General features: G+C 32.4%; 3 protein-coding genes, 2 long non-coding RNA genes and 1 pseudogene across 5 annotated transcripts in view; 2 read left to right on the top strand and 4 right to left on the bottom strand.

Annotated features, from left to right (window-relative positions):
• LOC109177873 overlaps nt 1–619 on the top strand; it is a 4094-nt pseudogene extending 3475 nt beyond the window's left edge.
• Nucleotides 1–6411, bottom strand: part of LOC109177875 (diacetyl reductase [(S)-acetoin forming]-like) — a 19095-nt gene extending 12684 nt beyond the window's left edge. The window contains exons 1-5 of the mRNA XM_019327351.1: nt 6149–6411; nt 5800–6059; nt 5607–5700; nt 5413–5524; nt 3143–3344 (exon numbers count right to left, since the gene is read on the bottom strand). Coding sequence (XP_019182896.1) covers nt 3161–3344; nt 5413–5524; nt 5607–5700; nt 5800–6059; nt 6149–6299 — 801 coding nt within the window. The 5' untranslated portion in view covers nt 6300–6411 and the 3' untranslated portion in view covers nt 3143–3160. The remainder of the gene's footprint in view (nt 1–3142; nt 3345–5412; nt 5525–5606; nt 5701–5799; nt 6060–6148) is intronic.
• A 6748-nt stretch (nt 6412–13159) lies between these two features.
• On the bottom strand, nt 13160–16947 carry LOC109177874. The gene is made up of 9 exons (XM_019327350.1): nt 16598–16947; nt 16199–16279; nt 15980–16096; nt 14752–15569; nt 14581–14680; nt 14441–14500; nt 14157–14240; nt 13969–14085; nt 13160–13649 (listed from the first exon to the last, which is right to left on the bottom strand). The coding sequence occupies exons 1-9, from the start codon at nt 16655–16657 to the stop codon at nt 13347–13349; spliced, it is 1740 nt and encodes a 579-aa protein (XP_019182895.1). The 5' UTR covers nt 16658–16947; the 3' UTR covers nt 13160–13346.
• A 15144-nt stretch (nt 16948–32091) lies between these two features.
• On the bottom strand, nt 32092–42971 carry LOC109177665. The gene is made up of 3 exons (XR_002053613.1): nt 42879–42971; nt 35412–35415; nt 32092–32102 (listed from the first exon to the last, which is right to left on the bottom strand). It is a non-coding gene; the product is annotated as an uncharacterized LOC109177665 (long non-coding RNA).
• An 11183-nt stretch (nt 42972–54154) lies between these two features.
• Nucleotides 54155–55562, top strand: LOC109177493. The gene is made up of 3 exons (XR_002053593.1): nt 54155–54223; nt 54421–54895; nt 55022–55562. It is a non-coding gene; the product is annotated as an uncharacterized LOC109177493 (long non-coding RNA).
• A 3008-nt stretch (nt 55563–58570) lies between these two features.
• Nucleotides 58571–62164, bottom strand: LOC109177492 (nodulation protein H-like). Its single transcript, XM_019326858.1, has 6 exons — nt 61719–62164; nt 61127–61362; nt 60733–60991; nt 59365–59544; nt 59134–59289; nt 58571–59025 (listed from the first exon to the last, which is right to left on the bottom strand). The coding sequence occupies exons 1-6, from the start codon at nt 61746–61748 to the stop codon at nt 58858–58860; spliced, it is 1029 nt and encodes a 342-aa protein (XP_019182403.1). The 5' UTR covers nt 61749–62164; the 3' UTR covers nt 58571–58857.
• Between the last annotated feature and the right edge of the window lie 9925 nt (nt 62165–72089).

Raw genomic sequence — 72089 nt, 5'->3', positions numbered from 1 at the left:
CAGACAAACATACAATATCTTATAAACAAAGATTGGACTAGGGTTACTCAAGTGGGCTATAATGCACATAGGCCAAACCACACTAAAAGATTGAATCCAACCAATTAGCTAGTAAATCTAAAATTCGTGTTTCTGCAGGAACTCGGTCTTGGCCCATCCGTTCCTGTACACGCGGTCCTCCACGACTGGATCAGACACACCGATGGAAAGCTCAGCTTCCTCGGGTTCGTCAAACTGTTGCACGGTGTATCAAGTCGCACTATCGCAAAACCGCAATGACACCCAAGGTGGAGTTCTGAGTTCCGGCTTCAAATATTCTCTCTGATTCACCCACCCACCCACCCCATCATTTAACCAGCAAGTATATACTGTGCACAGACATGTTTGAGACCAAATCCAAGATTGTGAATATCCCTGATTCCCACCCCAATTATTGTCATAGAAATATATCAGCAGTGATGTTTCTTACTGTAAAGACGTAGGTAATGTGTGTATAATTTCAGAATCGAGAATGATCGATCCCTTTGTGTAAACTTCTGGACCTGATACAAATCTCAAAAGTTTGAATAATTTGGTCAAGAAATGGTGGAAGAGATTCATGTATCTAAGCCTGCATGAGGTATCTAGTTTGTCGGCAAAAATTTTGTCAAGAAAAGCTGGCGATCGTGTTGGGGATCAATGATCATCAATCATTGAAAGGATGTATAGAAATAAACATTTAGACAGAATATGGTTGGTTGCCTGGTTGGGTGTGATGAACATGCTTCTGATAAATCATGGTTGACAGGACTAAGCCCAATGAATCCAACACACACATGAAGCTAGAAGGCCCCACCCAATGACAGCTACTCTTTTCAAATAGTGCATCTCCAATAGTCTTTAATTTTTTGTGGTTTTTGAGGTGCCACCTAGAAGAGAGAGAAGGAGAAAAAAAGACAATAAAAAATAAAAAATAAAAAAAGGACAAAGCAACAGTCATTTCTTTAAAGTGACCAGTTGGCGGCCAAGCACCCATGGAAAAATAGAAAACTGAAGGAATGGAGAAGGAAAACTAGAAATGAAAAAAAATAAAAATGAAGTAATCAACCCCAAGTTTTTCATTTGTCCAAAAATCTCAACATCAATTTTTATTGTTCCAAAAACTTAACAAAATATACTATTGGAGATGCACTTATAACAAAAGGTGGAATAGCTCAACCCAAGATTATGAAAAGGAAAATTATGATGATTTTACTAATCAATAGAGGTTAGATTTTTTATTTTTATTTTTCTTCCTGCATGCATATAAGGAGTCCCCTCATTTAATAAGTTATTCTCATATTGTCGTTGATGGGATCTAATTCTTAGTCTCTTATGATAAATTTTATCTTTGTGATTAGTTGATTGAGTGTCCATGTGAGTTGCTCTCTTCAAATATATGTTTTAGGGTTTTGAAGAAACCAAATTCCATAGTACCTACGTAACTACCAACATATATATACATTCATATGTACGTAGTTAGAACACGATTCCTTATGTTATCCATGGAAAACATGTCCCCATGTGGTCTTCTTCTACGGGCCCTTTGGTCATTAGTGTTTGTGCTGGACCAGTCACCAGTCTATAATTGGAAATCATTGCATCATATTCATCCACTCACTATTTGGGGGCAACATTCTTCATTTACAACCCAATCAAATTTCACCAAAGTACCAGAACAAAATCACACTCATCATTCATCATGTACTCCTGCCTACCCAAACACTCACAGAGAATTTTTTTTTTTTTTTTTTTTTTTTTTTTTTTTTTGGAAAAGGTGTGAAATAGGTTATTGAACATTTATACTTTGTTTAATTGGACTATTGTAAAAAAGTGTACAATTGAGACATTAGACACGTAAAAATTGTGCAATATAATTAACATTTTTTACAAGTAATTTTCAACTTTCCAGTAAAACATAATGTAATAATGTTACTTGGTATATAAAATAATTGTTTTCAATAATAATTCAATAGTTAGAGAATATTTTTTTTTTAAATATGAAAAAAAAATGTATACAACCTATTTTTATTTTGCTGCAATGAACTTTTGAAAACATGTCTTCATCCGGTCATGATTGATTGACTTTTACCTAACGAAGGAGGGGCAGCCATCTCCCTTTGTCTAGATCAAGAGAACGACAACTGTTCCTCCTTTGTCTACACCGAATGAAGGAGGAGGCAATCATGAATGCCTTCCCCTTCATCCATAGCGGATGAAGGAGGGGGCGACCATGACTGCTTCCCTCTCATCCGATTTGGAAGAGGGAGGAGGCAACATTGGCTGCCTCCATTCTCTTCCAAACAGGACAAAGGTGGGGCAGCCATGGCTGCCTCCCCCTTCCTCTAGATTGGACAAAGATGGGTGTAATCATGGCTACCTCGACCTTCGTCCGATCAGTAAGGACAACAGTGAAGGTAGCCATGCCACTCTGAAGTCTTTTTTTTTTTTTTTTTTTTTTTAAATTATTTTAATAATAATAATAATAATAATAATTAACTAATTAAAATTTTATATATAACTTGATGTCACTACAAAATAACGTCCATGTAAATATTAACATTTTAAAATCAACTATATTAAATGTCATTTCATCAATTTGACTTGTTTTATGTGTAGCAACAAGTTAAAAAATGCTATTGAATAATTTTTACGTATTTAATGTCTCAATTATATACTTTTATTGTTCAATAGTCTAATTACACAAAGTGTAAAAGTTTCATCTTTTTTTTTTTCAAAATAAAAAAAAAAAAATTCTGTTTAAAGTTTCATGTGTATATATTCATAAATAAATTCCTAAATAATAAATCAACTTGATATCAAATATTGAATTTTAAATTCATATATTTAATGATAATTTATAATATTTAAATTAATTGGGCATGTCGATCAATAATAATAATAATAATGATGATTTAATAGATTAAAATATACAGCAACAGTACCCAAAAAAATCATTGGGGCCTATAAATCAAACCCCTAAACACACATAGAGGAATAGAATAGCTAATGTAGAGATTCAAATTTAGGACATTTTACCTATCATTTCTAGTTTGTAAAGTGTTGTGCAAAGACTTGGAAGATCATATTGATCTAATATAATATTCTATCATCGAAATATAACTTTAACTAGCTGTTTTAGCTAAGAAGGACGAAGATCAATCTCTTGGGTCCAAGCGGATGGATGTTGAATATGCAAATGCCAATAGGTGCGAGCCAAGTGGTCGGGGTCCATTCCTCCATCTTCCCCTCCTCCTTCCTGCATTTCTCTCACCCCCCATCTTTGCTGTTGCTGCTGCAAAGATGATGAAGATCCCAATGCCCCTCTGCAATTATATAACAAATAATATATGTTTCTTCAGTATAAGTATATTTTGATTTTGTTATATATGTAATATGTAATATCACTTTAAGTATCAATCAATTATATATATATACTGGTCCCTAATGGAGCTAGGAGTAATCATTTGTGATGGCTGCCACACCATATGATATTATATATTGTTTAATTATTAAGTCATTTTCATGACAGGAAATGGTATGATTCCAAAAGGAAGTTTAAAGCACTGCTCAACTCCATCCAATCATATCAGCCTCAACTCTGGGGACCATTTTTTGAATTTTGGTTAGTTAGTTTACAGTTAACTCAAAATCAAAACTCAGCTTTTGTTAATCACACAAACTAATTTAATTTTATCAATCCATCTAGTATCAGTAAGGGCTACAAATTTTCGTAATTATTATGTTGCACTATGCAAAACTTGATAGTACATTCATAGATAACTGACTATGTATGCACTATTAGTTATCTGTGGATGGACTAACAAGTGTTTCTCATTCACCGTGATAATAATGAAAATGTTATAGCATTTTTTTCTCCTTTTTAGTTTATTTTATTTTTCAATATACATGGACGAATGAGATTAATCTATAGATCAATTCTCATGAAAGCGAGATCCTCTTGTGAAGCTAAATAAGAGTTTGCATGCATGCTATAGCTAGCATTAAAAGAGAATTTAATGAACAAATAAATAAATTTTGAAAAGTTTTGCAAACATTCCTAAACAATGAAAGGCTATTTTCTCTTCTAAATTTATGAAAGGAATCTACTTAATTAGTAATCAAATTCATCCTTTATATAATAAAGCTATATCGTTTGGGAAATAATTAATATTACAATTAATGCCACAACATCCTTTATTATTAAAAAAAAAGCACAACATTTAAAAAATAAAATGGCTATATATTATATAATCATATAAAAAATATACTTTTGAAAAATAAAATAGTTATATATTATATAATCATATAAAAAATGTGTTCAATTAGAGTTTAAATTTACACATACAAAATTTGAAATTTTCTTTCCAAATGTAATTATCTTAGTTATTATTCGTATTGTGAAAATTATAATATAGATGAAATACAATTAAGAATAAATCAATGTAATTATGTAAATTCTCTCTATAAGTTTATTTGAATATGCACATAATTAGAGATTATATTAACCATACAAAATTATAATTATAATTATAATTATAATTATAATTTTGTATTCTATAAAAATAATAAATACTTGACCAATGGAAGCTCAAAAATATTATTATATTAAATAATTTAAAATATTTTAGTTTTTCTATTTTTTATTTATATTTATAATAACATAATTTTTTCCCGTGCATCGGGTGAATTACTAGTTCAAATAATACCACAATAAGACATGAATATTGTGATTAAGTGATAAATTTAAAAGGAAAATGTAAGATTACTCTTCCAAAATAATAGTATCATAGTCTAAAACCGAAAGCAATTTCTCTACTATTTGGCTTACAAATTAAGAAAATGGCATGTCATGAATCATTTGGAATAAAAAACGAGTTAAAAACTCATGTAGAAACTCAAAACTTTTCTCATTTATTCAGATTTATAGTGGATACAAAAATGTTAGCAGGGATGCAAATCGGGCAGCTCATGCTCTAGCTAAGCATGTAAGCGCAACTTTGGCGCGTTCTGTTTGGAGGGATGGTCCTCCTCCCTTTCTGTTGCCTAGTATGGCTAATTTAATCTGATTTGGTTGGCTTTCAAAAAAATAGTGGATACAAAAAGTACATCCTATTGTTGGGCGAAGTCCAGTAAATGTCAAATCTAACACCCGGTGGCGGAAGATTGTTAGGCAGAAGTCAATAAAGAGCAAGTCCATGCCAGTAACCAATATAATCTTATGTTTTTGTTACCAGCTATAGCTTTTGGCGTAAGTGGTAAGCAGTCCATCCTAGGGCCAATATAATCTCATATCTTAATTAAATTGTAAGTTGTGAGGAATTTAGACCCTAAACCACATACAATCACATTTATTCCCCTAAATTTGGGGTAAAGAACAGTACATGTACATACCGAGATGTGGCAACGATGCCGTCGATGATGACATGTGCGACGTGTATTCCCAGTGGTTGAAACTCCCTCGCCAGGCACTGCGATAATCCTCTCAAAGCAAATTTGCCGCAACCTGCACATTTTAATTCATCGAATCACTCAGTGCAAATAATAATACAAATTAGCTATATATATAATAGATTATTGTTACATACATAATTCAGAAAAGCCAGCAACGCCGGAAACGGAGGCGGAGCAGCCGGAGAAGAGAATCGTCCCTCTACCCCTTTCCACCATGCCCGGCAATACCTGAACAAATTTCAATTAACCCATCCAAGATTGATTATATATATATATTCCCATGCACACAAGTTTGGTGAAGAAGAATTAGCAGAAAATTAAATTAACCTGTTGAGCGCAATGGAAGGCTCCGACGGAGGAGACGGCCATGGATTTCTCAAACTGGTCAACCTTAATATCCATGAAGTTGGTGGGCTTCCTAGACACCGCCTTGTTCGCGTTATACACTAAAACCTCGACGAATCCGAGGGACAGGACCCCCTCGAAGGCCTCTCGTATGCTCCGAGAATCCGAGCAGTCTATACGGATAGCGAACACCTGCGCCTTCTCTTCTCTCGCGATCTCGTCGGCGAATCTCGACAATGTACCTGTAAGTGCCCAGAAATGGAAGTTCAGGAATCAGGAATGGATAAAGTATTATTATATCAGATCTAGATAGGCCGGTAGCTAGGTCGACCTAAGTTCCGTGCGAGAATCGCGACGGTGTAGCCTTCGTGGACGAACTTGCGAGCGATGGAACGCCCGAGCTTCGGCCCTACACCAACCACGGCGGCGATGCCTCTCGACGACGACCCGAAGCCGCCGGAGCCTGCACCCATACTGCGCATCCTTAATTATATCTTAGTTTATGCAGCGCTATTATATATTATGTTAAGTTCCGATCAAAGAGAACAATAGCGTCAGTGCATACATATATAGACACATTATTTACGTAGTCACTGTCGGGATTGATTGATTGCTTCTTAGAGGAAATGAAATAAGTGATATATACACTGAAATGCTTTTGTGTTGCAATAATAATCCTCTTCCCATGTCATTTCACTTGTCTTACTTTAAGGGCAAATATGTCAACACAATACATTTTTTTTTTTCTCATTTGCCATTGAATTAGAATTTATAGGGAGGAGTATATGAATTCCAATTCAATAAAAGGTAGGAATTGAAATTCTCTATGGAATTGTAATTTTCTCCAACGAAACAATGTAAGTTGGCAGGCCAAAGAATTACATTGGGAGTGTTTGGCAAAATAGCTGTTAGCGGATTCAGTTAGCGGGCTTGACTAGCTGATAGCATTATCCGATTGTAGAAAGATGTTTGGTAAATTAGTTGTTAGCTTATAGCTGATTACATGTAAAATGTCATTTAAGGGTATAATTTATTTTCTAAAAAAACTAATCGAACAATTTTTTGAATTTTAATGTTTTAGAGCAATAAGTTGTTATAAAAAGCTTATTAACCAAACACTCATATTTAAACAGTTAATTATAGTTAAACAAGTTAAAATTGACAAGTAAACTAACTATGTTACCAAATATGAGTATCGTAAAAGAATTGTAATTAGAGTATATCAAACATCATATCCCATTAGCATTAATTTGTAGTTATGATTTTTGGCACAATATATATATATATATGTTAAGTTGTTTTAACAGCTGGGAAAGCAAAAAGTTGGAGGGACCGGCAGCATCATGTGCGCTGCCTCCTCGCCTGAGGATGAAAGACGTAGTGATGTGATGTGATACGCATCATCATATTCCCTCATTGCCCCTTCCCTTTGACTCTCAACTCTCAACCTTCTCTTTACTTTACCACTCCACCTTAGATGTGACTTGACGCTTTCTTTCCACTGCACCATGTTTACATTTTTCCAAAAATAATTAACAACGATTAATGCAATTTAAACTTCTTGAAAAACACAAGTTTTTATAAAGACTAATTCTATTATTTGATTGATTGAAAAAAAAAATTATTTCAAATATCGAATTTATTGTTTGGTTGTGTTTGAAATTGTAAATAATAATTTGTATAAAGATTAACATAACATGTCTTTGGACAATAATAATGTTTAAAAAAAATTCATAGTTTAAAATATTATTAAATTTAAATATTATAAGTACATATTTTATTATAATAATATAATAAACATGTACTAATCTAATAAGAATAAGAATTAATAAAGTTAGATCTATATTGGAAATTAAAATATGTTGGTTCAATTGTTTGTTGATATAAATGGTTCATATTATTTTGATTTTATTATTTTGTTATTTATAATTGTGTAACTAACAAAGTCATATATATGAGGACTTGCAAAGGTGGCCGACTTTTGTTCTTGTCCTGTGTATTGGGAGGTCTCTTTAATAGTGCGAGTGCGTTTGGTTGGCTTTAAAAAAAAAAAAAAAATCATGAGGGTAACATAAATTTTGGTTGTGAAAAAGAAGATACCAAAGATAAATTAAGAAACTTTTTTCTCATATTTGCAGAATTCAAATTCTATTATAAAATATTTGTTATGAATCAAACAGTATATAATTTAAATTTTCAGTTGTTTGAAAAAAAAAATTATCTAGCAAACTAAACGCTCCCTTACTAAACTCATTTTTTAGATGAGTTACATTGATGAAGTTTAAGGTATTTGATCAAACACTCATACTCTCATGTGTACATATATTCTTTAAGAATGATTTGTCATTTAAATGGAAAGAATTTGTTTTTCGCTAAGATATTAAATTTCAATTTATATAAATAAAATATTAAATTTTAAGGGAATTTGTCAAACAAGATCTACTAAGTAATATCTAATATTTCATAAATACCCAACCTATATATATACAGAGAGAGTACTGATTTTATAATTGATAATTGATAAATTGTATTTAAAACTCGTTTTTAGAGTGTTGACATTTGACAATATGAAAGTTTGATTCCTTTTTTAAAAGAAAAAATGTCCTGAGTTGATTTTTTGTTCAAAAAGCAAAGAATAACTTTACTTTCTTCTCCCTAAATCCCCAACCTGAATGACTCAATAGCTCAAGTGCTCAACAGACAGCGGTCAAATATATCGGTGCGCACAAGAGATCTATCCATTTTAAACATAATTTATACATTGTCGCTGTCGATGTTTGAACATTGATCTTTTCTCTTAAATATTGCCTACCGAACCAGCAAGCTAAGCCGGTGTGGGCAGAATAACCTTACTTTCTATTAATAGTAAGAGATGGGACGGGTGTCCAAATTCCAATACCAACCAGGCAACCACCCCTTTAACGAATGGAATTCCTAATAATAAAGGAAGATTTTGCTTTCTGAATCTGGACGCACGGATGATTGATAACAGCTTTCTATTTTGGTATATATGGAAATAATTTAGTAGGTTTCTTTATTATTTTATTTATTAATTATTATTAGCATTACTTTTTTTTTTTAAGCAAAAACCTTACTGCATTAAATCTGAAATAAGAACGTTCACAAGAAAGTGTGGAGGTGAGTGATACCACTCCCCGCAACCTGACATAGAACCCGCTTCTCGTACAAGGGCATGGGCAGCACGGTTCGCAGACCGCCTAATAAAACAAAATTGTACATTTTGTATCTGAGATACAATCTCATTTACATCATCCACTAACAAACCAAAATCAGAATTATAAGAAACATTATTTTTTTTTTTTTTACTCCGTAAATAATAGTGAGGATTGGAGTTAAATTTGTAGAAGTGTATGTAGGGCCTACGTAGGTTGATTTTATGGTGTGTTAATCTTATCTTGTTGGATTCTGAATCTCTGTGTATTTGGACGTCGACAGTGACTTCTCCCATGGATTGTGTGGTGTATATATAGCCTACCTATCCGTATTAAATACTCCACTTATATCATGTTTACTGTACACTAATCGAATCAATCTTTAAAAAAAAAAAAAAAAAAAACTTTTAAAACATTCTATTACAGAGTATAATTTTAGATTTAATAATATTTTAATATAATTTCCAAATATGTAAATTTTATGCATTATGGACTGATGAACACTAAACTAAATGTTGTTAAAAAATCAGTTAAAATTGGCATGTAAAGTGATTATTTTGAGGCAAAGTGATATGATTTGTGTCAAATCTTCATCTTGTTTCACTCCGTTCTGTGCTAAAAAACTCAGTCAGGAGGCTTCGTGTTATGGATGGTTCTTTACGAAGTGTAAATCCAGCACTCTCTCTCTCTCTCTCTCTATATATATATATATATATATATATATATATATATATATATATATATATATATATATATATATATATATATATATATATATATATATATATAATTTAAGTTTATTCAAATTTGTATGAAACTTTTTTTTTATTTTAAAGAATAGGTAAAATTATATATAACTCTCATCCTTGGATGTCTTCAAAGTAAATTTTGCATAATGATAGCAAATCATCATCACTTAGTAAGGGATCAAAATTTGTTAGAGGTATTAGTTAATCTTTATTTTAAAATGTAGCTTTTTAATATGGCGCATGTATACAATAATTGAACTTCTAACCTTATAATAATTGCTATATAGCAATTCACTTACTAATTATCTAAATTGTTGGATTAAATTAATTTGTTTTTATTAATATTAATACAATAAAATATGAGTTGACATGATACATGATGTTATATTGGCAAGACAATAAAAACGCCAATGCCACTTTAGTAAATTAACAATCAATTTTAATAGTGTCAATGATTGTCTTTAACTATAATATACTGTTTTAAAGTATAATATAAACAAAATAACTTTGAGTTAGCATGACACATCATATTATATTATGCTAACATGACAATAATGATGTGAATGCCACATCAACAAATTAACATGCATGTTTTCCTTAATTATATTATACCATTTTTTTTAACAATGTAATTGATTTCCTTAACTTCAACACTTACAAATTAATTCCTTTTCTCATTATAGAATTTCAATCATTGGAACGATAATAATTCATCCAATGCCCTTAATTAAATTTGAGTATATATATCACTTTAAATAAGTACATACTCCATAGTTTACAACTAGACTAAATATTTACTAATTATGAAAAGATGTTAAATGCCTTTTGAACAATTATCAAACCAGTGAAAGTAATAGCCTAAATCACCAACATTTTGACCATTCAATTCGCTACCATTAGCTTCTTTATAGATGTTCTTGATTTGAACACCGTCATTTCTTTTAAAGTATACTCGAAATATATCTCGTATAAAATGGAAACTATATATGGAATACACTATGGATAGGGATGAATGTATTATTAGTGCAAGTGGAGATGGATGTGATGTGAATACCATCGCTTTCAACGTATCCTTTGTGCTGTCAGATTCTTCAACATCCATCACAAAAAATATGTGTGAGGCTGTAAAATGAAATGAGACCAAACCTTTGAAACACAGGCCTAGCTAGCTTTAAGGTTTTTTTTTTTTTTTTTTTTTTTTTTTTTTTTTTTTTGTTTTGTTTTCCTGTATCCCATTTCAGGAAAGTAGGTTAGTTGGTTGTATGGTTACAAGTAGGATGAATGGAATACGTTGGACCAAAATATATGCATTACAAGTTGGCATGCTTTTTAGTGACCTGGCACAATTTAAAGAAGCCAATGATTCTTATTGGATTATCAATAATAGATTTGACCTAACATGTTGTGGAGATCAGAGAGAGGAGTACAGTGCATATAAGATACAAGAAAGCACGTATATATTGTCACCAAAGATCACCATTATGTTTTCAGCAACTGCCCGACTAACTTAATTGGGGTTATCTCAAAGTTATTTTAAACTTGTTTATAAACACTGTGCTTTTTTAAAATTTTTGTTTCGACTCAATCCTAATTGAGAAAAATATATATATATGTAATATCACTCTTTTTTCTTCCTCTTTGGTCCAAATTAAAGCGTTGATTTTTTTATTTTTTATTTTTTTTTGGGTGTTTATCTCCAATTATTCAGCAATAAATAAATTTTGTAGATTTTGTGGCCTTCAATGGATGGATAGGAGTCAAAAAAGAGTGGAGGCAAGCTAAGGGGCAGGCCAGCAGCTAACCTGGCCATTGGGCCAATGTGTTCTTTGCTTCGGTGTACTTGTCGGCGTGGACTGGAGGATGGTAGATTGGTAGCACAACAAACAATGTGGAGAAAATTTTAAAATAGTGGGCATAATATATCGAATAATTTTTTAAACTCAATTTTTAGTTAATTAATTGATTAATTCAAAGAAATTAGTAATTTAGTTTCGTTTGCAGCAAAAGGTGGCCTTGTTGGAAATATTAGGACTCTCTTAGTCACACTAGAATTCGTTTTTTTTTTTTTTTTTTTTTTTAATATAAATATATTTATTGTATTATTCCTTGTCTGACTATGACTGTTATTACGATCTACTGTTGTGTAGATCACGGTCCAAAAACGACGTCGTTTGATGCAAATTTTATTTTTCCCCGCAACCTGTTGCAACATACATTTTTATAACTTATAATGTACATTATTTAAACTCATAAAATACATTCTCTTACCCCCAGAAGTTTCGTTATTCCAACACATAATGTACATTATTCTAACACATAAAGTACATTATTCTAATTCACAAAATTCACGATGTCTGTGTGGACAACGGTCCATGCTCATCTCATCTCTATCCGATGAGGTTATGTAAGTTGATGTGGGTCATACCACGTCCCGGGCCCTGCAGTTAGCTATTGAAGCTGCATTTGGGTCCTCCTCTTGGGCACGTTCTTTGAGTCTCCTTAGTCAGGTGCAATCTTTGAGCCAGGGAGACTTCACAATGAGTGAGTATCTTGGCAAAGCCAAGGTTTTAATTGGACTACTTGTTGAAGCGCAGCTGGCCGACCAATTGGATTAAATGAACAAAATCTCTAGCTATTCAAGGGTCTCTTACCTGAGTATCGCGCGATGATTTCATCGTTGACTACCAAGGAACTTGTCACCATTGATCAACTCAATGCACATCAATTTATCTATGCTGAAGATGTCTCTTTAATTAGTTGTTCCTCCAACTCAGTCGTCAGTACTTGTTGCACAACAAGCTAAAGACCAACCACTACCTCTCCGCAACAGTAGAATTTTACTCAGCATCATGGCCATGGACGTGGCAATAGGACGCCGAGGTTGTGGACTCGACTGGGGTTATGTTCCGAAGTGTCAAATTTACAACAATCTTAGTCATACTACTCTACAATGTTAGTAGAGATACTCAGCCTAGATTCCCTTTTGTTTTCAAGATGCTTTTGGATTGATATTGACATTAAATTTACCTTTATTATTATTTCATATATTTACCATACGTTTACTCAAATCTTAATATTTTGTTTCAAACGTATTATTATTTTATATTGTAAGAGAGAAGGTAAAGAGGGTGGAGACAAGAGGATTGATGATTGTTTGCTTTTAATATTGTTTTTCACTTGGCCTGGTTTCAAAAAATATTGTTCTTCACTTTTGGTGTGATTAAGATTTAAGTGTCTATCTACCCATTAATGACATAATTGAACTAATGAATTATTTACATTAAAAAAATTGTGAGAACAATGATTAAGATAAGCGAATTAAAAAGACGTGAAAATTCACAAAACAACCGTAAAAAACAACCATCATTTTCACAAGTTCATTGAGAATAAGCTGACAATAGTCAAGGGTCATTTTGGTTATTAATTCAGAAATAATTCAGTTAGATTAGCATTTATTATAACTATCAAATGGACCAATCACCACTCCCCTACTCTTCTATTACAAATAACAGAAATCAAGATTATTTTTATCTACCTGTTTTCTGCTTATGTGTAGGTATAGAAAGACAAGAAAAAGAAAACATTAAAAACAAAAAAGATTCATTTTTCATCTTCCAATGAGGTACCTGAAGCTGAAATCATAAGGCATTACTTGTACCAGTTGTGAGAGAGGCTCTGTCCCTTGTCTCTGGATGCACTTTAGTGTTTCAATCCTAAGTTCATCTGGCAGCTGCAGGCACACCCAATCCACCAATGCATCCAAGTCCTTTGCAAAGTCAAGCACATACCAATCCAACAGCTTCGGGATTATCAGTTTCCTCGATTTCGTAATCCCAACTGCCGCTTGTAAATACTCTCGCTTCGCCATTTCCAGCTCGCTCTCCACTTGGCACGCGGTGAACACCCTTACCTGCATTCAACAAAAAGATTGCACCTTTACCTGCATTATCTCCCGAGGCCAACAAAATTTTATTTCATGATAATCTTTCCACAAATTCGAGTCTAGCGCATAGGGAACTAGTCAGTTAGTTAGTAGTTAGTGTTGAGCAGTGCAATCCAACTATTAGCTTAGGCTTTTAGTTGAGATGGAGCACATGCTTCAATTTGGTACCAGAGCCAGACCAAAGGTCACCCGAATCCAACTATTAGCTTAGACTTTTAGTTCAGATGGAGCACATGCTTCAATTGTTAGTCCATGGTTGGCTCTACGTTTCAAGAAGGGGACTTACAGCGGGGGAAGACCAACTTCCACAAGAGAGCGCGAAAGTGACCAAAGGTTCAGACCACTCCAGACCGAAAATACTGCGAATCTTGAGCTCTTCCTTTTTCGCTGACTTTGAGCAGGTCTGCATAGAAACAATAAAGTTTATAAGCCAACAATGATTTGGGTAAGGTTGCAATCTGTAGAGGCACTCACGTAGTTTAAGTGATATGGTAGCCTCAAGATAAAATGCTCGATCATGATTGCACTTAGCGAATGCCCCCCTACATTTACCATTGCCTGTGAAATGAAAGCACAAGAATCGAGCTAAAATATGTTGTCCATGTGGTATGTTTTCATGTTAAAAGCGAGCTAAATTTTAGTAGTAGGCATAAAGCTTGAGAGGAGCAACCTGGTTTATAAAAGGTCTAAATGGAACAATCAAATTATAACTTCAGTAATGAACTCATAATAACAATCGCAATTTGCAGGAACCTTACCTTCTGCATTAGCGTGACAACCATTTCAGGACTGTCAGGAATCCCGTGCTCTAAAACTGCCTGAGAAACTGGCCAAATCAGTCATTTCAAAACCCAAGAAACAAAATGGTTCAATATAGATAGTTCTTTTTTGTTCTTACATTCATCATGCAGGAATTGTATATGTTTATCCAAAATGCGAGTTTCTGTTGATGAGTCAGACCCTCTAATTTCACCGAGGCTAGCTTGCCAAAGAGGATCCTACGATTAAACGAAGTTGGTGAAAATACAGGCTAACATTGATAACCAATAGAACAAAGAAGAAAGCTTACTTAAGTCTATTAATCAAGAACGAAGCATTGGCTTTGCGGTTAAAATCCATTGAGGCAGCTTCAATTGTACAAAGATACTTGTAAGGACCGATATCTTGCCTCCTATGTTGTGAAGAGATACCATAGGGGTCCCGGAAATCTGTTTCCATACTGCCCGAAAAGAATTCTGAGTCCATTGTCTTCCCCTTGAATCGGGTTAACCTCAAGAATATGGTGGACAAGCATTTTATTATGTCTTCCGAGATTTTGTTTGCTATGCTTTCAGCTTCCAATACCTTCTCACCTAAAGAACAAGAAGAGCGCTTCGATCCTTGAATACTCTCAATTCTAGTACATACTTGCAAATTCCTAGGATCAGTGTCTTTGCATAATGATTTAGGTCTCACTGAAGTTCTCTTCACGGGGGATCGTTTATGCTTGGTAGAATTAGCACAAGAATGATTCTCCTTTCCTAACCCGTCTTCCAGAAAGGCATTGGATTTCTCCACACCTTGATTTCCATTTGCTGGCCTGTCCCTCAAGCCATCAAAACCGGGATCTGCAAAGACTAGTGATCTTCTAGTGGAACCACTCCTGGGCAGCGAGGGCAAACCCGAAGACACTCCTTCATTGACCTCACTTTGAGAAAACGATCTCGAGTGCCTCTTTCTGGGACAATTAATTGGCAGTTCACCGGAAGGTGGGGAATGATTCACATTCCTCGTCGAGCATGTGGAAATAGCCTCTTGATAGAGACCTTGTCTACAATTCACCACCTGTTCCTCTAGCCTAGCAACCTCCTCTTCAAGAACAGCTACTTCAGCAAGAAGCTCTAGTGTCTGCAATACCACCATACCACAATTTGGCTCTATACATAACAGCTAACATTTAAACAAGATTTCACACATTTTAAGACAATTGGAAACAACCCTTATGATTACAATAAGACAATTGTTGGGCGGAGGCCTGAAGGGTCAAGTCCAGCCCCAGGTGGTCGGAGGCCTAAAGGGCCAACTCCGACACCTGATTGTTGAAATGTGGCATTGACTGCTACACCAGTATAAGGAAATAAAGGTTGCGTCTTCTCTACTAGCTATAGCTTTTGGCGTACTGGTAAGTGCTTAATGCTAACAAGTGGTATCAGAGCATAGATCACAGTAGCTTTTGACAGTAATGGTAAGCGCTTGATCCTAACAACAACGATAAAAATATGAATAAGAATGTATGCATAGGCAGGAAGAACACTTACAGGTTGAGGGAGATAAGGAGGAAGGCGAGGCAAGGTCCCCAAGGGTCTACACAAAGCCCTCTCCAAAGCTCTATGAACATTCTCTTCATGCCTTAGCTTCTTCTTTAGCTTATCAACCTTTCAAATTCAACACAACCAACAATTTTGAAACACAAGGAGAAAGAGAAATTTCAATATTAAACCAGAAATGAACAAGTACCCAAAGAACCATATCCATACATCTTGCAATAGAGCCAATTTTCTTTCTCTAGCTAATTGGCCCCGGTTTAGCCTGGGCTTCTGAGTTTCCATCTTCTTCACCTGTCAAGATTCCAGTCCAACAATTATACAAACAGTGTAAGTGTTAATATAAAGTAATTGGGGATGGAAGATATTATTCATTTCTTGGAAGAGAAAAAAGCAAACCCCCATTAAGATCAAAAAGTGCTGAGCTTTTCAGTACACTATGACAGTTCAACTGTTCAGCCCAACCACTTTAAGATAGTCGAAAAGCAAAAGAACCCAAAAAAGAAAAAAAAAAAAAATCTGAAGCAACCCAAGAATAATGTAAAAATTATTGATACAAGCAATTAAGCAAAGACTGAAGGCAAGAAGAAGAAGAAGAAAGGGAAACCCCACATTTTGAAGATGCAAAGATGCTTTCTTGGGTAGCGAAGTGCGCTTCCCTCTGTAATTCATCTCTTTTTTTTACTCCCTTCAACACATTTTCAGAATCCGCATAGAAGGAAAAGCCCAGAAATCATCTAAAATTCTGAACATGAATAACCAAGAAAATTTGCAGGCATCGTATGAATTTGCAAGATGAAAAAAGAAAAGAAAGAATCAGGAAATTGCAGGCACGGAGAGAGGCGGGAAAGTTAAAAAGGTGAAAACAGAGTAGCAAGTTAGCATAGTACTATGGTGTCCTGAATGAAATGAACTGTGATTTGGAGTTTTATATAATACTCTCATCTGTTTCCGTTTGTCCATCTTTCTATTAGGGGGTGTTTGGTTGGATGGAAAACATTTTCCATGGAAAATGTTTTCTTTAAAGTGAAAGAAAATGTTGGTTTATGTTCTTTAGTTGGATGGAAAATATTTTCCATTGGAAAATGGATTCCTCAAAGTTGAGGAAAATGAATTCTTTGTAAAGGGGTGGGATTTTGTTTTCCACAAGGATTGGGAAGAAAAATAACATGAGTGGATCATTTTACTCTTATAAAAATTTCTTAATTACATAGACACCTATTTATTCATTCATCTTTTTAAAGGCATATTGGTCTTTATATTCATTATTCCTTATCTTTCTAAACCCAACCAAACAATGGAATTCATATTCCCAGTAATTTCATTTCCACCAACCAAACAATTGAATCAATTTTCTTGGAATTCATTTTCCATGAAATTTCAATTCCATTTCCCTTCAAATATTTTCCAGCGAACCAAACGAGCTGTTACACCGTAGTATTGTTAGGATTAGGAAAATGTCTTGCCGGAGCTTCTTTTAAATCTTTAGTTTTTTTTTTTTTTTTTTTTTTTTTTTTTGGATTTTTTTTAGTTAAATCTGAGTTGGGACACTTGAGGACTAAATTCACAACTTTTTAACAATGGAATGATTATATCTAAAATTATTAAAAAAAAAAAAAAAAAGAAACAGAAAAGACAAAGATAACATTTACAAAACCACAATATCTGAGTGATCAAAATTGAATTTTAACTATAAATTTTCATGAATTTATAGCATTATTTTCTCTCAGAAAAAAAAAAAAAGTCAAATAAATCATTGAACTCATTATTTTTGTACAATTAGTCATTGAATTTAAAGAAATATGCAACCGAACCATCAAACAATGAAAATATGTGTAATTAGGACATTCTTTAATTTTTTCGGTGAAATTCGATCATATTGCTTATATGGTATGTACTAAGAATTGCCATTTCTTTTGCCATACTAGTTCAGAGGAAAGATCGAAATGTTTTCAACTCGAATTGTATTAAAAGAAATTCAAAAAATGTCACAATATAATTACACATATTTTACTTGTTTGATAGTTCAATTGTACACTTTCTAAGTTTAATGATCTAATTGTACAAAAAAACAATAAGTTCAATGACTTATTCGACATTCTTTCCTTCCTCTTATCTACTAAATTTTTTAGTTTAGAGGGTGCAGACCAATAAATAATGTTATAAATTTATAAAAACAGCCTTTAAAAATTAAAATTTTAAACATTTGTATCCTTAAAGATAAATTCTGTCATGTACCAAGATTAAATAGAAAATACACTCATAACATGATTAAGTAAATAATGTTATTGCCCGGACTTAACTCAATAGTTCAGTAAATAGTATTTGGGAGAAGAGATCAATGTTTAAATTTTGGTGGCGACAGTGTAAGGATTATTCCTAAAGTAGACAGATTCCTTGTGCACACCGACATTTAACCTTGTCTGCTGAGCCGTCACCGTAATTTATATTCTCTCAAATGTTATGTCGAGCCGAAGTGTGGGGGTCCTTGAAAGGTTATGAACTGAACAAGTTTATTGATGAAAACAATCAAACTTAAATAGCATACAAGGGAGAGAAGATAGCAGGATGTTGTAACAACCAGTCCAACACAGCTAGTCAACAGAAACATAACTAAAACTAAACCGGAGACTTAGCCACAGATATTCTTAATAGCCCTTGGGTTAGGATTAACCTTTATATTGTTATCTCATTATATTGTACAAGTGTATTCAAGTGTAGAGGTGTAGAAGAAGGCGATGGAGCAGAAGTAGTAGTAATGCTTAGCATTGGGGAGCGCAAAAAGGAAGGAGAGCACCGATTGTAGGAAAGGGACAAGAGAAGAGTTGAGGCTTTGAGTCTATCAACATTATATACTCATCAGTCATCACTCACCTAAAACCTTTTTCTTTTAGCGGTAACCTTACCCATCTCCAATCCCACTCCACAAAACATTATGATGGCATTATTATTGAGGCATCCAGTCCAACTGGTCGAACAATTAATTTAATAATAGCAGCCTATTAACCTTCACAATGACAAATATTGTTGTGCGCAAAGAATCTGTCTTTGAGTTAAACCCATGCGAGCAATTATAACTTAAAATAAAAATATGACTAGATTTTCAGGATAAATATATAAAATATATTTTTTGGATGAAATTAATAGCCACTACCTGGAATATGCAGGGTTTGTAATAGCCTATGAAGAATCACACAAGAGATGCAAACTATACTAGAAAGATCTTGTGTGATGAATTCAACTAATTAAGATGGTATAGACAAAAATTAAAATCGTAATTTTTTTTTTATACGAGAATCATTCTCCATTCACTTAGTTACCATTTTCGAGACGCAATTTAAGTTATTAAGTTGCCATTTGTGGAGTAGTCATTTTATTTATCGCCTCAACTTACATTGCTTGTTCCTAAAGCATGAAGTTAATACTTAATACACCACTTCCAAAATTTATTAATTTGGACAGATCGACATGACATTGCCTTCAAATTGAAGAATGGAATTTTTTTACTTACGAGACTTAGATCTATTTTAATATCGGAGATGCTATTCATTTAATTGATTATCTGTATACATGCATGTGAATCATTACAACAAACCTATTTGTCAATCTTAGGAAATAATTCCTAGGATAAGTTGTTAGTGTTTATTATCTTGGAGATTCTAATATAAGTTTATAGGCGTCTAGATGAAATGAATAATGTAAACTAGATCGAAATACAATTTTAATGTAAAAATCCAACAAGGAAAAATCACAAACCTTTTTAATTAGATTAAGCCAAGTAAAAAATTTTACTATATTTGATATGAATTGTACATGTACATTAATTATGGTTTGAATGGAAGCCATTAATAAAGATTCATTGCTATAAAGAAGGTGGAACCACAAGATGAAAATGTCTTATACATATTTACAATATCCAAAAGTATAATTGATGGAGTAGAATTTAGGAATCCCTGTAATAGAATTCTTATAATAATAAGGTGGTGTTGTCATTTGCTAAAGCAAAAAAAAATATGGTACAGAAATGGTGGACAACGACGAAGGACTAAAACAATTAAAGCAGAAACATATATATATAGATGTACAAGTTGGCAGAGAAAATGGGTGATTGAGTGACGACGGGACAAATTAGAGGTTGGCCCTAGCAGACAAAACATGAGTTATTAGGACATTATATTGGTCTTCATGTCCATGTAACGTAACAGCTAAAATAATTGTAGAGTAGGAATTGACTAACATTAACATAAGACTGAGTAGTTCGATGACCCATGTCTGTTTGGTCGGATGTATGTGGTCCTCATCATCTTCATCTTCATCTTCACCTATTCTCTTATTAACATTATTATGGGAGTTCTCTTCGAAAAGGACGCACTCGATCTGGCAGTTAACAACGTAACAAATTTCTTGTCACTTCATGTACCCACCTTCTCCTTTTCTTAAAGAATCATCAATATTTACATAATGACCTGTACAGGGCCGTATTTTAAGTTTTGGTGGCCCTGTTCTGGTAAATAAATGTGGCCCTATCAAAATTGCAAGTTTCGAACCTTTGACCTCAAAGTTAAAATATAATAAACACACATTCTTACCATCTCTTCATAGAACTTTTTAAGTTTAATTGAAAAATTTTAATTTTAATTTCGAAACTAGCTAGATAAAAATTAAATATTGGACCTCTAAAATTTGGGGCCCCTCTAAAATTGGGGGCCCTGTGCGGTAGCCCAGCTTGCACAGCCTAAAATCCGGCCCTGGACCTGTATATATATATGGCTACTTAGTTGAACCTTGCGTCCCTTCCGTCTAGACAATTTCGGCAACAAATAAAGATGTATTAGTAAGGTGGGAAAGTTCGTTAAAATTGGTATGTAAAATCGTCAAAGTTGTGAATTACTTTCACTTCCAATTTGATTCGGGTCAAAGTGAGTTTAGGTTCTTCTGAATGAGAGGTTTAATTCGGTATATTATATGTTTAAAACGGATCATGAGTTGAGAAAATTAAGTTGAAAAGTCTTGTAAGTAGCCTTTGTGAATGTTGAAAAACGAATATGAATTTACACTAATATATATATATATATATATATATATATATATATATATATATATATATATATATATCATTCCCTTTTTAGATGAGTTTGAATTGTATAATATAGAGACTTTCTTTCATGTGGATAGTATTTATATTTGTTTTTTTTTTTTAATATTACTACTATTATTTGTTTATTTGGAATTTATTATACATTATTAATACTATTAAAATTTTGTTTGATAATAACTTATATATGCGAAGCACTTTGTGCTCGGATGACATCTACGTGGCTCTCCTTAAGGAAATGTCAAATGATCGAACCTTGGTATTGAGATATTGGTGGCAAATTATATCGTGCACCAGGTGTGCGTCCTAGCCCAAAACGACGTTGTTTTGTATTTTTTTAATTTCGTTTCCCCTTTTTTTGGGTATACCCAGGGTTTCTACTGTCGGACATAGTGACCAATCTCATCGCTGAATTGTAGGCACCTCTTTTGGGTGCAGTGGGACATGCTGCTCCATTCCCATAGTCTAATCAGTGATCCCTGGGCCTACCTAACACAGATGTCCCTGAAATCGAACCCGTTTCTCATTTCTGCTGTTAACTTCTTGTGTGTCTGTGTGTGTGCGCGCATGCGTGTGTGTGTGTGTGTGTGTGTGTGTGTGTGTGTGTGTGTGTTATATTAAATATTAAAAAAGCTATTAACAATGTGATTGTGTTGAAGCCAAGAGAAACTGTAAAATTGTGTTAATGCCAACAAAGGATTCAAACTCTGGACCTTCACTATAACAAAACATATGCTCTACCAACTAATTTATCTCACTTCTGGTTAATATTTATCTGTTTTTTATACTAATATTAAAACTTGTACTATATATACATATATACATACAACTATTATATATGGGGTGGGGGGCCATTGTACGCCCTGGTGCACGATATAATGACTGGATATTGACTATTTGGGCTGCAACAGATAGAGAGTATAGAACACTTCAACGTGACATCACACTACAAAATAGTTAATTGGTTTATTATTATTCAGGGGGTATTTATACCTTTTGAAAACTTATTTCATTTCTATTCCTTAGACCAAGTTATCATTCCTACTATTTATTTCTTCAACGAACCAAATAATATAATATAATTTATATTATATTCATTACATACAGTTTTTTAAAAGTTCTTCATTTTTCTAAAAAATTAGAAAATATTTTCCGTTTTCAAAATGAAAAATTGTCATAGTAAGCATGTTTTCTATTTTCTACTCTTGAATTTTCTTGAAATTTTCTCGTTAGTAAACTGACCCTAGACCTTTGGGTTTGAGAGATAAATCTCAATGGATTTCAACTATTTATACTTAAGAGAAAAACTATAAAATTCATAATATGAAAGAGTTTTTAAAAGTTTAATATATTTTGAATACCAATAGACTTTTTAAGAGTATAAATTCAATATCATCCAACTTTTAAAGATTTCCTACAAGTTTGAATGAAATACATCTAATTCAATATCATCCGACTTTTAAAGATTTCCTACAAGTTTGAATGAAATACATCTAAAGTTTATATATATATATATATATATATATATATATATATATATATATATATATATATATCCTTTATATAATAAAGCTATATGGTTTGGGAAATAATTAATGTTACAATTAATGCCACAACATCCTTTATTATTATATATAAAAAAAAAAGCACAGTATTTAAAAAATAAAATAGCTATATATTATATAATCATATAAAAAATATACTTTTGAAAAATAAAATAGCTATATATTATATAATCATATAAAAAATGTGTTCAATTAGAGTTTAAATTTACACATACAAAATTTGAAATTTGCTTTCTAAATGTAATTATCTTAGTTATTATTTGTATTGTGAAAATTATAATATAGATAAAATACAATTAAGAATAAATCAATGTAATTATGTAAATTATCTCTATAAGTTTATTTGAATATGCACATAAATTGAGATTATATTAACCATACAAAATTATAATTGTAATTTTAATTTTAATTTTAATTGTAATTGTAATTTTTTATTCTATAAAAATAATAAATACTTGACCAATGGAAGCTCAAAAATATTATTATAGACCAATGTAAGCTCAAAATATTATTATATTAAATAATTTAAAATATTTTAGTTTTTCTATTTTTTATTTATATTTATAATAACATAATTTTTTTTTCGTGCATCGCGCGGGTGAATTACTAGTATATATATATATATATATATATATAAAAGAGAGGGGGAGGGGGCAAATGACAGTTTTTCCTCCTGAATTATAGGCTTATAGCATTTTTCACCCTAAGTTATTCATACATCCACATTTGCCCCCTCAATTATTTTAAAAGTGACAATTTTTTCCCTTTTTGATGTGAAATGAACATTTTTACCCTTAAAATACTTATTTCATTTATTTTGTCTACTCTACTATGATTCAATTTGAACTGAATCGAACAATATAGCAATTGAACTGAAACAGTAGGAATGGTTCTTGTTACGATTCAGAACTAGAAAAAAATTGTTGAATTTAGACTATTTTAAAATAGAAAATAGAATTTACAAAAATAAGTAAATAAACAAATAAATTTTTTAAATTGGAATCAAAATAAATGTGATCCTGCACCGAATATATTTATCATTTACAAAAGGTGTTTACAAATCTGTTCGGTTCTAGTTCACATTTATATTGATTCCAGTTTTGATTTGAACTACCGGTTCAAAAGTTATTTATTTATTTATTTGTGTAAATTCTATTTTTTAAAATACTCTAAATTCTATAATTATTTTATTTTTTTTCGGTTCTAAATCGTAACAAGAACCATCCCTACTATTTCAGTTCGGTTGCTATAGTGTTCGATTTTAGTTCAAATTGAATCGTAGTGATCCCTACATATATGCAATAATTTGTTGGAGAAAAAAATAAATGAAATAATTATTTTAAATGTAAAAATGTCCAATAACATCAAAGCGGGAAACCTGCTATTTTTAAAATAATTGAGGGGACAAATATAGATAATGAATAACTAATGGAAAAAAGGTGTTATAAGCCTATAATGCAGGAAATAAAAGTGCCGTTTTTTTTTCAAAAAAAAAAAGTCTATAAAAGTCTTAATTGAATCAATCTCTGAAATAAAACTCAAGCATCTACTCAAATTAGATTTCTAATTAATCAAATAATATATTATAAAACCCTAATTCTCTCGAAATCTCTCTTTCTCTCTCACAAAATCTTGCTTCTTTTTTGAGCGTTTCTTCATTTGGTGGCAGCCGGCCTCTGGCCGAAGCTTCGAGCCTTTGACGAAGCTTCGTTTGTTGGCCGACAGTCTCCTATTTTCTTTTGTTTTTTGTTATTTTAGTTTCACAATAAAGTCCAATGCCGATTTAGCCACCAACCCTTCAAGGAAGTTGCAGTAGTTCCAAAGATCTCAAGTTTAAGGATTCCACCAGATCTGGATAAAGAAGTGAGTCGATTCCCGTGGATCCGTAAAATAAAGTCCAAGAGGTGTACTGCTGTTTCTCTTTTCTTTTGTGTTCTGTTTTTTTTTTTTTTTTTTTTTTTTTTTTTTTTTTTTTTGTGTGTTTTTCTTTCGTTTGTGTGACGAGTTTATTTTCCTCTCGTTTCTTTTGGCGAGTTCTTTTCTTCATAAGTGTGAAACATATAAGTTCGTCATGGCGTATGTGAACTTCATTCTGGGTGACAAAGATAACAATGTAAAATAGCATCTGCATCTCAGCTTGATGGATATATTGTCAATGAACGACAAATGAAAAACATATACTTAGGTGGTGTGCAAAAATTTTCAACCAAAGTTAAACTTGACTACGTTTGATCAATTCTTCAATGATATTAAAGAAGCGTTAAATTCATCTAACGAATTCAACTTCAAATTTGTGAAACAGTCTGCGATTCAAGTTCTTTGTAGCATTGCTAGGAAAGTTGTTTCTATGTCTAACGATAAGGAATGATATACTATTCCATTGATCCTATTTGTAATCGCTTCAACTTATGATTAAATGAATAAGCTTCTTTATTTTTTTTTTTAAAAATAATAATAATAATATATTATGATCTTATTCTACTTTAGTTGTAACTGCATATAATAATAATAATAATAATAATAATAATAATAATAATAATAATAATAATAATAATAATAACAACAATAACAATAACAATAACAATAACAATAACAATAATAATAATAATAATAATAATAATAATAATAATAATAATAATAATAATAATAATAATAATAAAGCGTGAACTTAGCTATTCCTTACAAGTGTTTTTTAAAGTCAATAAAGTACTAATCTAATCTATAATTCGTACTAAAATAAAAGGAAATTTCTATTGTAGTAAGTACCTAGCAGATGAAAAAGACAAAATTAGGTGCATATACACCTTTTATTTATTATAGTAGCAAGCATGTGATGAGGCAATCTTAACCTAATTTAGTACATGAGTAGACCCACTCCAAGTACATGCATATATTTTTAAGAAAGGTATAAATTATATAATTTTTGTTTTGTAACTCATAAAAAGAGTGGCATATATCATGTAGTGTCAAAAAGTATGCTCTTGTATAAAATGCATAAAGAATATAACGTAAGCGTGTAGAAAAATGTGAACAATCTCTTGGAATTAAGAGAGTAATAGAAATTAGACTCTTAAATAATTAAAAATTTAAGAAAAAGAAATTTAATAAACGATTGAATTACAAATGAAAATTTAATTGAACAATTGAACTTAAAAACTGCAATTGACTACCAAAATAAGATCAAATCGTACAATTTTACTAGATTGCAAGTTTTTTCGGTGACCTTCAAGCAACCTTGTTGATGTGGATTATTGTGTGACATTTAAAAAAAAAAAAATTATTTTTCATTTAAAATCTCATTGTACATTCCGCCTATTCTTCTCCTTTGTCGACAAAATAATGTTTGAATACTAGAATGACATGTCATTTATAAACTGGTAACTAGGATGACATGCCATCTATAAGACTATAAATTGACATCTCATTGGGTTATTGAATATTGACTGGTTATTTGATTTTGGGAAATGCTTCCCACCCTACAAAAAATCACGTAATTTAGAGTTACTCCTTGATGGGAATATTTTAGTGTGGTTTTTTTTTTTTTTTTTTTTTTTTTTTGAAAATAAGGCTCAGTCATATATTAATGAATAAGTAACGCAATAGCATCAGGGGGACAGAGTCTCAAAATATAGAATGTTCCTGATCAAAAGCTAACGAAGCTAAAGTATGAGCATGTAAATTCATCGATCTAGAAATAACATTTAAAGAGCAATGATTAAACAAAGATAATGACATCCTACATTGGTCCACAATGACCCCAACATAGGACCGGATAGCCGTGGGGGCTGAGAGTAATGAACTCCGTAGTTCTGAGCAATCCGTTAGGAGATCCACGTCCTCCACGTTTCGTTCTCTGAGCCATGATAGTGCCTCCTTGCATACAAGTACTTCGGCCATAAAGTGGCGAAAAGCATCCCGGGAGGTGTCCGTTTGTAGCTTCTTCGAACACTAAAGTATCATTTTAATTACATTACAATTTCATTTTACAATATACGTTGTTGAATGTGTTCTTTTTTTTTTTAGTTTCATTTTCCACACACATTAGTTTCAGTATAGCAACATTGGAGTATCATTTTAATTCTACTACAGTTTCATTTAACGATCGTGGTCGACAGTAAAACAACTGCTTTGTAAGCAATCGGTATACCGTGCACCACGACGCACATAGCACTATGCGCCCCGCGCCTCCCAAAACGACGCCGTTTTGTTAAGTTGTTAAAAAAATCATCTGTTTTGAATGCACATAAACTCATAACAGAATACACATAATCTAACATAATACACATAAACTCTTAACATAATACATATAGACTATAACATAATACACATAAACTCATAACATAATACATAACTCTTAACAGAATACACATAAACTTTTAACATAATACACATAAACTCTTAACTGAATACACATAAACTCATAACACAATACACATAAACTTTTAACTGAATACACATAATGGGGTTTGGTTAACATAATACACATAAACTCTTAACTGAATACACATAAACTCATAACACAATACACATCAACTTTGAACTGAATACACATAATAAGTTTTGGTCTGTTCAAACGGACGGAATGACGTCAACAAGAAACGCGCGCGTTTTGTGCTGCGCGCACATTGCCGTGGTGCACGATATAAATTGGCCTTTGTAAGCGCATGGGCCGATAGTGGAATAGTCATAGTCATAGGCTGGTTTGTAGGGTGGAGTTGGACCACATACATTTCTCTCCTTGGCCCGCCCATTTATCCACCAGCAAGGCTTCAGTACAAAATTAAAGCTAAGCCCCTCTCCTCTCCTTAGTACAGTGCTGGATACTCGGTAGTTCGTATTAAGGAATTAGGACTGATGGATGGAAGCAGAAACTAGGACGATGAGGATGATAATGAAGGACAATAATACATAAAACATAATTAAGGTGGTTAGAATTAAAGTAGTGTTGGAAGTGGTTGTCGTTGTCAGCTTCAAATTTGTCTCTGCCAGCTCTCTCTCTCTGATCTCTGTAGGGGATGGGTTAGTTGGAAGATATATATAGATAGATAATGGTCCCTATGAAATCCCGGTGGCATGTGAATGATATGATTGGTTTCAGAATTGAAGTTATTTCCATGGTGGCCCGTGGCCGCCTACCGTTAACCACACCACCGTATATATATATGTATCTTCCTTCCTGCAAAGTCAACGTCAGTCGTTCATCAGTTCGGTATTCTGCCTCTTTTTCTACTGTTCAATTCTTTTCACTCATCTCGCTTTGCCTGCCATGCACAGACCCGCCATTGTAGTCTCCTTCAAGCTTCTCAACCACCTCCGATGGAATTGCTTTACCCACCCAACCACCAGAATTCACTTTACATTGTAAATCTTGGTCTAAAATAATATTCATATTATGTGGTTAAGTTATATGTCTACATTTAATATATTATGCGAATGTAAATAAGTTAGAGGTACATAATATATTAACTATAGGCACATAATATAATAATTGCATACACATAATATATTAACTCCATATATATAATATGTTAATCGTAGTTGACATTTAATTTATTAACTAAAAAAAATATAATAAGTTGACTACATGTATACAATTTTTGAACTAAGATTCATAATACAAGATAAATCTTGGTCCATGATATATAATTGGTGGAAAATAGCGGTCATATTAACAACTGGCTTATCAACTCATAATCTTCAATCCCATAGGCCTTCTTCTTAGGTGAGCCCATGCATCAAAACAAATACCTTTAGTACACAAAAAAAAAATGGAATTCAATATATTAAAAGTATACATTTATCTGCTAATGATCTTGTATTCTAGTGGTACGAAGTGACTCTCTAAATAGCATATGTTACTACATTGTAATCCACTGTATAATTTGCCTTCATCCAATATCAAAGTTGTTTAGTAGGCAAATTATATCGTACACTAGGGCGCACAATGCATTGAGCGCCCGTACTCAAAACGACGTCGTTTCTATAAGTTGGGAGAGTTGACACGACGGACATTGTTCCGTCCGTCCAATCCCGTTACAGTTTTATTTTATTTATTTTTGTGTTTATGTGTATTATGTATTATGTTAGATTATGTGTATTATGTTTGGAATTTATGTGTATTCTACTATACAATTCTGTATATACAAAACATGAAATTTTTTAGAATGCAAAATGTATTGTGCGCCCTCGTCCACGATATAACGATTGTGTTTAGTATAGGTGGGCTTGGCATTGGTGATATTTTCCCAACAGCCACTTTATCCAACCTCAAATTTATTTGCAAGCATAAATGGACTCTTTGCACACAAACATATTGGGCCGCTTTAAGGAATTCTAGACACAAGCTCATCAGATCACCGCAAATTATGATGTGGACTCGTGTCCTTGATGCATTGTAGACACGAGTCCAAAACGACGTCGTTTTAAGGAAAACGTAACATTTCAGTTAAAAAAATTGATTTTGTCTCGCTGTTAAGGGCGTTATTCGTTTGTGTCATTATGAATGTACAGTTATGGAATTATGAATGTACAGTTATGGAATTATGAACACAGAGCTCTGACATTATGAACTTACAATTATGAACATATAGTGATAAAATGATGAACATAGAGCTCTAAAATTGTGAACATAGAGCTTCGAAAATTATGAATGTACAATTATGGAATTATGAATGTACAGTTAGGGAATTATGAATGTAGAGTTATGGAATTATGAATGTACAGTTATGGAATTATGAACACAGAGCTCTGACATTATGAACTTACAATATGAACATATAGTGATAAAATTATGAACATAGAGCTCTAAAATTGTGAACAAAGAGCTTCGAAAATTATCAATTTACAGTTATTGAATTATGAATGTACAGTTACGGAATTACGAATGTACAGTTATGGAAGTATGAATGTACAGTTATGGAATTATGAACACAGAGTTCTGACATTATAAACTTACAATTATGAACATATAGTGATAAAATTATGAACATATACTCCTATAACGAAGCGGTCTGATTTTTTTTTTTTTTTTAAAGTGAAAGATAACGTGCCACTAACAACACCGTTACCGTGCCCACAATGCATGCTGGACACGGGTCCATAGCATAAGGATTGTCAGATCACCACTTGGTCTTCACCAAATCTAAGCAATCGTTATATCGTGAAATCTTTTTTTGAAAGCTACTGGTTCTATCGTGAAATCTAAGTATATATGAACTTAGTGTAGTCGTTTTTTGACTTTAAAGCAGTTAATAATAAATATTGTTCCAAATTTAAGATTTTGATACAAAAGTAATAAGTGTGAATAAAAGTTATAATGTTCATTTATTTCTGTTTTTTACGTTACTTTTTGTTAAAAATACATTATGGTATAAGAGTGGTACTATACAATATTTTGATCAAAAATACTCCTACCGTTATAACTTTAGTTATCTTTTTCAATTATTGTTGTCATGCACATGTATCCACCATATATTTTCTTTTCTTCTTCAATTGTAATAATATATAGACATTATATATTGGAGTACAATATAAGTTATTGTTTAAAATATATATCAAATTTATAAAAATGGTTTACAATATTATTTTTATTATTTTAGTACGTACAATCAACTCTATTATAATGTAGTATATACTTTCTCTATCAGTTATAGCTCAAAGAGTCAATACCTCACCACCGGAGTTCAATCTTGTGACATTTTCTCAAGGAGAGCCACAAAAGTAATTATGAATGTCTTAAACTAATATTTTTTCCGTACACATTTTGATTTTTTGCTTGTTACGATCATTATATTATGGAGTCATTTTGGTCACTTATGAAATGATTGCGTGTGTTAGGTGATTTGACAAAGAATGATGTTTTGATGCATTATTTGATGAAGTGTCTATTCAAGTTTTTGAAGTCACCTTAACATGAGAGCAATTGGATGACCATAGTAATGTTTTTTGGAGTTTTGAGCGTTTTGAAATGGACCATGGCGTGACCGCGACCGAGGAGAGCACCGAAGAACTTGGAGGCCTCCCCTGCTAGCCACGAGCGTGCCCAATCCTATGGCTAGCAGGCAGAATGTTCTGCCTTGTGGGCACAGGTCTGTGCACGCCCTTGCCTGCACCCGTGCCCACAAGACAATGGCCATAGTTATGCTGGACACAGGTATAGGCACACTCGTGCTCGTGCCTGTGCTCAGACTCTGCAACTTTTAAAAAGGCACTTTGCCTTGTTTTTAAGAGAACCCTTTCTACCCAAAAATCGGACCCTTCATTTTCTAGTTGGTTTTAGCTCTAGAATAGCATATATTAAGGTAGATTGTTTGTTCCTTTCTATTTCCAAGCTCAAGGCTTCAATAGAGAAGTTTTCTTTGCTTTTCATTTATGCTTTTAATTACTCCTTTAATATTGTGTATCTATTGTTATATTATGATTAGCTAAGTGTTTGGGACTAGGATTTGATTTTATTTCTTGCTATCGATGCTTATATGAGTTGTATTGCATATAAAGGAGATTATTTGGATGTTCTGTAAGTTATGTGAAATGGGTTTGTTGTGAAATTGTGTTTAGTTTTTGGATCCCAATTATATGCTTTATTTGGAGTGTGTTTGTTGCTATGAGAGTATAACTTGTACACTAGCCACACATTCACACATTTAATGCCCAATACGATATTATTTTAGGTGTTAAGGAGAATTTATCCCTTGTGTTCTTGTTTGAAAAATCTTGGATTGAATTGTCACAAGTGGAGTTCAAGGTGAGGTTGCAAGTCCAAATAGTTACGAGAGTGGTATTTGGACACTTATGTGCATCTCACTTACCCTATGCCTTGTTCTAGTTCCCTAATCCTTATTAGTACAATATTTGGCATCTTAGCTTAAATCAATCAAGTCCTGGTCATTTGTTTTACTTGTCTTATTTGTTATTTGCTTAATCATATCAACCCAACTCTTTAACGATCTTGTGCTTAACTTCACCTTGTATCAATTTCTAACATTACAATAGTCATCTCTAGTGAAACGGTATCTAATCTTTATATTGTGATTTGATACTTAATAGATGTATGAAAATCGTCCTTATCAAATAACCATGAAGCAATAATATACTGTACTAGTTTGAGCCTAACTAACATTTTTTCTTATACCTCTCTTAGTTTGAGCCTAACTAACATTTTTTCTTATACCTCTCTTACCTACTTGCATATTTTCCTCACTTTCTACCTACTTGCATTTTCTCCTCACTCTCTACTTAGGCATGCATATTTGTGGCACTTAATTTCTTCATAGGTTGACTTATAACTTTATTATAAGTACCCAAAGTTAACTAAACATGTCAAGTGTAAATAAAAATGAATGATTTTATTTTTCAAATACTCATCATCTTTTTATAAAAATGTCTGTCACATTATTATTATTATTATTATTATTATTATTATTATTATTATTAGTAAATACCCAAAATGGTCCCTCGACTATAGCTAAATTCACAAATTGGTACTCGACTTTTAATTTCAACCAATTAAGTCCTTAACTTTGCAATTTTAACACAATTTGGTCCTTTGTCCATTTGACCGTTTGTTGACTGCGTTTTTTAGGATATATATATAATTTCATGGTCCATCGTCGATTTTTTAAGGTTCCGGTTGCATTTCTAGACCGCACTATTACATTTGAATCTACTGCCAGCGTTGCACCCCATGCCGGAGAGATTATAACTTTTGATAGATAAATCGCCGAAGTCCCTGGAGTGGCTCTTCGAGAAAGCCGTGACTCCAAGCGATGTAGGCAAGCTGAACCGGCTCGGGATCCCCAAGTAGCAAGCGGAGAAGCACTTCCCCTCTCTGAAACGGCGCTGTCACCTCCAAGAGCGTTCTCTAAGCTGAACCGGCTCGTGATCCCCAAGCAGCAAGCGGAGAAGCACTTCCCCCTCCGAAACAACGATGTCACCTCCAAGAGCGTTCTCTTGAGCTTTGCACGTGAAACTACATATATATCCTCAAAGATCGCGGTCAACAAACGGTCAAATAGATGGAGGACCAAATCGTGTCAAAATTGTAAAGTTAAGGATTTAATTAGTTGAAATTGAAAACTGAGGACCAATTTGTGAATTTAGCTATAGTCAAGGGATCATTTTGGGTATTTACTCTATTATAATAGTGGGTGTATTTAGGCACTATAGAAATTGTTTATTATTAATTTATTATTATTATTATTATTATTATTATTATATACAAAAATTGTGCTGTCAAATCTGAGCAGTCATCTAAAATTCAAAACTGAAAAGTGTTGAGTCATTTTCAAAATGGACTTAATTAACCAAATAATGATTGCCCTGCCTGCATAATATGATATTAATTAGACGACATATACATAAACAAGTCATATGTTGTACCGCATGTTTCAACTTGCATTTTTCTAACTAAACCCCCACCCATGCCACCAGTCGCTGTCTCCATCTTCACACGAGACACAATCGAAATACCTAACTACTTCACTATAATACAATTCTATGCAATTAAACAAATACATTCAAGTACATCATAAGAATAACAATATATGTCTGGTTCATAAAATATATTTAAAATAAAATAATATTTCTGAAAATAACTATATTTTTGTTAATGTTACATTTTTTTTAAAAAAAAAAAATACTATTAGGGGTCAAAGCCAGGCTGTTGTATAGGCCCAAACTTTTTGTAATGCAAGAGTTGTATCATGGATCAAGTGCATATAGTAATATTGTACTTAATGTATTCATTTTATTCTCTTTACTTTTTTCTAACTTAAATTTATGTACATTTTTTTATTTTTTTTATACAAATAAAATTAATGTATATAATGTATATATACGGTAAAGGCTATGGTGTCGATCGTTACCATACCTCCATGTACAAATTCAAACTTCAATTCATAATCTAAATAATTCATAATAAATGAAAAACAAATATTCATACAAAACAAGACTAAATTTAATTTCATAAATTCTTTTAACAAGAATCAAACTTACTTTTTGATCATTAAAGAATATCTTCATTCTTAACTAACAGAACTTAGCTGGGCTCCACCAACATTAGTGTAAAGATTAAGCCATGCTATAAAATAATTATTAAAATTTAAAAAAAAATTACACTTTTCGTCCCTAAGTTATAGGGTAATTGTAGAATTCTTCTCTAAATGTTGGTCATACTATCTTTTCGTCCCTAAATTATCATTGGTGTTGCAGTTTTCGTCCCTTTACTAAAAAAACATTAGGGACAAAATTTAAAATTTTAGTATAACCCAGGGACGAAAAGTGAGCACGAATTGAAAGGATGAAAGGTACAATGCCAATGTTAACTTAGAGACAAAAAGTGAGCATGATCAACACTCAGAGACGAATTCTACAATTATCAATGTTGGGGTTAGTTTAATTAAGAGCTCCTCGTGCATGTCCCTATCAAGCATCATTAAACTAACTTTAACTACCATTATGTCATGCATACAACTTATATAATTAAGTCTAATTGAAGGCTTTAAATAATAATAAAATACCATTAATATATATATGTTCGTACTTTTTTTGTTTGAGTATTGCTGACTCTATTATAATGTAATATTTGTTCATTGTTCATATCTACTTTTTCAATCTATTGAAGCTCGAACCCATGACCTCCAATTTGAGGGAGTTACTTGATGCCACTGAATCACAAAGTCATTGGCATATATGTTTGTACTTTGTACTTAGATTCTTACAAATAGTATTCCCATAACTTTTGTCTTGATGCCACTAAATCACAAGGTCCTTGGCATATATGTTTGTACTTTGTGCTTAATTAGATTCTTACAAATAGTATTCCCATCACATTTGTCTTCTCATTACTAATCTAAACGTTAAGTATTACTTTCATTGCTTATATTTCAATAGTCATTCATTCCATTATTTTTTGAATACTATTAACTCTATTACAAGGTAGTATTTATTCTATACTTTCTCAAACGGTTGAAGACCAAAGAGTTAATATTCTACCACCAGAGTTCAATCCTATATGATCTTTTCTCAAAGGGAGCTACAGAGATGTCATCTAAGCACAAGATGTCATTCATTTTATTATTTAAACTAACTTTAACTACCGTTATATCATATAATTAACTTAATCAGTATGCTCGAAGACCTTAGGCGTTTGGTTGGGGTTATATTGGATAACAAAGGTTATGTTGGGCTGGTTATTTAACATGCCTATGTTTGGTTGAAGTTATATAATATTCCCTTGGAATCCAACATTGCCGCCACATCAGATTTTTTCCCTTTTTTGAGGGAATGTGATTCCCTTGCTAAACTTAGGTAATGTTAGATTACCTTGACATTTTACATACCTCATTTTTACCAAACACAAGAATCTAACATTCCGAGTAATCTAATATTCCCAGCAATCTAACATTCCCTAAGGTAATCTAACATTCCGTGAACCAAACGCCTAAATGAAAAATGACCGTTAACATATATTTGTACCTCGATTCTTACAAATAGTGCTCTCCATTTCTTTCTTCTGATTAATAATTTAAAAGTGTTACTTTCGCATTTTACTTCATTCATTTCAATTTGATCAATACTTAAATATGAAACTATGATCAATAATTATTTGTTTCAATTAAAATAGTTTAAATTCAGTTTACATATATACATATATTTTTCTAAGCCATGATATTTGTGCCAATTCTTTAATTGGTGAAGTCGTGACTGGCCTGCACTCATGTACCTGTTCTGTAAAGTTTAGAGAATTTAGACGTACGAGGATATTAACGACTCTATTACAATGTAATATTTATTTATATATATTTTTTTAATGGAGGTTCGAACTTGTAATCTCTCATTTGAGATAGTCAGAATTATTGTTTATTTAAATGTGAACTTTACAGAGAAGATGAAAGAGAGGAGCACGTGATTGTGTCCCTGGTGACTGGAGTACAGTGGCGTGCTCCACAGTGGTGGGAAGTGGGAAGATTCCTAAAGTTTGAAATGGACGGTTTTGTTTGGGTGTTTAAGACCGACCTCTGATCTGGTGAAGATATAAAGCTCAAATGCACCACCCCACTTCCCATCTTATTGCTTTAATGGCTAGTTGTACATATTCTTTTCATTTATCAAAAAATCTATAATCGTTATCTAAATATATATTTTAGGTAAAATTTGTCTTGTAAATTTAGCTAGCAAACAACAACAAGAAGATAAACCAACTTAGGTTATTCATTACTGATTGATTCAAACTTAACTCTCACATCAAATTTAAACTTAGAATCTTATTATGATTATCAAACAAACTATCCCACCAACTAGACTGAGGTTGCCTGGCCTAATTTTCCATATTCCATGCGCCATTAATCCAAGTATATACTTGTCACAAATTTTCAACAACCCAATTCAATCAATCAATTACTAAGATAATTCCTAAGTTAACGGAACTAATCATGAGACAAATGAGGGATGCTACCTTATATTCCTCTTAATGTTCATACTCTTATGTTGCTTTTTTACTTGATTGGTTGATTTTGCGATCTCAAAAATGTAATATTTACGGAGTAGAAAATATATAGGGTCTTTGGTAAAATAGTTAGCTTATAAGCTAATTTTTGACTTATTTGATTACTATTAGTTGTTTGACTTTGTTAAAAAATCAATATAAGTGTTTGGTTAATTAGCTTTTGTAATTCCAAAATACTAAAATTCAAAAAACTACTCAAACCAACATTTTCAATTAGTTTTTTTTGAGAAAAGAAATTATACAAAACAGCTATCAGCTAACAATTAATTTACCAAACATCTTTTTACAATCGACTAATGTTGGCCGTGTTTGGTAAAAAATTGGCCTATAGGCCAATTTTGACTTATTTGATCACTATTAATTGTTTGATTTAGTTAAAATATCAATATAAATGTTTGGTTAATTAGCTTTTTACAATTCCAAAAGGCTAAAATTCAAAAAGCTACTCCAAGTAACTTTTTCAATTAGCCTTTTTAGAAAAGAAATTATACCAAACAGCTATCAGCTAACAGCTAATTTACCAAACACTTTTCTACAATCAGCTAATGTTATCAACTATTTATACCCTCTAATTAACACAATCAGCTAACAGCAAACAACTATCAGCTAACAGCCATTTTACCAAACAGGACCGTTATCAACTAATTATACTCAATCAGCTAACAACTATTTATCAAACAGGGCCATAATATGTGTATAACTAATTGGTATTCGTTGTGATCAGATGGCAATAGTACCCTGTACTACGACCTAACAGCTGTGTCCTCCACTACAACTTACTCAACATTACAGATTTTTTATTCCTCTTTTGCACATAAAATATACCACAAAATAATACACTACTGTTTTCTAAATCACTTCTTCCCAATCTGATTGTATTGAATCTCCAACTTTATACTTAATTCATATCAAGGCCTTATCTTCCCTTTCATCACCTCAAGGGTTACTTCAACTTTTTTATTTAACAATATTTGTGTCAAATCAAATTTTATAAACACGTTGTTGTTATTATTATTATTATTTTATGAACTATAAAGTATGTGTTTATTACGGAGTAACTAGAAACTGAATCAAGAAAAAAAAAAAAAAAAAAAAAAGAGAATACATTTATTTGTAAATTTTTCTATTTTGAAAATCGAGATTGAAGAATGAAGAACTTTAAAAGGAAATAGAAATTAAATTAAATTGAAGTAAACCCAGCCTGAATATAACATTAGTTTCTAACAAGACTAGCTGGGACAACACCCAACCGGGTTGGTTGAGCAATTGACTTGTTAATTACAAGATTCCAATTTTGACTCCCTAAGGTTATATAATCGATTAATTTATTATAAATTTGATTTTATTTATCTCAGTCTTCAAGAATGTTATTAACGCAATTGTATAATGGAAGTATGTATAATGTGAAGAGATCGTGACCCTTAGCCATTGGAACAGACACTTTTATTCTTGATTAATATTGCATTCTTTCATATTGAATCGACTCTGTCTCACACAAATTTTTGTCTTTTTCTAATTAGTGGCCCTTAGCGGTTGGAACAACTAAGTTGACCCCTTAGCGGTTACCTCAGCTCGATCGTTCCAACGTTGGTGAGCCAGCCAGCCATGTAAATAAACAAAGACTAAATGAGGGAAGATTCTAATCTCTTGCAGTTAATGGAAAAGACTAAAAAGCAATCTAAAAAGGGACCTTTTAGGGTCTGGTCTCCATTGCCTTGGGAGCTACGATGGAGTACGTAGTACAATGTTAATTTCCTAGCTTGTCCCAGACAACTAATAGTGGACCACTGTGATTATATACTACGTACGTTTAGTTTGGTAGCATATTATATAATAATAATAGTAACAATATTTTATTTTTTATTCCAGAGGATATGTTATTATCTTGGGTTTATGATTTGAATGGGGTTGGTGAAAGATTTGTTTAGATTTTCTGTGCTGCTTTAATTTGCTGCCCCTAGATTGAAATTGTGCTACTGCATGCCTACTATATATATATATCTTCCCTACCTCCACTTCTACTGGTTTTGGAGATTACTTAAAGATTGAGTTGGAATGTAACAGTTCAGATCATATATAGAAAAATAAGAAAAAAAAATCATTTTTAGTCTCGACATTAAGCTGATACATTCAATTAAAAATGATAACAGTGATACCATAAGCATGGACGGAGCCAAAGGGGGGCAAGGGATCAGCTGCCCCCCACCCCATATATAATCTTTGTATGTATATATGTATATATAGTACATGTTTTAGTATTAGTATATAAAAACGGTTAATTATAAGGAATGGGTTAGATTAGTTGGAAGAGCATGTGTTTGGTTATACTAAAGGTTAGAGGTTTGAATCTGTGAGTGCTAATATAATTTTACAGTTTTTTAATAGCTTTTTTAATATTATTTAATACACACATACATATATTCAAATTATTTTATCAAATTAATTATGTTTCATATTTTGTTATGAATATTTTTATAAAGTTTCGATGTGTTTTATTTTTGCTCATATTCAATAATATTTACACCTATATTTCTTAAGTAATTTATTTATTTATTTTTTAAATATCTCTTTTATTTTAATGTTTCGCCTTTATTAAAAAAAATTCTGAATCCGTCCCTATTTCGTCCCCTCCCCCCTCAACAGAATTTCTGACTCCGTCCCTGGCCATAAGACCACAAGGTACTTGACAGACATCATCACTTTTAGTACTCACGATGTGAATGAAGTAATACTTTTGTTTCTTGAAGTGTTAGTGAGTGCATTTACAAATTTATTGGTACTATTTATATAATATGTATTTATTATTTATATTTCTTTTCAAACTTTCGCACGTGGAAATATGAAAATGCTGACCTATATATGCTTTTGGAAATGTAAAGTTGTTTCTATACTTCAAAAACTATAAATTTGAATTCTGTAGTATTTTTAGTTTTAAAAACTTCCAATTTTCTTTTAATTTTTATTTTCCACGAACAAGTTCGGTCGAAATTTAAAATTCATTTATTTAATTTTATTTCTCGTTCAAAAATCTAACTTTTATACATTTTCAAGAAACTTTAATTTTTAGTTTTTTGTCATCATACATACACTTCATTACATCATACATGTTCGTAGGAAAGTTGGGTGATGATCACTATACTTTCACTCCTGATGTCATATGTGCGCTCAGTCACTTCTTTAAATGAACTTTGATCGCACGACCAAACACACATTTCGTAATAATGATTATTGTATATTTTGCCCAGTTTCAGCTGAGTCATTGAGTCACCGTGATTTATATCCTCCCAAATGCTCTGTTAATTAGGCCGAGGTGTGAGGGACCCTTAGGCTTGGGAATTTAACCTGGGGAGAAGAGTATTGTATATTTTGATTTATTAAAAAGTCTGTAATCATTATCAGTTCAAACTGAGAAAGTTAATAGGTAACCTTTACCAGGAAATGAATTTGAAATTTTATAGTTATTAAGTTAATCGTCTAGCCCACTTACTGTTGTATATTTATGATTATTTTTTATTGGCAGATCAATTAAATATATAAAAGATATAAGTATATTATATCATATCGATAACATATGAATGTGTTTTCTTATCATTAAATTGATATAATTACTTCTTAAATCTTACATAATTTTGAGATCTCTGGGTTGATGTTTTCAGCGAGGCCAGGGAAATTAAAATTGTCCAACTCCCAGTCATTAATTAAGATTAATTAATAATATTTTTTTTTTTTCGAAGAAGAAGATTAATTAATAAATTAAGACACGAAATTGGACTCTTACAATTGCAACCTTAGACGACATGCATTCGAATATATACAACCTGCTAAGCTAATAAGAAAACAGTTTAAACCCTAAACTCCTAAGAAATACAACATCCACGACGACAGACCCAACCAAAGACATGAATACAAAGGAGAGATTTTGAATAATGGAGATTCATGCATGCATGCATCCCCGCAAGCACGTAGAAGATCAGAGAGTACGTTCAGAATATATATAATTCTTAACTAGTCGTGTATGGAATGACCAATGCCCGGACTGTGGCCGGGAGCGGTAGGCCGGAAAGAATCCACCTCTCCTTCCGCCGCCACCACCAGCGGCGGCCTTCTAGCGTTGTTTTCTTCTCCGGCGTGACCAACTGCAGGGTGGTTCTGGGAGCGCCTCAAACGGGTTCCCCTCGGAGCCGCCGCCATTTTTCTACCTTCAATGAAAACAAGCTGGTTGGAGAGAATCATTATTAGAAACACCAAGAATACTAAACAACTGGACAGCTTGGCCGCCATGGAAGATCAGATCAGATGAGAATAATATATATATGAGAGCTTAGGAAATGGAGAGTGATAGTTGCAGTGTTGTGGGTAATTGGTGAGCAGTATTTAAAGGAGCTGAAAAGGGAAGGGGCATGTGATCGGTCCCCAACACCGAGGGAGATTCCATTGGATTGTACTATGAGAATGTGCATGCCATTGCCGCCCTGTTTTGATTTGCAACATTTTGGGGAGGAGTAAAAATATACTGTAAAAAAAAAAAAAAAAAAAAGGAAGAAAAAGAATAAAGAAATTACGTTTGTGATTGACAGCTCACAGCTCGATCCTCCAAGGAAGACGACGACATTGTGAAACTAGAACCAACGTTAGCAGACAGCTCACTCAAGGCATCTAATAAGCCATCCAGTTATGGTTGAAGTTTAATTTGTCAACATTTACAGCTCATGCATACATTGCCATGCACGTACAAGTGAATAACCACATGCATATGCATGCAACTCTTTAATTGAGGTGTTATACTTCAAGAAGATATTAAGAGAGGGTGTTTGTTGTTGGAAAAATTAGTTAGAATGGGTATGCTTAGAATTTTTGATAATGAGTTAATGACAAATTGATTTTCAAAGTATATGTGTTGAGTTGCGAAAAAAAGAATTTTTATAAGACATTTTAAGTACCATTTGTCTTACATTATATATTTATATTATATTCGAAAGGGATGTGAGTTTACACTAGTATAAATATAACTCAACTACTTTTTAAAGGAGTTTGAATTATATACAAATTATTTTTTCCAATTAGCTAGGTGAGAACAAAGGAGGTTTACTCCTCGTAAGAGATGGATTAGAGAACTCTGGTTAAATAACCACCTGATGAGGGGGCGTACCCATACCGCTACCGGGTCGAGTCATCGACAGGAATCTGACCCAGAACTACTCGGGCATGACCATGCTATGAAGTACCGACCGGGGCTTGGTTAGTAGCCCTATTGCCTAGATCCCGGATCCTTCCCAATCATCTTAAGTCGAGCAGTTGGGAGGACCCGACCTCCGTCACTTAGAAGGTTAGGCGGCAATTTCTCCAAGCTGGCGAAATGGAGGTGGGAAGCAGGAACGTCCGGAATCTTCAGATGCGAGGGGAAATCAGCTAGGCATCCGATCTGCCCCTCTGCGTGAGCCACACGTGCCCCACATGCTGAGTTTTCAGCATGTGTTCCCCTCAATCCTCTTATAAATACAACATTAAATGTAGAGAGATGAGGGAAGAGGGGGGGGGGGGGGGGGGGGGGGGGGCTTTAATTTTGGACAATTCCACAAAATCTCAATCAGCTCGGGACTCTCTGACCTCACATAACTTCCCCGAGCCCACTTTCTTAAACCAACAAGCAGACTAGGAAAGGACCCAAACCGAATCCGACCTCAATACTCGCATGTATTCGTGGGAATCAAAGTATTTACCACATCAGCACCAATTGGTGATTATTGCACGAGCGTATTGAGGCTATTTTGTCTGTGTGGAATGTCTTGTAAAAGTAGCAGTGTAACAAACATTCGACGGACGCAAGCAAATGTGCTAGGATTGGAAAATTATTTGGTCCAGATTTTATAACATATTTGTTAGAGTATGACTCTAATACGTACTCTAACTTATTTATTAAAAAATTGACATGATTTTCTAACTTGTTAGAAAATGAGCAATTAGACCTACGTAGAAGTTGTGACTTGTATTGAAGGACCAACTTGCAGAGAAGCAATAAAATGTGAAGTTGATTCTATTTTACAAATCGAATAATACTTGTGAACTAGTTGACATTCCTCCGAATTGTAAACTTTCAGGATCAAACACTTATTACTAGCTAATAGCAAATGTGCATCTTAGCTTGATTTCATTATAATTGCGTAGCACTCAGTGTCACGGTCTGATGAGATGTTGAACTTGGCTCTTCGAAGCGCAGCTCAATAATTCTGATCCCTTCCTAGCACCTGCGAGCCTCCTCAACTGCACAACATGCTTTCAGTGTAAGAATTCTCTCTTATAAGTGAAGCCAGGTTTGTTGGCGGCAACTAAACTAAAGAGGTAGCGAGACTGAGATTTGAACTCGCCTTTGATACATACCAATAAGATTTGACCATCATCTTCAATCTTGAATAAGGTGTTATCTACTTTGCCTTTGCAAAATCCTTCGTTGACCAAGAAATTTGACAAAGTGTCGCTTCAAATTATAAAGAGTTCTTGAGTCTCTACATCTTATCTTCTACTCCTTCGATAATAAATTTAGGTAGTTGCTCTATATATATATATATATATATATATATATATATATATATATATATAGACTTTTTCTCAAGTAATTCATTCAAGACCGCACTATTGCCGTCTATTTGATATACAGTGAAATTCATGTGAGTTGCATATCAGCTCTAATAGTACAAACTTAGCGTAAGAATTAATGACCGTTTTGGTCACTCAATTATGTCGTAATTACCAAATTGGTCATCGACTATCAATTTTGACCAATTAAACCCCAACTATTGATTTCATAACCGATCTGATCCTCCATAATTACTAAATTGATCCTCGATCAGTTTGACTGAGGACCAAACCCGTTACGAAATTAATAATTAAGGATTTAATTGACCAAAATTAATAATTAGAGATTAATTTAATAATTACAGAATAATCATATCAATGGATCAAAACGATTATTAATTCCTAGCGTAAAGATGATGAGCGAGCTAGGACTATGGAGGCCCCTACCTTCATATATATGCTTGGTGTTTGGCTTATAAGAAAATTACAGGTGGATCATAGCAATGCCAGCGAGTTTGGGTTTAATTTGCATTATCATGACAGAAAATTTACAATAACGGCGCCAGAGAAACGTAGTAGTATAATGAGGTTTGAAATAAATTATCTTAGAGTATTCTCAATAGTCTTAAATTTTTCAAGGGTTCGATCCTTGACTTTGAAAATGGAGTAACATTAAATCTTCAGACCAATTGTTCCACCCAAAAGAGGTGCCTACAATTCAGCGAGTGGATTAGTCACTGTGTCTGACGGTAAAAAATCTAAGTATACTAAAAAATAGTCTTAAATTTTACAAAGCTTTTGCAGTGACAAATAAGAAAGAGAGGGAAGAGAATAGGAAAAATTGCCATGGATGCCACAAAACAATGGTGTTGCTCCCTCCTTCTTTTAACCTATGAAAAATTTTGACGAAAAATTTAAAAAGGCAAACCAATGGTGTTGCTCTAAGTCCTAACTTAGAAATAAGAAGTGTCAAAGGACATATTTTAAAGAATAGTGCAACTCAAACACTCTTAGATTGTGGATTTACGTGATTATCCATAAAGAATATATAGTACAACTTGCACTTTTTTTTGGTAACATGCCTTATATGTAACGCAGGTGGGTTATAAATCCTCATGGAATAATTGATATGGAGTAACACGACATTTATTGCTTCTTTTATGCAGAAAATGTATGAACCCTGAACAATCCTTCAATATATGCATATATTATGACCCAATCTGATGGGTGGAATTTGGAAATGAAGCTAGATTCTTCTGTTAGTTCTTCCCAACCGTCCAATTTAAGCAGTCAAAAATATCACCCTCTAATTGGATGGTCTCTGTTTAAAGTTTAACCTAACACTGGAAAAAAAGATTGTATATGTCAAGAGTATCATATCAATATTTCTACTTTATGATTATTTAATGACTATTTAAAAAAAAAAAAAGAATAAATACCCAAAATGGTCCCTCGACTATAGCTAAATTCACAAATTGGTCCTCAACTTTCAGTTTCACCCAATTAAGTCCTTAACTTTGTAATTTTAACACAATTTGGTCCTATGTCTATTTGACCGTTTGTTGACTGTGATTTTTGAGGATATATATGTAATTTCATGGTCCATCGTCGGTTTTTTAAGGTTCCGGTTGCATTTCCAGACCGCACTGTTACATTTGAATCCACTGTCGAAAGCAATCTACCAAACCCGGTCACCTTCTTCATCCTCCCTTTGGATTCAATGTAGTTGAATTCGTACCAGAGCGAAGAAGACGACGTGTTTCCGAACCGGTGCAACGTCATCCTGGAGGCCTCCACGTGCTCCGACGAGAGCTGAAGGTTCTTCTGGAGATCGTCGATCACGGTCAACAAACGGTCAATTAGATGGAGGACCAAATCGTGTCAAAATTGCAAAGTTAAGGACTTAATTGGGTGAAATTGAAAGTTGAGGACCAATTTGTGAATTTAGCTATAGTCGAGGGACCATTTTGGGTATTTACTCAAAAAAAAAAAAAAATCACTTGTAGTCTCATGATGACTATTGTAGTATTATTATATTAACTTTTTAAATGTACAACTGGAAAGAATTTTTATATGTATAAGAATGTAAACACAATATATATGTTATTATATTTAATGGTTTTAATAGCTATGTTGGGGGAGGGGTGGGGTGGGGTAAAATCATAAAGAATTTGTAAGTATGTAAAAAAAAAAATTAAATACAATGTACAAGTCACTACTGTAAATTATGGAATTTCCGACTACTTGAAAGTGATCTTAAATCAAGTCGAAAGCCTTGTTCTGACCACTTTTGGTATCCGGAAAAACCTTTGTTGCTATTTCTAACCACTTTTTGGTTTCAATTTGATTTAAGATCACTTTCAGGTGGTCGAAAATTCCATAATTTTCAGTAGTGAGTTACTATATTTAAACTGTATTAACAATTTTGAGAGGAAAAGAAAAAAGAATGGTAAAAACTAAAAAAATTTGTAAGTGTACATGATAAAGTAAATACAATGTACAAATTGTTACAATTATTGTTAGAAATAATTGTAGTAATAAATTTTTGTGATGCATTTGAAATATGTTAAGACTTTAATTAGACCAGCCCCCTTCAATAATCTATTTTTATTTTACTATATTGTAAAGCCAAAAGAACAAATTTTCTAAAACTAGTATAGTAACAAACAGTACAATATGGTATAATCCCTTTAGTCCACTCAATCTAATCCTTTTCTAGTTGTAGAAAATTCACTAAGTAATGTTGCTTTACAAAATGAACCAATCATATATGTGCTTTGGAAACTAAGCCGCCAACAAGATTATTGTTAGCTTTCCACAAGAAACACTATTGGAAATTATGCAATTTTCGACCACCTGAAAGTGATCTTAAATCAAGTCGAAAGCCTTGTTCCGACCACTTTTGGTATCCGGAAAAACCTTTGTTGCTATTTTCGACCACTTTTTGCTTTCAACTTGATTTAAGATTATTTTCAGGTGGTCGAAAATTTCATAATTTCTAGTAGTGAAATATGCATCCATCTTGTTACCCAATACTCTTTCTACTAGTATCCACTAAGGAGATTATCTTTTAACAAGATTCAACGAAAGGTTGTTATGTTTCTTCAACTTGTGTAGACTCAAGATCATTATTGAGTCTTTTGAGCTTATAATAATATAATGCTTGATAAGCTTTTTAGATTTTAGACTTAGAACATTCTCTCTCACATTACTAGTTGGTTTCTATTTTGCTTGAAGTCTTTAAAATCTATATATTTTTGTGATTGAAAATGCTTGTTTAAGAGATAGATATTTCAAACATAAAGTTTAGCCCATGGTAGTAACTAATGGTTGCCACCATGTTCCAATTTGTATATGAGTCTTGGACAAAAATTCTCTTCAAAACTCGTTCAAATTAAAATTGTCCAACTTCTTGAAAACTTATCATCTTTGTTATGGTGTAAACACTTGGGTGTGTAAGAGACACTTCGTCTCAACACCAAATATAACTATAGCTTATAGTGACAACATTGACAACAAAAAGGTAACTTTATTGTATCCTTTGCTACGAAGGGGTGTAGGTTGTAGAATTGTCACTAGGGATGATGGTGCACAAGGAACCCATGAGACAAGGGGTCGGTGTCTTGCCTCACCCTAATTAAGCTACAAATGGTTGTTGTTTGTAAAAGTGTCATCACCACGGTGATGAGTGTGAACCCATCGATGAGGGCTATTCATCAAGGATAGTAGTGATGTCCACCAAAGAACAAGCAACTTGAAGTGTGGAGTTGAAAATCTTTAAGGATGTTCCTTTTAAGTAGTGGAGTAGAGTTAAAGCATGATTAATCTGCATGTGGGGTTAAAACAAATCGGAGGCAATGATAATTTTTTTAAGAGTTTAATCCACCAGATGTCCTTTGTTTTTTGTGGTAATTTTAAATTTAGTTCCAGATTATTGTTTTTGTCATTTAACATCCCAGTAGACTATTATTTTTTGGACACTTTTAGTCATTTTCGTGACTTTCTTATTTTTAGTAAGGACATTTTTGTCTTTTTTATTTTTCTCTTGTTATTTTTTCAGTTTTAGCCAGTTTAATCGGTTTAGAACTTTAGGTAACTTCTGATTTTTAGTAATCATATTTTTCAACTGATTTTTAGTAAAGTCCTAAACCAATTAAAGCGGTTGGAACTGAAAAAATAACAAAAGAAAAATATGAAGGAACAAAAATATCTTTACTAAAAATAGAAAAAGTCATGAGAAGGACTAAAAATGTTCAAAAAATAATAGTCTGTGATGTTAAATGACAAAAATGATAATGGGAGACTAGATTTGAAATTGTCACCAAAGACAATGGACCTCTGGTGAAATTAATTCTTTTTTTAATCAAAATTAGAATATTCTTGGTGGAATCTATGAAAGACAGCTTACCTACCACAAGAGATTCTTCAAGATTCCTCTTACTACAACTTCATTTTGGTTGTTTTCAAGACCACTACGCAAAAATGTTTTTTCTAATGGATTAAAAGAGTTATGGAGCACTTTTATTTGTCTTGATTTTCGATTTAATTTATTTCATATTTTATACCACTTGCTAATAAGAACCTAAGATGGTGTAGCAATAAATTAATTAAAGAAAATGTTGTGGTTGATAACGGTTTCTCATAATTAAAAATATATCAAATTTAGTGATGATTTAAATTTAATATAATTGTTGAAAACAATATGATATATGATATTTTTATTTTTTATTTTATATTTAAGTATTTTTTTAAATTTAGTTTCCTTTTTACAAGATATTATAATTTATTATTCTAACTTTTGAATAGAGATTTAATGTTTCTTTTTTTGTTAAAGTTAATAGAATGATTGGTGAATCTAAAAGACTGATTTAATCTCTTGGCTATAGTAAAATTATCGATTTGGTCCTCGACTATTATCTTTATCAAATTAAGTACTCAACTTTGAAAATCATATCCAATTTCGTCCTTCGGCTATCATCCTACGGTTCAAATTGACAGGAGGACGAAATTAGGTAAGATTTTCAAAGTACTATTTTTTCATTTCCTTTGTATGGTTGAATTGCATCCAATTCATAGAAGAGGTTTATGAATTGTAATTCAATGAATTAAGGAAATTGCAATTTCATTGAATTGTAATTCCCTCAAACCAAACAATGTCATTTCTCCTTTTATTGAATTACATTGGAATTGCATTTCAATTAATGCCAACTAAACACCCCGTTATATGTGAGATAGGTCGAGTTTTTAATAAGTACGGAGTATTACATTTTTTCACATAAGTATTACAATTTTCATTATAAGTAACTATTCAACTCTTAATAATACATTTTGATTTAAAAGTATTATAGTTTTCATCAAAAGCATCATAATTTTCGTCATAAATATTACAATTTAAAAGTATTATAGTTTGACATTTTTTCTCAAACGTATTACATTTTTCCTTATGAATAACAAACAATTTATTCTTGTATAGTATCACATTTTTTTCATGTAAGTATTATATTTTCATCATGATCCAATATATCTATAAAGATTCGTGAGACGATCTCACATGAAATTCACTCAGCAAATTATTGTGTGAATCATGGTCCACACAATTGTATGGACCATTAATATCATGTACATTTTTAATATATTAAAAATACATTATTTTTGTACTGAAGGTATATTATTTTTGTATTGAAGATATATTATATAAAATAATGTACCCTTAGTATATTAAAAATATACTTTCAAAAAATGTACCTTACATAAATAATGTAACCTTAGCATATTAAAATTATTTATGGTCCACACAATTGTATCCAGTTATCCACCATGGTCTATATAATAATGATTGAATTCAGTCTAACCTAATTAATACTTTCCCAATAAAATTTACTCTCTTTATCAAATTAATTAATAAAATTAGTATTCAATTTTAAAATCGGTCGTTAATCATCAACTCGTTGTTCGGTGCCTAAAAGTTCAGAGAGAGGCACGTGCCAACGGTTCTTTTGGCGCACCAGTCCCGCCGTGAGTTGGTTGAAAATTGGTTAGTCAGGTCGCTGGCATTGTAGCGCGGAAGTCGCCGGAGGATTTGCTTCAATAAACACAGGTCCGTCAATGCAAACATTGGATTTCAAAATTTCTCACCCAATGCGTATAGTATTTCTTCTCCATTGCCAACGATTTCGTGTGATTGTTACCATATTTAAGAACGCTGTAAACTTCATATAGTTTTAGTCAGGTGAAAATTAATTTTAAAAGAAAAGCATATGCTCAAAGTCAAGCAGAAGGGACTAGGGTTGCATGTGGTTGTATGCTTTTGTGATTGAAAAAAAAAAAAAAAAAAAAAAAAAAAGTGCTCAATTGGCTCTTCCAGATATGAAAAGTTGTCCTATACATTTTATTATTGAGTTTTTATTTTTATTTTTTTTTAATTTTTAAAAATATCTTTGAATAGAGCGCTAATATAAATTGGAGGTTAGAGCTGTAGTTTGCCCCATCTGGAAACCTTTTTGCTCTACCAGTTTACATCCACTCAGTACTCTGTATTAGTTATTTTAATATGATGGGCTTGACGGCTTGTCATTGTAGTAGCTCCAAGGAAAATGACAATTGTTTTTCCCAAATTAATAAGTGCTACTTTTTTCCAAAGGAAGAATCTACTGCCAAAGGCATTTAAGAAAATGCAGTCAATTTTAACTTTTCGTTTGAAGAGAAAAAGCACAATGGGTCAAGTGAGGACAAATGGACAATGCTACTTGTATAAAATTTTATTCATAGGATGTAAGATGGATTAATTCGTAGTGAGATCATCCAATTCATGCTCAGGTAGCTAATGAGTATGGAGGATTGTGGCACTTCTTACAAAAAAATTTGGTATAAATTGCAATTTTCTGGTCAAGTGAGAATGTGAAATCATTTTAGAGTTGCAACTGATATTTGAGATTTTTTATTTTATTTTTTATTTCCTTTTTAGTTCTTTTGTAATGTAGTTTGCAATAGAGATTCATTTAGCTTTCTTTTTTCTAGCCTATCTGCAGTTAGATGTCAACATTTATAGTTAAATCGTGCTTTCATGTTCTTGATTTGAATTCTGTGTATAGCCATCTTGGAGTTGATAGGAAATATCAAGGTTCTGGGATTAAATATAGAGAATGGAAAATAAAATAAAATTATTGTGGTAATGTGGTAATCTGCAGTTAAGTTGGTCTCTGGACCTCCTTCCTGAATTGTATTTTACATTAAGATGATGTACTTCATGAACCATTGCCATAGGTTTGTGACATTGATAATGAATTTGGATAATTTGTATCCATGGACTTGACTCTTTTTGGAAATCTTTATGATACAAGATTACTAGTTTTGCTCTTGAGCAGTTTTGAACGGTTTTGCTGTTTAGTGGATACTTTAGGCATTCTATGATATTTTTTAAATTGAAGCTTGAAGTGATGTCATTGCCAACTTAAAGTTCATTGGCTTAGAGAACATTCTCCTTGTAGTGTCTTAGGTTTATTATTTTATTTTTTTAATGTTATTTGTTCTATGAATATTTTGTGATCTCTTCTTCTTCCCACTTGCATTTTATGTCTTCAAAGTTCTGATTGTGAATTTGCATGGGGTTGCATGTGAGATGTAGAGAAGCTGCTGCACATGTATGCTACTTACATAAAGGGAAGGAGAATATTTTATTCAACAGTTCATATATTGATTAATGCTGATTATATGTTTTCAAATTCACAAACTAATAATTCAACAACATTGACCAACCATTGGATTTACAAGGAAGACTGTAAAGTAGGTGTGCGTAAGAAAAATATCATACAAATATACACCTATCGTGATATCTACTCATTGGGACCTGTGTTTTTGTTTTGGGATGAATGGCCAATACCTGGGCTGTGACCTGGCTCTCTGGCTTTGAGATCATCTAAGTTTCCCTCAACAGTCTGGCTATTATCAGTTCCTGCTTTTGCTTCAGTATTGGTTTTGTTAGCTGCAGAGTGTCCAATGCTAGGACTATTTCCTGGTGTTGTAGATTGGAAATCATTGACAAATTTTGAACGTGAAGTGTCAGGAGAAAGATTACTGTTTGGTAGCGTTGGTGGGGATGTTTCTTTCTTTATTACAACCCAAGAGTGACCTTTTTGCCCTTCCGTGATATGCTTCAAATTGATAGCTTTCCTTGCATGATCTGGCTTTAACACTTCATGTTTGAAGGACATAAACTGTTCTTTCAGTTGCCTTCCTTCAGTTAATTGAACCTCGTGACAACCAATTACTGTGAGAGTGAAAGCACAGAAACATATATATTTGACAAAGGCCATAGAAACAGCCTGTGAGTATGAATATTCTTTTTTATTTTATATGAGAGGTTCTTGAGGTGAAATGAAATACAAATTTTTCGGCTTGGGGAAAAAAAAAAAAACAAAGTCAAAAGTGGAAAGGGGTTGTGGTTTACAACACAGTGATTTTGCTGAAGGCTTGTGAGCAGAATGGTTTGCATTTTTCACTTCTCTTAGTATTTATAATCGTGGGTTTGTAATTCATGCTTTTTAAAAATCATTAGTTGGTATATTAATAAAAATTTGGTCGGTTACAATCCTCTGGACATTTTAGAATTAATTTTTATTGCTTAATTCTTCAGCTAGGTTTTATTGCAAGTTTATTGTTCCTTTTTCTATTGTATGCAGTTTTTCTTTTCATATTTTTATGTTTATTTTTATTTCTCACCACCAATTAAGATAGGACTCCTCACTAGTACCCACTTGGTTGTGCTCTCCCTCTTTTCTTTAGTATATTGGTGGGCGGCTCATATGTAACCTCTGATTCATTGAAGTTGACAAACTAAAGTCAAACACACCTTTAATATAGCTCAGGCACTATTTTGTATATAAAATTTCTCAAGTTGATGGCAAGCTCATTATAAGTTAGCTGCTCAGAAAGTTTAGATCTCACACTAATGACCATTGTCAAGATATTTAATTTAACTATATGACATATTTGATGAGAGTCTGGTTTGATAAAATTTAGGAAAATCATAAAGGGGACTTTCGCATATGCTATATAATGGTTTGGCCAAGATGTGGTTTTTAATGCTAGCTCAATGTTCAGCTAAACTACACTGTTTCCAGCACCTCCGCAATTCTAGAGTCCTGTTTTCTAACTAAGCAAATCAACTTCTTCGTATATTTTGTGGCGTTTAGACAGAAGGAATGTTATTTTTATTTCTATACTTTTGAAATTCATGTGCTGTAAACCTGTAATTGGAGATTGTGGCATCATCCATTATATTTCTGGGTATTTTGTTCCCATTTTCTAATTCCCAGATTGGAGTAAAGAGATCAATTCATAACAACTATTCACTTACTCTAATTGGTGCTTTCAATTAAAACCATGTTATTTTATAGCTAAATTTACATTCCTTTATGCCAGCTTTTGTAGCTGTCATCATTGTTGTTGCTCTTTTATTTCTCTATTTTTATCTTTTTGGAATCAAATAATAGTATTGTGTTTTAGAAGTGGTTGCACCAAGACAGTGCACTGGTGCCTTGAGAAGTTTCTGATTGGTGGACAATCTAGCACTAACATAAATAAGCTGGTATTAATGAATGGCTTAAGGAAGTGGCTGAAGCTCAACAATGGAACTTCTGCAAGTAATTTTGTGTCACTTTGACTTTACAATTACTTTTGATTTTCCAGTAAAAAGAAGCATCTGTTACAAACACTATGATCTGCCTTAGGATTTTTCCAAGCATTGATTACAACAAAGGTTCGCTTTGGTAGAACTTATGGTTATAGATTGTGAATAATTCATAATTTAAATAAGTTTAAAAATTTTGCACAATTCATAATCTTTGCCAAACATATAAAATGTAGGATAATATTCAAACTAAATAATCTTTTATGAAACACTATCAGTATTTATGAACCCTTACTTCTACTTATGTTAAGAAATTTTCTTTTACTTTCTTATGGTTGTCCCATTTTGACGTGATATAAAAACTGATGACACCATGACACACCTGCAATGCAAATAATGCTATGTGACCTGCATATAGTTACCATTGCTGCTAAGGGAGAGTATACAAATGTGAGTCTGCTAGCTACTCCTATTTTATAGTTATTATTGAAGGAACAAAGTAACGGTACTCACTATACATTTGCATCACTTGCTTTCTACAAGTGCAGTGAAGACCATGGATTTCAAGTTCTTGCTGTTAAGATGCTGACATGGCAGAGGTTTGTCATTTTAGAAGCTCCTCTCTATTTCATTATTTTTTCTGTGTGAGAAAGTGTTACATTTTTTAATTTGGTTGGTGGGCCAATGAGTAGCATAATAAAATGGTTTAGGACTCACTTTGGTAGGATGCAAACTACTATTCTATTGGATGTTTGACCTCCAGCAATATTTTTAAATTCTCCTTCTCCAGTCACACATGATTACCTTTATCACTCTCCTTGACTATTAGCACTAACTGCAATTAAGAAGATTTTTTTTTTGTGTGTGTGCTCGTGGAATAATGAATTTCTTACTTTAGATGCATTAATCACCACAGAATTCCCATTTTTGAACTCTTGTCAGCCCTCTAAAAAGTGGATCATCTTGCATTTATTTCCCTAGAGTATAGAGTGAAAAGAGTTCTTACTCTATGAGTGCACAACAGTATTCCTCTATGGTTTCAACTACTTCTGTTTCAGGAAGACAATCAAGAGGAAATGCCATGGATTTTGCATTCTCTCCAATTCTATTGCCATTACTCATGTGGTTTTTGCACGCTCAGGCTAGTGCAAGGTTCTTTATACATCTTTACTATAAAAAATATTATCATCACTGATTATTCTGTTTTAAAATGTCATAAATTTGGAGGGTGGCAGCTTGGGCTGTGGGTAGGGCCAAGTGAGTTGGTCAATGTAAACTTGAGGGTCCTTAAATTAAACTGCTGCTTTCCTTCAAAGTGCTTATTAGTTGTTGAAATCCCTCCTCAATACCTGTCTCTCCCTTCAAATGGAGGCAGTAGATTCTTCCAAAATGACATTTTAAACAGCCGACTCCACAAGTTCAATAAAATCTTCTAGGCACTGTCCCACCAAAGAATACAATATGAAAAACATAATAATAATCAAAGAAATCAGTTAGTTTTCTGCTGTGCTAGGCTATGGTGCCTGAGTGTGTTGGCAGCTTAAATTATTATCATAATAGAAATAAAAGAGTCGGCGAATCTTTTAAATTTTAAAGGTGCTTGTTTTATATGGAGCATAGTAGTTATTTGCCTTTTCTTTTTTGGTCTTTTATTCTCTTTTTTATTCTTTTGTGGATTCAGGTTAGATGACTCACATTAGTTACTCTGGAGAAGGGGAGGGAAGACTGAATATCTTAAAAAAGAATCCATTCTTACCACTTTCAACTTTGGTTTTACAAGTTTTCTTTATTTGTTTCCATCAGGAAAGAAGACGCTTTGAAGACAAAATGAGTGCTCTTCACAAATGCTATTATCTGATGAGAGAATTTTTGGGTAATATATGATGAATATGATTTGAGTGGCAATATCTTGCATTCTCAAGTAATAAGATAAATACAAAAAATGCCAAATTTAGAATAGTAAATATAATATAGCATGCAATATTATATTTGAGGAGTTTGATACCCCAATATTACAGCTAATCTAATCCTAGTTATGAAGAGAATGACCAATCCCAGGACTGTGACCAGGTGCTGTAGGTCTTAGGCCATCAACACGACCTGGAGGTGAGGAATGAGACACAGGTGCAGCTAGAGTCGGTAGAGTTGGCGCTGTTGGTGCTACAGGTTCTGGCTCGTCATCAAATGCTGTCCTGCTTCCGCTATTAACATTCGGTTTAGACATCTTTGTGTGAAAGTGAAGTTTTGAGAACCCTTTTTTGCTCCCATGCCTCAAGTGCCTGGCTTCTGTAGATTGAAGAAAATGGGGTAATGTGATTAGGAGCAAAAGGGCAGTAAGAACCAACTTTCTTTGAGCCATGAAGAGCAAGCTAAGGAGGATAAGGGGATATGGAGATATGGAGAGAATATTCAGTTAGTTCTGGTCTTCTGGATGCTTGTATTCTCACTCCCTCCTCGAGTATTTATACACAAAAATAAGCAACTTGAGGCTTGCCAAAGCCAGGTCCTAATTCTCTAAGATGCATGCAATACCTAAAAAATACAGGTACAGTATCTTTTTCTTTTGTTACATACAACACTTGCATATAATATGTGTTAAAGCTGCATGGGCAGTCTGTCTTCTTTCTCAGCCCTCTTTTAAACTATGATCACCTTTTCCATTGCGAAACAGGTAATGCAGATTTTTCTGTACGTGATATGTGATAGGAGGTTACATACAGACCAAACTCAAGCGTATGAATTGAAGATTCCAGCCCTCAAGTTCCTCGTATGGTGGGGTGGTTGTGCTATGCAGGTCAGAATAATAATAATTAATAATATTTGTGAGCTTAAATTCTTTATAGTATATAGGAAGAAGTTGTGGGGACTGGGGACAAATTTATCATGGAACCAAACATTGTTTTCAGGGTAAATGTTTGTTTTTATGGCTTGCATGTACTTGCTATGCTCAGATCATAATCAATTCCTTGTTTTCAGTTGAGCGTAGTTACTTTCCAACTGGAGAATCTATAAATTTATTCTGTGTACTTAGCTGCCTTTTTTTTTTTTTTAAAGTCCGGAGTCACCTTGACAAAAGGTGAACGACTTAAGGGGTTTTGAAAGGCTGGTCATCTAGTTCCAACCTTGTACTTGATACCTTTGTGCCACTAGAATACACACTCCTATAGCCCTATTATTTATTTATTTTTAAGTGAGTTTTCTGAACTGAACCTCTTTTTAACTGATTTGCATTATTCTTGTGTTTATTAATTTTTTTTTTTTTTGGGTATATACTCTTCGAAAAGTACATCTTGGCATGCCGAAAATGCACCTCGATTGATGATTACTCATTGGCTATGTTTGTCACGCCTAATTGAAAAGTTAGTAGCTAATAAGCTAAGTTATTGAATAAGCTGATAAGTGTAAAAAGACATAAAAGTGTTAGGAACAAATGTATTTAGATTTTGATGATATCAAACTTACTAGGAATGTAGACCCCTCTTTTACTCTCGTTATTTTGCATCTTTCGTGTTAGACGAAAGTAGTCACAACTCACCATGTGATTCGTGCTTAGTAGCACATTTACACGAATCAGAGTTGTATTTAGTGAATTAGGCCTACTTGAAGAAGAGAAGATCAAGAGAAGGCCGAGAGAACAACTAAGACCGAAAGATGGAAGAGTCTAACTCTCGTGTAAACAACAAATGATCAGGAAATCATTTGACCTGAAAAGAAAGACGAAAGATAAGGACAATCTTTCGTAAACTGTTTTCAAGGGTCTAAGTCAGACTTGAATAGACAATTTCTACACGTGAACCAGAAGAATGTTAGTCTTTGTCTCGCAGCTGGGCAATCATCCTAGACAAAAGGGGTCTTAGGAATGATATTCACGAAAACCAATGAGCATTAAATGATTGGTACCTTTGTCAGTGAAAAATGACAAAAAGACAAACAACTTTTTCTACCAACGGCTACACAATATAGCCGCATTAAATGCTTCATGCCCAGTGGTTTTCCTCACCTATAAATACCTCTCTTCACCACTGAAGAAGGTGCTAGTTTTTCACTCAATCTTTATCTTCAAAAGCTTTGTTAACAAGTATCATCCAAAAAGCTTTTCAAAACCAGTGTGTTGTTGTGAAGTTTTTTTTAGAGACCATCTAGACTTCAAACTTTCACAACACAAGGAAATCTTGCAACTTATATTTGAAGATTCAAGCATCATCAAGTCAAGATTTCACAAGTTGGAGAACACCATCAATTCTTTCCAACCCTCAAATCTGAAGAAGACGTTGATAGAGGCGGAGTAAACTCGAGGAGTTGAAAAACCTACACAAGTAGCTGTCCGGCTTAGTGATCAAGGAAGCTAGTTTGTTTAGTTTGTACTAGGAGTGATTGTGCAAACCATTTCATGAGTTGTGAAAGAAGAGTGGAGTAGGCTTTGTTAATAGCCGAACCACTATAAAAATTCCTCTCTCACTCTCTTTACTTTCGTCTATCTATCTATCTGGCATTGCATTCATACTGATCAAACCCTAAACTTTTCCACAACTAAATCGTGCAGAGAAAATCCTAAAACGAATTCACACTTTTCCGATGTGCATAACTCCCCGAAAGGAGTTGTTTTTAAAATTGGAGTAGAGTCTATTCCCCCCTAGACTATCTTTCTACCATACTGGGACCAACAAAAAGAATAAAGTCATAAACAGAGATATTAAGATTTTGATTAGGGGGAGTGAATAGCTTATTTTGAAATACTACTTGGGGTAGTGTTTCAAAATAAGCTATTATTTTAAACTCTTCATATTTTACGAAACAAAACTTATAACTTAACAAAACTTATAACTTAGTTGTAAATTGTAACTTGAAATAAACTATCTCTACCAAACATAACCATAACAAAAATATTTGTGCCACAAGAAAACACACATACACAGTGTTATTTGTTTATTGAAATGAGATTTCTGAACTTAACTTATTGCATTACTCTAGTGTTTTAACAATTTTTTTTTTTTGGGTTCCCACAATTCCACGTGGTATATTCTGTTCGAATAATACTTCTTGGCATGCCGAAAATGCAAGCTATTGATGATTAGTCGTAACTAAAGATATCTTCTGTATATCAATGATTGATTAAAAACATGTCTATAGTTAATTACACTACATGTTAACTTTTCTTACCAGGAAAATATGTAAAGGATTTTCTTTTTAAATTTTGTAATCTAGATATTAAGGTATGTATTGAGTTGTTGATGTACTTCATTTTAATTGGTCTGTCACATTAGGTGAAATGGTACAAAATTGAATGTAATTAGCTTTTCCAGTAGATTATGAGTCTGAGTGGGAGAAATCCAACTTATCAAGTAGGAAGCTAAATTATAATTGATCAAGTTTAAAACTCTGAATTGAAGTCCTCAAATCATAACCAGCTGAGACATTGAGTTATTGTGATTTACATCCTCCCAAATGTTCTGTTGAATCGAAATGTGGGGTCCTTGGGGTTGGGGTTTCAACTTTTTGGAAGAAGATACACAAAACATCAAATCTTTCATTAATTGGGTTGGGGGCAGTGGTTAATTGGTTATTTGCCATCCAGACTTTTCAATTTCTCAATTTCAACCGTTTGATTGTTTGAATTATGAAATTACACAAGACATTAAGTCAAATGGTTAGGTGGTTGAGGACTAAATTAGGAAAATATAGCCAAATGACAAAAGTAACCATACTTGAAGTAATAAATAAATACACATATAATGGTATGGTATTAGATAAATTTAGCGTTCTCTACAAATTTATCATAAATTCTAGTCCAAAATGACATCGTTTTGCATCATATTTAATAACATTATCATGTACTATATTCATAATAATTGTTCTACATTTTCATACACATAAACTTTAATGTACACAAAAACTAAATTGCATGTATCATATGTATTTTCATTCACTCATATGTATAATGTTGTACTATGTTCATAATATTTGTTCTATATAATCATAAATCTAAACATTAATGTACATAAACACTAAATTGCAAGTACATATCTATTTACATGTATATTGTAGTAGGTTCATAATGTTTCTTCTATATCTTTATAAAAACAGAGTTTAATGTACATAAAATTACATTTATCTATTTACATTATTTGTGTAGTCATAATGTTTCTTTTATATGTGCATAAAAAAACAAAGCGTAATGTATATAAATATTAAACTAAAGTAAAGACATAAGAATCACTAATTCTTTTGATTAATGGTCAGCAATAGGGTTGAAAAACACTGCATACAAACCTGGATCTCAAATCAATCAAAGATTAAGAAAACTAAGAACATTAGCTTAATTACAAAAACAGTAACAGAACAACCTGACTTGATGCTGCTTAGATTACTTCCTTTTACTCAAATTCTATATTCTAAGACCCCATAAATCAAAGGTGTTGTCTAGATCTGTACCTGTTAAGTTTAGATATAAAGGCGGTAGAAGAATTCACACTTTTTGTTGATCAATGAAGCTGCGAGATAACGAGATTAGTAGTCAGTATGGAGGAAGCCTTCATAAACCGTTCCTTTCAATGCCTTGTTAACATCGTCCCAGTTCTTGATATGCTTCCATAGCGGTCCACTGTGTATCTTAACTTGGCGACTAGTTAAATGCATGTGTGGCAGTCTCAAGAACTTCAGGACATCCATCATTTTCTGCAACAAAAGTTGGACAAATGAGGAATCGGAGAAGACTGTAATTCCTAGGTGTTTAAAGGAGAGGAAAGTTAAAATTGATCGATGAATGAAGAGATGCTTTCTTACACTTTGGTTTCTGATAAGGTCTTCATAGTATAGAACGATATGGCGTGTGCTGCTGAAGAACTGCAGTGCTTCTTTGGCCATCACGTCCATTTGCTTTAATTCCGTCATTAATGATGTGGTATTGATTACAGGCTTGTATTTTGCAAGGGTTTCGGCCTACAAGAAGTGCGGGATCAAGATAGTATAGAAACAACTGATTTCTTTTCGAGAGAGAGAGATAGAAACACGGACCTCCTCAGTTGAGTGAACATGAGACTTGTGTGTTCCATTCAAGAGTTTGGCGTGTCGATCATACGAATTTGCAAGCAAGGAAACCATTCGGCGGAGTAGGTTTCTTCGGAAAAGAAATATCACAGAAACACCCTTTTCATTGAAGTAGTCAACGATTTCTCTTTGGTGTTCAATCACCCCCTGCATCAATCATGACAACACAGCTTAATCATCTTCTTGGCAAAACAACAATAGAGGTTTTTCAGGGACAAACCCAACCAATTTGGTCAGACTGTTGACTTAGTAACCACAAAATATTACAAGTTTGATTCCCAACTGGGACAACCTATTAGCCTTCTTGGTTTGAGCCGGTCAGCTATAGACAACCTGGTTGGTTTACCTCCTTGTGGTCCTTTGCAGGCTAGGGTCACAAGGCAGGGTTCCCGTGCACATCCTCAGATAGTGGATGCGGGTTTCCCTCGTCACCCAACAATAGAGGTTTTTCAGGGGCAAACCCAGCCAAGTTGGTCAAGCTGTTGACTTAGTAACCACAAAATGTTACAAGTTTGACTCCCAGCGGGAACAGCCTATTAGCCTTCTTGGTTTGAGCCGGTCAGCTATGGACAACCTAGGCCGGTTTACCTCCTTGTGGTCCTTTGTCGGCTAGGGTCACAAGGTAGGGTTCCCAGTGCACACCCTCATATAGTGGTTGCGGGTTTCCCTCGTCACCCAACAATAGAGGTTTTTCCATTAGTATTCCCAACAGCTACATGCCTACAATAGAGCGCATTTGCACCAGAAGTATGACTAATGGCAGGTCAGGAATGAGAAAACTAATTAGTTTATACAGGCCCCTCTTCTGAACGCCCTTTTCTGTAAACTTCTGAAGACTGCTTAAGTTCTCTATAAGGTCAAAAAATTGAAACGTAAAAATAACAGGCCTAGCAAGAATGGCAACATCCTTATAATAGGTGAAAACTAGGTAATATTTGATCAAATAGCTGCCTGTATATAACCTAGAAAGGAATATAATTAGTGTTTTATCTTATCTCATGAAGAAAAGTCGATTCTTTTTTTCTCTCAGGAATTTCATCAATATTAGAATGGGAGTTTGTAGAAAAAGGGAAAAAGAACAAACTTTGATTCAGCTAGAATGTCTTTTCATCAATTATGTCTACAATTATTTGCTATAAATTCTTGTTGATAATGTGGTAGGCTAGTAGTAAAAGGTCAACGAAGCAGTTATTCCTATTTAATGCCGACTTTAGAGTGCCTGAACGGGATAAAAAGGATACTATAACGAACTCAAGAGTCTGGAAAAACGTTACTAACAATGCGATTTGTCAGCATAAAGCACAGATGTTTCGAGTGTTCATGTTTTTATATTACCTGGTTAAGCATCCATTTGAAGCCAACCGAGGCTGAACACTGATTCTTTGATGCGCTAGTAAACCAGTCCAGATTGTAAACCCTGTCTAGTGTCTCCACAATCGAAGAAAAATTCTCCCTCCTGTCTTTCACAGAGAATATTTCGCCATTCGAACTTACGTTCACATGACTATTCAATAACGTCTCGAACCACCCACTCCCAGACCTTTGCATCGTCAAAATGGCAAAGAGCCGAACAGGGTTACAGGCACATTCAGCCCTAGCAGACACCAATAACAACAACAACAACAACAACAACAATAGAACAGGACATAAATTCATAGTCATACAATACAAGACTGTATGTAATAAGTACACAACAAAACAAAACAAAGTTTCCGAAATACCCATCCACCTGCTAAAAGTTGTTGGCTTCGGATAATGCAAGTAGGGAATCCGGGATCTATCTATGTCGAGGTCACGACAACCCCGATCCATGACTTCAAGGTTCAAGAATTTATGTTGTTTGTGAGTGTTGGACTGGTTTACACATACACAGAAGATAAAAAGACCACAGACCATTGCTAACACTACCAGTCCCATCCTTAACAGTGGTGGAGATTTCTTGGGAGCTTTTATGATGATAGTTCCCTGCAATCCAAACAAACTAATCTGCTAAAACACCAGTTCTCAACACATGCAGAAACTGTAAAAGCTCAATACATTCATCACTCAAACAAACAATAATGCTATCTGCTCAAATGGGTAGGGGAGTTTCACTAACTACCACTGAAACTCAGATCAAGATTCTATAATCAGGAAAAACAGATAATTTTTTCAGCTAAACCCTTTTACTACACTCAAAAAAAATTTATACCCATCCAAAGAGTAAAGCAAAATCTCTCAAGAAATTTGCAATGTCAGCACAGATATTCAAGAAAACATAGCTCCAAACCTCAAATAACAAGTTAGTAAACCCAGAAAAAATAAAAAAATAAAAAAGAGACCTTTGAGAGGAAACAGATTTGCTCCGCCATTGCAGCTAGTATAGCTAGGTCGAGGAAAACCCAGAAAGGGCGTTCCGGGGTGGCCTCAAAACCTTGAACTAACACTGCATTATCGCCATTCCTTTTTATATAGGATATATTATAGTACAAAAACTGTCAGCTCCGGGCCTCAGACGACAACCCTCACTGTCGGGTGGTCAGATGAGTCAACAATTGAGCTTCTGGGAGAGAAGAGAAGAGAAGAGGGAGCCTCGTTCTTGCAGTAAATTCACTTTTCTTGAAATTTTTTTTTTGGGCAACTTCAGATTTGCTTTATTGTTTTTGAAGATCTTCAAGACGTGTGATGAATGGGATTGGGTGGCTACGACAAGTGTTTGTATATGTATACATACATGCGTGAGGTCTTTGATTTAGTTTCGTACTTTTCGTACCTAAAATGTCTGTTTTTTCCCTCTTTTCACCGCAAAATAGACTAAACCAAACCAAACCAAAGCGTTACCTAACAACCTTTGAAGTCTGGATTGATTTCATCACCCACCTTCTTCATACACCCTATTCCGGTAATCCCCATAGGGTGCCTTATTGTCTTGAATTACTTCTATTGTTCATTTTAACCCGCAATAAATGTAAGAAAAAAAAAATTAATTTTAATGTCTAACATAATAAATGCCCGAATGTATCATTTAGGGCCAAGAAATAATTATCTTTTTAATTTTAACAACAATTTTTTTTAATGTCACGATAGATTTTGTTTAAATGCCTATAAATGATTGTTCTAAACAAATTAAGGAATGTAAATGATGTTAGTACCAGACTACCAGTTATAAAGTCGCATTATTTGTGACGCGATTTTGTCAAAATGACTTATAGCATCTTCAATAGTGAGATTTTTTTAAAAAACTGTTTCTTGTCAAGTGGGAGAGAAACGGAGGAGAAAGAGGAAAAGTAGAAAAAAAATATTTAAAAAAAAAAACAACAATAACAAAATATGCTTATACGCGTCCAACAAGTATTGTTTTGCGCATCAGCCAACTTACTTTTTTTGTGAGATTCAAAAAAGAAAAAAAAAAAAAAAAAAAAAAAACTATATCTTGCAATAGTTCCCTAAAATACTCTCTCATCTCTTCTCTTACCTTCACATCACCTAAAATCCACCCAAAAAAAAATAATAATAATAATAAAAAATAAAAAGTTTATATTATGGATGCTCTTTAGAGAAATCATTATTTTTTTCTAGGAAAAAAAAAAGAATTATTACACTCATTATAAGTCATATTAATCCAAATGATTTAAAATTTTATTCACTAGATTAGACTCAAAATATATATATATATATATATATATATATATATATAAAGAAAAAGATCTTTTAGTTTTGATGGGATGTTGGTGTATAAAGAGGAAAGATTATTCTCAAAAAAAAAAAAAAAAAAAAAAAAAAAAAAAAAAAAAAAAGAAGGAGGAGGAGGAGGAGGATTAAACCATAAAAGTGTTGTGTCTAAATCAAGGTATATAACCAACTATTGATTTCGTAATGGATTTGGTCATCCATCAAACTGATCAATGACCAATTTGGTAAGTACGAAAAATTAAATTGGTTACGAAATTAATAATTAATGATTTAATTGGACAAAATTAATAGTTCATAACTAATTTGATAATTACAGCATAATTGAGGGATCAAAACGATCACTAATTTCCAATATTATTAGGGTTTTAATACACCTTGATTGAGAAAGTGGAGAAATTTTTTATTATTATATTATAACTAGTATTTGCCCCCGTGCGATGCACGGAATGGATTTGTTGTAATATATTAAAAGTATTTGGATTGATATATAATTATTTAAATTAAAACACCAAATATTATATAGTGCAATTGAATAATTGAGTTGGATCGATTATGTTTTCTGATGTTATTAATGCTTGAATTCGAACAAATAATTATTCAATTAATAGCCAACGTGTAGATGTACGCATCCGGTGCTGAAACTTTAGAGATTTTATATAGCAGTGTTTATGATTTGTATTAATTGGTCTAATTAGCTCGTTGTCTAGCTTGCAACTCAGTTATATAAATTATTTGTATAGAATATACAACATACAACATACAACATAAATATTAATATTAATTGATATTCAATGTAATATCACAAAAATAAAGTGATATTTAAATAATATATAAATGCAATATGTACCTTAGAGTCATGAAATAAGCACTCTAGAGTTTGGTGGTTGACGCCTTGACAGCTGTGCGTTGATATTCTCTGGACAAATAACAACGCGTCAACTGAAGGTCTATAAAGCGTTTCCTTGTTTTGGAAGATAGATCAGAGGCAGTGACAAAATTTGACTTCATTACAAAACAATAAAGAGAAAGTTGAGAAATATAAGAGAAGAAATAAAAGTATATAATGGTAGAAAAGAAATGAGTTTGTGATCATTTTATATTCAGGAAATACATATCAATATCAATTTGTCTATACTATAATTATTAAATATTAATTATTACTATTTATTAATATAATTAATTAATTATTATTTAATATATATTCATTTCGTTTTCTAATATTTCATTTCCTTTTGAATATGTTCATTTCTTTTTTCCTTCATACAAAGAATAAATATTGATTGCCATATTTTTTTCCTTCATAATTTTTTTTTTATATTTTATTTGTTGGTTACTAATTTTTTGGTAGGAAAAACTGTGTTATATTTCCAGTAAAATTTTAATATATTCATTTTGTTTTCCCTAGTATTTTATTTCCTTTTGAATATATTCATTTCCTTTTCCTTCCTAAAAAGAATTAAAATTGATTTTCGTTCCTTTTTCCTTCATAATTTTTTCTTAATATTTCATTTGGTGGTTACTAATAACATATTCCCATGTGTAATATTTATTTATTTTTTCGTTCATAAAAAGTATTAATATTTATTTTCATATAACTAAAAAATAATATAATTATAAAAATATAATTACTGATTATGCTTCCAGTGAAATATTAATATATTCTTTTCCTTTTTCCTTCATAAATAATTAATATAATTATAATAATATAATTTGCTGATTATATTTCCAGTGAAATATGAATATATTCATTTCATATTTTCTTCATTCTTTTTTCTTTCATAATATTTCATTTGGTAGTTACTACTTTTTTTGAAGGGAAAACTTGTATTATATTTGCAATGAATTTTTAATATTAATTTCCTTTTTCATTTGGCATGATTCCCATACCAATTATTAACAGAATACTAATAATAGATTCTTGTGTGTAATATTCATTTTTTTTTCATTCATAAAACGAATTAATATTCATTTCCATGCATGACATAAAATTTAAATAACTTTATTCTACAAAATGTTTAAAAAATTATAAAATCAAATAATAATCATCACAACATACTATTACCATATATTATAAGGCATTGTGTTATTAAATATTACATGAGATTTAAAAAGTTTACAGAAATGAGCGCTCGTGTCGCCAGAATAAGGCACCACAATAATTACATAAATGAGAAGCATCCCCAAGGTCCAAATAAGAATCCAATTACATAAATAGTTTATTATTAACACATTATTGGTTGTTTGATGAAATTGAACATATCTAAGAGTTGTGAGTTTATAAAAAATGACCATATCCGTTATTTTCAGATACGAATTGTTTGAAATCCGTATTTTGTTCTTGACGATGTTGTACTGGAAGTTCTCACAATTGACCACAAACCACTATTAGAATGATGATGTGGTGCTTTTTGCACTTTAAAAAACATAATTAACTGTTAATTATTGCACTTTAATAAAATAGGAATAACCAAGATTGTAAAAATCGTAAACCGTGTAATCTAAATTACCGTTTGATACATCAGCTAATGGTGGACGATCGAATATCACTGTTCAATGCGTATAAATTTGGGTTGCTAGCAACTGCAAATAGAGTTAACGCGTACAAATCAAACAATGGTTAATTAAATAAAATGATATTAAAAAATTCTATAGTATTGAAAGATAAAATGATATTTTAAATATAACATATACCATTTGTGATTGCACTCAATGGTGTTCCTCTGGTGGCCACATGATTATCTTCGAACAAACTTTGATAAACATTAACTATTGCAAAAAAAGATTCGTAAAAATATAAGTGTTTAAATAATTCTCATAGAATAGATTCTACTTAGACAGAAATATGAATGAGTCTCTGAATTGTAATAATTTTGAAAATAATAATAACAAATAAATGCATGGTAATTAATATGAACATGTTAATTGTAAGTAATCAATAATTTGTAAGAAAAAAAAACAATTGTATTTATTAAAATGTAAAAGTTATTACAAATAATGTGAACATTAAAATTGAATACCATTGATGGATATATTAATCGGTGTTCTTGGAGAAGAAATCATAAATCCACCATACAACGGTTCATTACCTGTCACTGCAATTATTTATATGAAGTTAAGATATTTAAAAATGATACAGTAAAATACTTACAAATGATTTTGATACAAAATTATATTTACCAATCATTGTTGGGGTGACTGGTATAACTGATGGTGCACCAATAGTTGATTGTAATGATGGTTGAGCATTATCGACCGATATATTTGATTGCAATAACGATGCTTGTGTATTATTATGATTACACAATGGCTCGTTTTCTAAAAAAATGAAATGGCAAAGTTTAAATTATTGTGAAGGAATAACTAATAATGACAATAAAAAAAAAAATTTGTTTAGTACCAAAAATTGAATACTATAAATTATTTAGATATTTATTAATTAACCACTATGTGGTCCAATGGTACCCGGGTTGGACTTCCATTTGGAAGGTTGTAAGTTCGAGCCTCAGTGGAGGCGTTATTAGCTCTTTGTGTTTCAGTAGGTTGAGAAAGTATATGAACAGATACTACAATGTAATAGAGCTAGTAGCATTCAAAAAAAAAAAAAAAAAAAACCATTTCTATATTACATTTTTTATTACATATACACCAATAAAAAAGGCAACCCCAATACAATAGTTTCCGAAATTGTAAAAGTTTTTAAGAAGCAGTAGGCCATTCCCAGTGAATTATTAGAATACTTTTATTTTCTGTCATTAGTAATTACACATCTTTATATATACATATTGCAAAATTATTTCCATCTTTAATTACGTTATTTACTTACCATAGAATATTTGGTTATAAATAACGTTATTTTCTTACCAATTGTGCTTTATTAATTCTTTTATCAATAAATAAATTAATTTAACAAAAGTTTGAGTAGGAAAATTGAAGAAGATGATTTTACTTTTATTAATGGTAAGTATAGAAGTATAGATTTCCTTATAAAAGAATAGAATAATTATTACTTATAAATTAAGTAATAACGTTATATAATATACACAGCAAGAGATATATAGCAATTAAAAAATGTAAATATTTTTTGATAAGTAAATTATCTGCTTATAAATTATTAAATCAATGTGGATGTTTTGACTCAGGTATATTATTTCCTTATAAATGTAGGTTATTACGTTATTATATTATATATACGGAGTAAGGATTTTACTTAATTTCTTACCAAAGAATATTTTCTTATAAATTACGTTACTTTCTTACCAATTATGTTTTATTAATTGCTTATATCATATGCTAGGGGTGTCTCCCCCGGATCTACCCGTCCTTTCAATAAAAAAATGTTATATGCTAGGGGATTTTGGGTAACGGCCATGAATGTAATAACATATATATATATATATATATATATATATATATATATATATATATATATATATATATATATATATCAATTGCTTGCTTATTAATGACTTTTTGATTTCCATGAATATCAAGTACCATATATATCAATTCCTTGCTTAAATATTTAATATTAGTATATTAGTATTATTAATTATTTTCTTATAAAATAATAGAATAATTATTAATTCATTATTTACTTATAAATTAAGTAATAACATTATAATAGTTTAGCATAATAACGATATATTATTTCCTTAATTAATGTTAGACGGATGGGATATAGTACATATTCGTGCTGATGGGATATTATTTCCTTGATTAACACTAAGTAGCAATAACATTAGTTTCTTACCAATTATACTTTATTAATTATTTTATCAATAAATTAATTAATAAATTAATAGTATGACAATGTTAAATTATAACTTATGTGACGTACATACTAAAAATTTAAAATATTAAATTATACAATGTTGTTAAAAACTATTAATGTTATTAAATTTTATATATAAAAATGTGATATGAGCTTTATTTATTCATATATATAATTTTGTAATTTAATAATTATGTTGATTTGATAAGAATAATTAATAATATACTCCATAGATATTAAAGGTATACTTATCATAAATAAACAATTATTAATCTAAATTAAATGTAAAATAATAACAGTTATCCTATTTTTTTAAAGACAAATTTTTATACACAGAGACAAAATCTAACCCTGCCCATCTTCTCTGCAGCCCTCACTCATTGCACCCTTTTAGCCTCTAACTTCTCTCATGATCTCTCTCTATCTCGCAGCATCGGCGTCTCCGCTTCTCCTCCCTCGGTGTCTCCAACTTTCTTCCTCGGCAATATTGTTAGAGTTACAATTAAAAAGAGTAAAGGGTCAAATAATAGCAAATAAAAATAAAAATATTTTTATAACATTGCACATAACTAAAAAGAATAGAATTAAAATGTTAAGAGGATTCTGGGATAAATCTACGAAATTTAGATACTAACCATTCTAAATAAAGCCTATTGAAGTTGAAGTTGTATATATACGAAATTTAAATACGAAAAATTGAAAGAAACAATATTAAACTCAATATTGATGTTTAACGAACTGGCTTATATATATGATCAATATATATTCATAGTTTATATAAAATATGTAGATAGATTTTTTTTTTTGAAAAAATATATGTACATAGATTTTAAATTTCACCAATGGTATGATTTTCGATTCTTTATCAAAAAATAAAAAATAAAAATTTTGAAAAAATGATACATAGATTTACCAAATTAATGTGCAAGTGTGGTGCAATGGCTCTTCTGGATATGGAAGCTTCGGCGGCCACACCTCATGCAGAGAATATGGGTCTTGTTCGTCCTCTTCTCGAAGCTCCCTATTCTCTACACCATTGATATGCAGTTGCAGAGAATATTCTATTTCATTCTTTGTAACTTGGTACTGTTTGTATTGAAGAGAAATGTGATGTATATATAGGTGTTTAGATATGATTAAGGGTAACAGTTATGATTTTTATTATATTACCAATTAAAATTAGGGTTTCCATTTTACATTTACTTACCAAATAAGTTTTACTACAAAAGTTTTGGGGGAAAAATTTGGGAAGGAGGATTTTACTTATATATATATATATAGATATATATAGATATATAGATGATAGGAACACTAAATTTCAGGCGTGTTAAAAGGGTAACGCGCGGCGACACCAAGCATAAGACTTTGACTATTGTCTATGACTCTATCCACTTACACAGCATTGTATTATATTTATATATAAATAAAAATATGCATTGTGGAATTTGTTGTGAATTGTGACCCCATCAATACAATCACAAAACTATTGTGAGATCTGGTCCCTCTGTTGACCATTCTAAATTTCTAATTAAATTAATTAGTAAACATCGTGACAAGCACCTTGTACTCAGAAGGCATGTAGTGACCTCTTCTATATGGGAGGTTATGAGATCGAGCTTCAGTAAGCGTGTCATAGGTTGAGAAAGTATATTTTAATAGAGTCAATAGCATTCAAAAAAATAATAATAAGCATCATTTGAATTACACTCATATAAAATCGATTACTATTCAAATCTATACCTTAATATAAATACTACAATATAATAGAGTCAATAGCATTCAAAAAAATAATAATAAACATCATTTGAATTACACTCATATAAAATCGATTACTATTCAAATCTATACCTTTTACCTCTCATACTAATTTCAAATATATATTTTGGACCAAATTAAAAGAATAAGTTAATAATTAAATTACACATTTATTATTTATATATATTATATTTTTAAAGAATAAGGTTCAAATTGACCACTGAACGTAACCTGAAAGTGCAATTAGACCCTTGAACATTGTAAAATCATGCAATTTGTCTCAAGTGACCTGCAATAGCAGGTTACCAACAGGTAATTAGCTAAAATTTAAAAAAAAAAAGTATTAAGAAAAAAAATATAGCGTACCACCAGATCCATGAAGGAATGAAGGCAGCGGTCATGGCTGCCTTCATCCCTTAAAAGCTTCTTTAAAAAGAAAATGAAGGGATGAAAGCAGCCACCCTTCATTTTCTTTTAAGTTTTGGCTGCCTTCATCCCAAAAAAAAAAAAAAAAAAAAAAAAAAAAAAAAAAAAAAAAAAAAAAAAAAAACCTTTGAAGGGATGAAACTCATGAAAGTAGCGGTCATGGTTGCCTTTATCCCTTCATTAAAAATAATAATAATAATAATAATAATAATAATAATAATAATAAAAAGAGTTTTGAAGGGATGAAGGCAGATATAGCCGCTGCCTTCATCAATCATCCCCTCATTTAAAAAAAAAAAAAAAAAAAAAAAAAAAGCTTGAAGGGATAGAGGCAGCTAGGGTTGTTGCCTTCATCCCTTAAAAAAAAAAAAAAAAAAAAAAAAGCTTTGAATGGATGAAGGTAGTCATCCCTATGGATATGGTGGTATTCTGTTTTTTTAATAGTTTTTTTTTTTTAATTTTAGCTAATTATCTGTTGATAACCCTGCTAATTCAAGTCATTTAGGACAAATTGTTTAATTTTACAGTGTTCAATGATTTAATTGAACTTTTTTTTTTTTTGTTCAGTGGCCTAATTGCACTTTCAGGTTACGTTCGGTGGTCAATTTGAATATTATTCATATTTTCAATTATATAACACTCCAAAAAATGTTGTAGGTCACCTAATTATTTCAGACATATATATTTACTCTCTGTGACACTGACTTTTGTATTTATTTCAATAGTATTATTTCTTTTTTTTGAGGTGCCAAATAGGGGAGAGTGGATGGAGAAAAAGAAAAGGGGGAAAAAACGAATCTGGTATTTTTTTTTTTTAAAAGGCGCCCCGAGTACACTACACAGTACACGCGCCATGTTGGACGCAAAGTTTCTCTGCATGGACGGATTGCGTGTCACTTTATTTAAAAGGTAGGCCCCACAAAAAAATAATTTGCACGAAAAAATATCCCAAAAATTCATCTTCTCATTTATTAAAAATCTCTCTTTGATTTTTCTTCCACAAAAAAACTCAAAAAATGCACAATTAGGATTGCTCTAAAACTCAAAAAATGCACAATTAGGGACGCAAAGTTTTGGCATGCACCCGGACAAGAACCTGGGTTTTGATGGTTTTAATCCGGGATTTTTTCAATCGTATTGGGATATTTTATGTGACAGTTTGGTGGATTTTTGTAATGAATTTCTGACCTTTGGAAAGCTGCCCAAGAACATTAATATAACCCAGATCGTGTTGATTCCTAAAAAACCCACCCCTGAGACCATGGCCAACCTTAGGCCAATTGCCTTGTGTTCTGTTGCCTACAAGATTATTGCCAAAGTGTTGGCAAATAGGTTAAAGGGCTTATTGAATGATCTCATTTCTGAGAATCAAGGTGTTTCTGTCCTAGGAAGACAAATCACCTACAACATAATGATTGCGTTCGAGATGCAACATTATATGAAACGTAAGTCCCAGGGAAAAAATGGTTTAGCTGCCCTCAAGTTGGATATTAGTAAGGCATACGACATATTAGAGTGACCCCTTCTGAGGAACATTATGATCAAATTGGGATTTGATGTAAGATGGATCAATTTAATCATGGAGTGTGTCTCAACTGTGAGCTATTTTGTGTTGAACAAGGGGCAGGAAATTGGACCTATCATACCACAAAGAGGCCTTAGGCAAGGAAACCCTATCTCTCCTTATCTGTTTATTTTGGTTGCTGAGGGATTCAGTGCTATGATCAGGGATTACGAGAGAATTGGCAGAATTCATGGTTTCACAGTGGCCAGAAATGCTCCTTCTATCAGCCACCTATTTTTTACCGACGATAGCTTCATTTTCTTCAAGGCATCGGTGGAGGAAGCAACAAATCTGAAACAACTTCTTATGGACTTTGAGAAAGCCTCTGGTCAATGTATAAACCTGAACAAATCAATACTGGCTTTTAGCAAAAATACCTCTGATTCTGTGAGATATCAGCTCAGCAACATCTTGGGCATTCATCACAGTGGCAATAATGAAAACTATCTGGGGCTCCCTATGATCATCGGCAGAAATAAGACTGACATTCTGAAATTTATCAAA

Source organism: Ipomoea nil, unplaced genomic scaffold (assembly GCF_001879475.1).
Source record: "Ipomoea nil cultivar Tokyo-kokei standard unplaced genomic scaffold, Asagao_1.1 scaffold0805, whole genome shotgun sequence".
NCBI lineage: Eukaryota > Viridiplantae > Streptophyta > Magnoliopsida > Solanales > Convolvulaceae > Ipomoea > Ipomoea nil.
This window is presented reverse-complemented; position numbering and strand designations above follow the sequence as displayed.

Excerpts from the sequence above, each read along its gene's own strand:
- LOC109177874 (XM_019327350.1), bottom strand. The coding sequence starts at position 16,657 with ATGAATTACAGAGGGAAGCGCACTTCGCTACCCAAGAAAGCATCTTTG. Across the intron at positions 15,570-15,979 it reads CTCCTTATCTCCCTCAACCT|ACACTAGAGCTTCTTGCTGA; the intron begins GTAAGTGTTCTT and ends GTGGTATTGCAG. Across the intron at positions 13,650-13,968 it reads GAAGTTGGTCTTCCCCCGCT|GTAAGGGTGTTCACCGCGTG; the intron begins GTAAGTCCCCTT and ends TGTTGAATGCAG.
- LOC109177492 (XM_019326858.1), bottom strand. The coding sequence starts at position 61,748 with ATGGCGGAGCAAATCTGTTTCCTCTCAAAG. Across the intron at positions 60,992-61,126 it reads AAGCCAACAACTTTTAGCAG|GGCTGAATGTGCCTGTAACC; the intron begins GTGGATGGGTAT and ends GGTGTCTGCTAG. Across the intron at positions 59,290-59,364 it reads ATGTTCACTCAACTGAGGAG|GCCGAAACCCTTGCAAAATA; the intron begins GTCCGTGTTTCT and ends CACTTCTTGTAG.